We start from the raw sequence: 58175 nt of genomic DNA on the forward strand, positions 1-58175 counted from the left end.
TGAATAAGCATATATGTTAAGCTCAATTAGTGTATAGTATATAACTATGTATATATTTATAATATTGTAGTTTCAATTGTATGATTGTTTTTTAAAAAACTTGTTATAATTGTATTAAGTCCAATAATGTAGATTCATAGCTAAATATTGTTATAAGTGAAATTAATTATATTTTTGTAGGCTTAGTGTAAATTAAGTTACAATATGTGACTTTCACTAATTTTTTTTTTATGAGAGAATTTTATAAATATATTTTCTTTTTGAGTTAAATAACTGTCCCCATCTAAAACGCACACATTTTCAATATGGCCATTTAAATTAACTTCAAGTAATTATGTGATTTTCACGATATAAATAACATTTAATTTTATGGAAAGAAAAACTAATTATAGAAATTTCACTCTCCTTCAATATTTCTAAATGGAAACTTATTTTTAAAAAAATCAGTTAATGTAAGAAGAAAAAGTAACAATGAATTTGTATTATTTAAAATATTGGCTTTATATTTTAAAACTAAGTAATAAGATTTCTAATGAAAAATATTAGGTGTACTAATGCTATAATGTGGTATAAATCAGTGTCTAATCTCTTGCTCTAATAAATTTGTATCATTTGCTTAACCACTACACCGAACTTTATTAATAGAATATAACATATATAGTATTTCTTTGTAAATAAAAAATTGAATTTTACATATTTGCTTTCATTCATTTTCTCAAAAATAATAAAAAAAAAGTATTAGAATTCGTTAATTTAGTGTTATCTTAGGTCTTTATTTTTTTCAAACACGACCCTAAATATATATCTCACCTTTAATATAAACGTAGCAAGTAAATGCAAGTCCTACTCGATGAGACTTTATATTATGTAAAACTTAAAATTATGTATAGCACATTATTCAATCCAACTCAATAGTCAATACCAAAATTGAAGAAACTACGACATTAAACATTTTATTAAATTAGATTGTTTTACCATCACCAAAAAATAATTTCTTCTTCTTTTTTTCCTTTTTTTTTTATTTTATTTTCTGTTGATGGTAAAATAAGAAATAATAACCTAAATATTTATGCTACAAGGAAATGTTGTATGGGTGCCATGACATCGATAAAAAAACAGTTGGTACATAAATTTATAATAAATGATTTGAAGTAAACAAACCATAAATTAAATTCATCATAGATATTAAATAATATAACAAAATCAACGGTGGGGATGAATCCACCAATAATGGTGGACGATTCACTTATAGAAGATAAGTGGGGTCTCACCACACACAACACAACACAAGACAGGTTTAGTTCTAGTGAAGAGGGACCAAAGTTGACTTGACTTGACTTGACTTGGCCTATATTAAACCAAAAAAGGGGTTGGGCGTATTCTAGTAGTTCTAGTAGTAACTAGTAACTAGTAACCAAACCCAACCCAAATTACCTCCAACAACAAAAGAAAAAGTACTTATAAAACTCTATTCAAACAAAGTGTTTTGTTATGATAAATATTTATTTCATAACCTATATTTTATTAAAATAAAGACTTGTTAATTACCCTCTAGTTTTAATAATGCTCATCTACGTGAGCATTGTAATTAGTATGTTAAGGTGTCTAATATTGTAAAAGGTGACGTTTTAAATGAGTGTGGTTTTATTGATCAAAATTAGGTTTATGGTACTAAATTTATCTGATTTCAAATTAGAATAATATTATTGAAACACACTATTTCTTCTTCTTTTTTTTTCCTTTTTTTTTTGTTTTTCTTTTTTTAATAACAATTAAGAAAAAATTTGAATTTAAGACCTCTTCTTTGTGAAGAGAACTATAAAACCACTAGATTAAACTTATAACCACTAAAAACACAATGTACTAATAAATGAGTGTGACTGTGAAACACTATTTCAATAAAACAGTCTACTAAGTGAAAGTGAGTATCTACCTTAATATTATGAGCAAAACTTTTCACATTGTTGAAATTGATTGACAAGTAGTTGTTCATGAAATTGGTCATACACAACAAATATTTTTTTCTTTTTTAAAACATATGCTTGTTTCTTTAAATAATATTTCTATTGTTTTTATTAAACGAGCTATAAACAAAGCAATCAATTGTTCAAGTCATCAATTTAGTCGCTTTTCAAACTATTTTGTTAGCTAACTTGCTTAATTAATGATACAATAAAATTTTATTTTTTTTATTTTTTAAACCGTGAGTATCTACCCTTAATATTATGAGCCAAAAATAAGATAAATGTTGTATTAATTAGAGTTAATATTGATCACAGTTGTTTGTTCAAAAAAATATTGATCACAATTATAAATATGTGTTAGTTCGATTCATATTTTTTTTAAAACATGGATCGTGCCATGTTGGGCCATAATAAAATATGGATCGTGTTGTGTCGTATCGTACAATATTTTTATAGGGTATGTCCAGGATGACTCGCAAGTTCGATAATTTCATGTCGTGCTTTATTTGGGTCGGCCTGTTTTTTTTTTTAAATAGACTAACCTATTTTTTTTATATATGAGCTCAACTTCGTGCTCTATATTTTTTGTATTTTTATTACAATTGATGAACTAAATAATAAAATATGTGTGTATTTTATAATTTGAATTACTTTTACATATATTTTTTAATAATAGTTACATAAAATCATATAAAAAATGATTATTATTGTTGTTAGGATAAATATCATTTTAGATTCTGTGTTTTACAAAAGTTACAAATTGGACATTTTGTTTTGTTAAATAACAAAATAGACCCTGTGTTTTTCAAAATAGTATAAATAAGACTTTGAATTAATTTTTTGTCAAAATAAAACTTATTAATAATCTGACCTAGAGACGTTATGACAAAACGGTAGTTAAATTTTCCATATCTATTTCTGTTACGAATTGTCTTCAAGTTTGTTATATTAAAAAAATTGTCGAAAATTAAACTTAGGGTCCTATTTGTACTATTTTTAAAAATACAGGATTTATTTTATCATTTAACAATCAAATGGTCTAATTATTAATTCTTACAAAATATAAAGTCTAAAATAGGATTTACTCTTATTAATAATATTATCAAATGATTAGACTTTTTAATGTGTTGTATTTTTGAGCTAATTTATTTGTCTTTACATACTATGCTTTCGGACTTATCGTAGGTATCTAAATTCATATTTTTTTTTTCATATTTATGCTTAAACTTATATTTTTTTTTAATATCACGCTTAAATGTATTTTTTTTTTTTATATATTGTGTTTAAACCCATAATTTTTATGTGGTGGCTAAATATATATTAACTCAGCTCAATATTTACAAGACTAATATTGATTGGGATTTTGTTTAAAGTAAAACAAAATATCCATAAGCTGACATGGCAGGCCGTCCAACCAATCACTTTTTCGTCGGTGGCCTTTGCTTGCTACCAACCAACTTGCCTATTAATAACTTCTCTATCCTCTTTTTATTTATTTAATGACCATTTTATCCCTTTCCTCACCCTCCAAATCTAAATTATCTATATCTTCATCATTTTCACCTCAAAATAAGCTCAAATTAAATTTAATTTAAGTTTAGCAAATATTATTAGGTATGAAAAATAAATAAATGAGTTTTTAATACTATATAAATAAAATTGTAAAGCATACAACAAGAAACATAAATATCAACGTAGACAAACATGAAAACTAATACATGATTAGTCAAATTAATGGTATAGAAACCACTCAAATCAAACCTAAGTGTACATTTTGTTTTGTTTTGTGATTTGATTTGATTTGTAATTTGTTTTATTTTGTTTTTGAAAAATTCAAAAGAACATTTTACTTTTCATATTTAACTAATTTTGATGTTAAAAAATATAAGGTAAATATTATTTTGGACTCTATGTTTTTGTAAAAGTTATTAATTAGATTTTCTGTTTTATTAAATGACAAAATGGACACTATATTTTTTAAAATAGTAAAAATAGGACCATGAGCTTGATCTTTGATATTTTTTTTAATATAATAAATTTGAAAACAATTCATAACACGAACAAATACAAAAAATGTAAATAGTTTTGTGATAACACCTTTAGATCGGATTATTATTAAATTTTATTTTGACAAAAAAATCAGTTTAAGGTCTTATTTGTACTATTTTAGAAAATACATGGTTTATTTTATTATTTAACAAAATAAATGGTCCAATTGGTAACTTTTGCAAAACACAAAGTCCAAAATAATATTTACCCAAAAATATATATTTTAATATTGAAAAAAATAAATTATCTAATTTGCACTATTACAAATTTAATTAGATTAAATGTGAATTATTGTTTGAATTATATTAGATACAAACTATAAATTATACACTTACACTTAGTACACTCAATGTTAATTGGATTAAACGAACATTCCTTCAATTTTAACACACAAAAATTAGAGTATGGAATCTTTATCACAAATTTCACTTCTTTTTTTTTTTTTTGTTTAATATCTTTATTACCTCAATTCCATTATGTATGAATAATAGAAAAAGCAAATCCAATCTTAATACCGTTTATAAAATAAAAACCAAAACAAATTAAATGTAAAAAAAACATATATTTTTATTAATTTGTAAATTATCTATATAAATAAAGGGTAAATATTATTTTAGACCCTATGTTTTGTAAAAGTTACCAATTGAATAATTTGTTTTGTTAAATGATAAAACAGACACTGTATTTTCCAAAATTGTACAAGTAGGACCATGAACTGATTTTTTGTCAAAATAAAATTTAATAATAATCTAATCTAAAGATGTTATAATAAAATTAGTTACATTTTCTGTATCTGTTCATGTTAGAAATTGTCTTAAAGTTGATTATATTAAAAAATAAAATTGTTGAAAATTAAGCCCAGAGTCCTATTTTTACCATTTTGGAAAATATAAGGTCTATTTTATCATTTAACAAAATAGAAAATCCAATTGATAATTTTTGCAAAACACAACGTCTAAAATGATATTTACCCATAAATAAATAAGGTTTTAAATTATTAGTTCTTTGCCAAAATATTTAAATGAATTTTAGCTGATGTCATTTTTTTTAAAAAAAAAAGATAATTACATAAAATATCACTCTTTGTAATGTTTAGGTTCATTTTCTTTACATTGTTACGGTATTCTATAAAAATACAAGAACACACGCTATAAGAAATGTCACTTTTACCAGCACAGTTTGCTACTGCGCTGGTAAAAGTTACCAGCACATTTACCAGCGTACATTTGCAGTGGCTAAAATCTAACTTTTACCAGCACATTTACGCGCTGGGAAAAGTCTTTTTTGCCAGCGCTTTTTATTTTATGCTGGCAAAAGTTCTAATACCAACATTGATTTGCCAACTCCCTTTTGCCAACACATCATAGGTAAATTCTATTTTACTAGCACAATACTAACTTTTGTCAGCACAAAAATGTGTTGGCAAAAGTGACATTTCTTGTAGTGACAATAAAAAAATCACATGAAAGTAACAAGAAAATAACATCATAATAATATAAAACTAATATACAGATAACAAAGAATTAACAATAAAATAACACGAGTACAACATAAAAATACACCAAAAGAGCGTATTTTATATAAATAAATTCTAAAAAATTGTAAAAATATTGAAAACTCCGTATAATTTTGTATTTTTCAAAAATTATCCAAAAAAAAAAAAACACTAAAGTTGTTGAAGGAGGTCGTGCCCAATTACTCTCAAGGTCGACCCTAAGGGCGATTAAAGGGACTTTGTGTTTTTTTATTTGATTTCTTAATTTTGTGTTTTTTTTTTGTTGATTGCAAAGTACACATGATTATTTTTGGTTTTGGTTGGTTCTTGATTTGATTTTTTATTGAAATTATTTTGTATTTTCATGTTGATTGTATATTTTGATATGGTGTATGAGATTAGCTAGGTATCCTTGCTAGTATGTTGGTTAATAATTACTTCACCATATATTATAGGTTCAAATATAACAAGAATTTAGGTTCAAACTTTTTTAATTTGAGAAAATTACACTATATACTTCTTTCAACTTGATGTTTTAAATTTTTACCATCTCTTTTAAAATCTATTATGTTTATATCTTTTTTCAATCATTCTACCAATTTTACTTCTATTATTTCATGATAATTTTCATTCTTTTCTAATCAAAATTTTGTTCTAAATTTTCTACAGACGTACACAATTATTTACAAAGAACTCAAATTTATTATGTTTGAAATTATGTTTTAATTATATGAGTGTGTGAGGATAGTTTGAGTACAATACTCATAAGAAAATGTATATTTAAATTAAATTTTATTTGGAGATAAGTTTAGTTAATGTATAAAAAAAATGTATATTTTTCAACTTTTCCTTTTCATTTACTAGATGGGTATGGTTATCATACATGATAAATGCTAAAAAATATTTTAGGGTGTTCAGTACCTTTATAATGTTATAAGTGCAAACAAATATTAGGTTTTACATATTTAAATTTAAATTAATTTTCAAGTAAAATATATGAAGATTTGTTACTAAATCATACTAGTGCTGTAGTATTTTTCTGAGATTGCTTTTTACTCATTGTTAGTATGTTTTTTTTAAAAAAAATTTAAAGAATTAATTGTGTTTTCAGCTTATAAAACTTAATATTAAAATTCTCTTAATTTTGTGGATCATTAAAGTTTTTATTATAGTTTGTGTTAATTGTAGTAAAAATACTTAGTATTTAAAAAATGTATTACTTAAGTACTCAATTAATGTTTTTGTCGGCTAAAATATTTAAAGTTTGTTAATCATAACATACAAAATTAATATAATGTTATAAAAAAAATATAATAAAAGAAATTCAAAAAGTCTATTTTCCCTATTATTTAAATATTTTATAATTATAAAAATAAAAATAATAGAGATATTTTGATCAATATATATTTTATTCTATTACATTTTTCACATCTAACCAAGTATAATAATTTTGATTACAATACTCATTCAAACAACAAACCAAACATTGTAATCAATTATCATTACGATTCTTATTCCATTACATTACTATTACTATTACCATTACCATTACATTTCTATTACACAAAATCAAACTTTACTAAGTATTACAATGTTGCACCTTCACAACTCAAGTAATTTTTGAAAAGCTAATAAAAGTAATATTTACATAAAAGCTTTAAAGTTACAAACTAATACTAAAATTAAAGGTATATTTTATTTAATAAAATTAATATTGTTTTACCACACCTAATAATTTTCTTTAGACAAAAAAAAAGTTCACTTACTATTTTTATTAAATAAAACTATTGTTTAATTTTAGGATTAATTTATGATATTCTATATATTTTTCTATAATTTTAATGATTTTTTATAAGTTAAATTACATTTTTATCAACTTTTTTAATATTATTTGGATAGTGAAGGTCCACCATTTTCCTACTTTGAGTATTTTTACTGAAAAAAGAAAGAAAAAAAGAAGGAAAAAGTTTAGATATTTAAATTTTATGATCAACCAACTCTGACTCTGAGTATGTTTGCCTCTAAAAAAAATTAGACATTTTAATTAACAATTGAAAACATAATCAATAAAGAGTAAAATAATAAGGGCAATTATCTCAAAATAAAAAGGCAAAAAGAAAAGAATAGGCAATTTATGCACAAACAAAACTAAACAAAGAATGTTAGACCAACTCAAATAGATGTTTTAAATTTTATGTTAAATTAATTAAAAAAAGTTAATATTATACTTGACTCAAATTTTACAAATAAACTCTAGGTAAAATAAATTTTATTTTTAATAAAAGTGTAAAAAAGAACAAAAATATTAAATTTTTATTAAAAGTATATAGAAATTATATTAAATATATAAATAAAAATATGAAAAGGTTAATTAAATTAATGAGTGACAAAAAATAATATTTATTGTAGTGTAAAATTTGGCTTATATTATATTTTGTGATAAATTTAACACAATTTTTGATATATGTTAAATTTAGACCACATTATACACTACCTATTTTTTGAATGGATACACTACCTATTTAATTTTATGAAATTAAGATAAAAAAATACATATGCAATATATTTATAATACTCTATTTAAAATACTCTTAACCGTGTTTAGTTGAGCTAAAAAAAATCATTATGAAAATAAAATATACATTTTTCTTACTAGGAAAATAAAATAATTATAGGTTGACCTTTTCTCCCATTGTAAGGGGGTCAAAACTCTGAATTTTTTTTTGGTTGTTCAAAAGAGAATTTATTTGAGTTTTAGTTATCTCGAACTAAACAAAGCAAGTTGATTAAATAATTATTGTTCAATCATAATAAATATATATAAATAGAAAAGGGGTAAAATGGTAAACTAATAAATGTTTTGTGAAACACATTACCTACCTTGCTAAAAAGTGTTAATTACCAAGGCTGAAATTTCAACCTACTAAAAAACTAAAGTACTCTATTCACAATCACAACAAAGAAACTAAGTAATCATACGTTGCCTTGTTTGCCTAATCTTAATGCCTTTCTTTTCTCTTGTGTTGTTCAACCTTCTTCTCTCTCTAGACTCTGTCTCTCTTTCTCTTTCTCTCTCTCTCTAAAGCCATAATAATAATAATAATAATAATACCTTACCACCAGTCTGAGTCTACCACCACCTCCACCCTCCATCTTCACCAAAATAAATAAATAAAAAACAAAACTTTAAAAATAAAAACAAAAGGTGGTGGTAGATGCATGAGCCACAAGCCCACAATCACAATATCTTTCTTCTTTCTCTTGTTTGTTAAACTCTTGCCACCTTCTTTCCTTCCTTTAATTCAAATTTATAATCTTTTTCTTGATTTTCCTTTGGTCAACTCGCACTTGAGGAGGTAAGCCAACCTTCTCTGCTTTGGAGGTACAAACACAATACACAATGAATGACTTTGTTTTTTCAAAGTGGGGTGGTTTTCTTTTTTGATGTTTTTGATTAATGGGCATCTTAGCGTTGACGCATTGACCAGCTTCAAACCATGGAAATGTTCTTTTACCTTGTTTGCTTTCTGGGTTTGGCTTAATTTTGTTCCTTATGGCTTTTTTTCACTTTTCAGTGTTATATTTGAGTTTATTTTTGTTGTTGGGCATCTGGGTTTCTCTTTGATATTACTTGTTTGAATAAGGTGGTAGGTTGGTCTTGTTGACTTAACTTTTCAAGCGTAAAAATTAGGCAGTTCTTGTAAACCAGACATTTATTAGTCCTCTGAGTTGGCTCACAATGACTTAATTCTATCCAGTAATGGAGCCAGAGTCAAAAATTGGTGTTTTAATTTCAGGAATTTCACTCTTATGTTCTTTTTTCATAATGGGATTGGGTTTAATAGTTAAAATATCAATGCCATGGTTTCCATTGTCACTTCAATTCAACTGTAATAGATTTGACAAAAGAAGAAGTTTCAATTCAATCTTGGCCAATTGGTGTTTTTCTTGTTTTCCTTTTTGGTATTGTGTTGATAACTACGTGAGCTGATTATTTGTTATAAGTTATGCTAAAATAGTAAGATTTTATATAAGGTGATCTTTCTTTCATTGGATTGACCACTTATATTTGCTCCTTTAGGGTGTCTTTGCCTTTAGTGACATTGCCTAAGTTTTTTTCAGACTGGTCATAAAATTGACAACAATTCAATCTGTTTATGGAACATTATTGCCATTTAAAGTTAAAATTGAAAAGCTGTGCCTTTGATATTATCTGTCATGTATGATTGTATATTACAAATGGGGTATTAAAGTGTTGATTTTATATGGTACATTTTCAAAATCATACCTTTTTTTTTTGCTGTTGTATTCAAGGTTGGAGCTGATATAGGAGAAAGGGGCCTCAACTGTGTGTTGCATTGCTTAGGAAAACTGGTCACAGTTATGGTGAGCTTAAGAAGGCGTAAACTCCTGGGACTATGCTCTGGTAATATTACTGATGTTAATTAGCTTTTAACTCTGTCTTTCATGTCATTTGTTTCTACTAGATAAGAAAATAAATGGTGTCTTTGCAGGGAGGAATTCCTTTCTTACTCCACTTCCCAGGTTTTCTGGCAATGGAAAGATTCCTTCAAATTCTTCATTGAATGCCAAATCGATCAGTGTGCATCCCATATATTCGGATGAGATAAAGCCACCAAATGGGGTAAGAGTTAATCACATGAATCTTATGAAGCATTGCTTTGTTTTGCCTGGCCTTGAAACAAGTATATATGTATTGGTATTATGTTATAGTAAGACCCTTTAGTTGCCTTACACAAATTTACCAACTTGAGTTTTCAGCCATATCAGATTTTGCATTTTGAATGTATGAACTGTCATAAGCCTTTTGAAATCATCTTTGTTTTGTTCCGCGATTTTTATCAGAATACAAGTGTGAAGGGAGAACATGGTTCAACAAATGTATCTGATTGTGGCTCACTCAAAGAGGACCATAATCAGCAAGTTGCAGGTTTGTTGCTGCATAATTTTCAATTGGGGTTTTAAGATTCATTCACATCAACATTGCATAAGAACTAACCCCGGGATTGAGAGTTCTTTACTTCTTCTTTCTGTATATTCAGTGTTTCTTCTACACCTGCATACATTGTTTTTCATTTATGCATGTGCTTCAATGTGAATTCTATTATGATATGTCATATCAAATCATGGCAGGGCCGCCAATCAAACGCAGGAAGCGACACAGGAGAAAGAATTTTCAGAACCAAGAATCATGTTTGATGAGGGGTGTGTATTACAAAAATATGAAATGGCAGGCAGCAATCAAAGTTGACAAGAAACAAATCCATTTGGGTACTGTTGGTTCACAAGAAGAGGCTGCTCGCTTGTATGATAGGTAGGAATTACACCTTATCTTAATTGATACTAATTCAAGAGTGAGGAAATGCTGAATAAAGAGCTTACTGTAGTAGGATATTTCTGTGTTGTTCTGCCTTTTGAAGTTTTAGTAGAAGCTTAAAGTAACAATGATATCATTTGTTGTTGCCTTCTTCTACTTTAGATGTAGGTTAATTAGAATTTCCGCCCTCAAAATTTGACATGTGTCAAATCGTGTTCTCTGAACTTTTCAGGCTATCAAAAATCTTTTCATGAACTAATGAGATTGTTAGATTCAAGGTTTTGACTTCTGTTTAATTTTGTTTACTTTTACTAACGAACACCTAACGCGGCGATTGTCCATGTATCAAATCATGTCTCCCGAACTTTGACATGTACCAAATCTTGTTTCTCAAACTTTCGTCCCACGTCAGGTGCTTATTAGTAAAATTGAACGGAATTGGACGAAAGACCTTAAATCCAACAATCTCCATAGTTCGGGAAAATTTTTAACGGCCTAAAAAGTTAAGAAGACACAATTTAGTACATGTTAAAGTCTCGGAGTGGGATTCTAATTAGCCTTTTTGAAAAGCAAGTTGCATCATTTTCCATGTTTCAGTAGAATTCAATTCCTCTACATGCTTAGCTCTTTTGGCAAAATGAGAATCTTTTGCAGCTATGTTGTCATACTTAAAAACTAATGGCTCCTACTTATGTTCAGGGCTGCTTTCATGTGTGGAAGGGAGCCAAATTTCGAGCTTTCAGAGGTTGAGAAAAAGGAGCTGAGTCAATTCAAATGGGAAGAATTTCTAGCCATGACTCGGCATGCTATCACTCACAAAAGTAATCTTTCCTTATTCAACACATGAAAAAGAAAAAGAAATCATGTCAACAATCTTAATAAGATTTCATGTCTCATAAATTCTACAGAGCACAGAAGAAGAGTTGGAACAGAACCCCAGAAGAGCCCCGAGCCTTCGCCATTACAGAACGACGATTCAGACAGCAAGATTGAAGAAAATGATCTCTCTGGATCAGAAGATGTGGAGGCAGACATGTCAGTCTCTTGAGATTTATTATTGTTGTTCAAGCACAAAGGCTGAATCTTCAAGTTCTAACAGTTAAGTTACAAGTTGATAATAGGCCTAATATTTTTTCTAGTGTATAAAAAGACCCTTTATTAGGGTCAGTCTCATGACAGATTTTATAGTTGGTAAAGGAATTCCCAATAAAGAATTCCATACCATATTTTACATAATTCATATAATAATTATATTTATATATGTAATCATCATCAGTATCTCTCCTCTTTTTAGAGGAGCTTATAGCCTATAAATATTTTTTTCCCATATTTGAGAATTTCTAACTATTTATATTATGTTCATGTATTAAATAATGCTTTCTTAAAATTAGTTATGAAAAAAAATACAAGAATGCATGTTTAATAATTTATTAAATTTTCGTTAAGTGTTATCAAACGGCACTTTAATATTGTATTAATATATATTGTGTGTTTATATTGTTGCTATAATTTTAAACACTACGCAAGTATACGCAATCAAGTAGTAAATCTCACACAGGTGAGGTCGATCCCACAGGGAATTGGATTAAGTACCACTAAATTATACTTATGATTCTATTCGGTAAATCGAAAGCAAATATGATTTAAAAACAGTAAAATATGAAAGAAATTCAGAAAACTAAATAACACAATTTAAAGTTGAGCAAGATGAGACAATAGGGAGGAGAATCCTGTTGTTGTTTACCCAGATCGTTAATGATTAATTACTATCCTATTCTTGAAGTGAATGACAGATTATGAAACAACCTAGCTCCTTTCAGATCTTCTAGATTCTAAATCACATGTTATCTAATTAATTCCTTAATTAAACTAACATGAAATCAGCATTAAGCAATAATCTACTCGTCACATAAGTCATGTAAATACTTTCGTTTCACATAGAACATCGATTATCTTAATTTTAGCATTCTCAATTCTCACTTTTCAGATTTTGAATTGAGATCATAGAACATGCACAAGGTGATCAATCTTAAACATGAAATTAAACACAAATTAAGATAATTTCACACACAAGAATTGAGGAATGGTAATTAAACATTAACTAGGCAAAACATTAAACAACAATCATCATCCTCCCTAAATGGGAAATTTAGTTCAGAAATAAATCCATAACCATTCCTATAGCAATATTCAACATAAATAAATTAAAGAGGAATAAAGAAAAGAACCGTCAAGGAGGATGAATTCTGGATCTTCACTTGAATCTCTATGCTCTTCCTGCCGCTCTCAGCTGTGTTTTAGGGTTCCAAATCGCTTCCCTTGACTTCCAATCGCAGTTTTCTATTTATACTTGAAATTTAGGGTTCGATGGACGAAAATACCCCTGGTCCGTACGGGATCTCGCCGCGGCCAAGCTTCCTCTCGCCGCGGCGAGAATTTGCCAATTTCAGCCTCTCTGCTTTCTCGTATCTCGCCGCGCGAGCCTCTTCATCGCCGCGCGATATAGAAAAACTCAATTTTTGAGTTTTTCTTCGGCCAAGACGTCTTTCAATGAATTTCTGCACCCGAGACCTCTTTTACTCCAAAGAACCTGAAAACATAGAAAACAAGCGTAATTCCGTCCCAACACAGCTAAGAATGCACATAAATTGGATCCAAAACATAGGCTAAAAATAGCCTAACAAACTCCCCCAAACTGACTCTTTACTCGTCCCCGAGTAAACTAAGACTAAACTAAGAAAACTGACAATGATAGCTGAACTTTCCAACAATTTAATTGTTACCACCACCTGCACAACTTCAATCCATCAATAACCAGAATTTCAACTTGCCAACTCTAAGAACTAAGTTGAATGCGCAATTTACAAGTAAGTAATTCATACAAACATAAAGCATCGCAATTCCCATCAATATCACAACTGTTCTAACTTTCCAACTTCCCGCTAACACATGATCAATAAGTTTGAATGACATACTCCTCTCCACTAATGTTGACAAATTTCTATTCGGAATCAATAGGTCTTTTTCGGTTAAAATCACATGGCTTAGGTACATGGGTAGGTAAGAAGTCATTTAGGCTATACTATACCATAAGCACAATTAACCAAGCAAGCCTAGACATTTATTTTGCTTACTTTCCATATATCCCAAAAACAGAAATAAGAGATTACAATTTTTTCCTTATGTGTGTGCCTCATAATTTTCTTAATTTTTTTTTTTTCATCAAGAAGACACATTTTTTTTCTCTTTTTTTTCATAGGCACAACACACCATATTCTTATTATTTTTTTTCAATCTCTCATTCCTACACTTTATATTTTTTTTTTTTTCACTTACAGCACTTATTTCCCCCCAAACTTGCTTCAAGGCTCATGGCATAATAAAATATGTTCAGGGTGAAAAGAGTTTAGAATAACGAATTCAGCTCCGTGAAGTGGTGAAAAATTTTTAAAACAGGCTAAAGCTCAACTTTGGGTATACTATGGATAAAACTTTTCTAGGTAGGCTTGAAAGGCTCAATCGATCCAAAGAAAATTTGCCTAAATCACTTTCCAAACAAAAAAAATCATCAATGATTTCGCTTCAAGAGAGTATGTCAAACAAATTCTATTCCATGTTCAATCAATCATTCCACAATCCAAATAGAACACAAGTGATATGTGAGAATAGCAAATGTTTTAAACCTACATGAATCACTTCCTAGCACACATCCAAACTTAATTCAAACAGCTTGCAAGTCAAGCACACAGTTATGTTTCAATCCATTGCACAAGTGAATAACAACAATTCAATCCATTTTTCAATTTAGCTATCACGCAAGACTAAAAAAAAAAAACTAAACTAAAACAAATAAGCGGGAAAAAATAAATTAAGTTTCCCCCCCCCCAACTAAAATGCACATTGTCCCCAATGTGTGAAAATAAACCAGGGTGAGAGAAACTTACCTGAGCCCCTTAAAAGGGGTTTGGCGGCGGTGGCTGGTCATAAGGGTTGAAACGGGGTGGCATGGGAAAATAGTTTGGATCATCCACACCGATATTCATCCTCGTGACAAGTGTGTTCAATTGAGCCACTCCGCCGCTCATCGAAGATACTCCTCCGGGGCCATGTAATTTTGCATATGCATGTTCTCGAATCGATAATCTCACCGGTGATTGTGAGTGTACCGCATGGCGGGGGTCAAGAGGCCCGACAAGACGTGGTGGTTCGATGTCCTCACGTTCCTCTTCTTCTCTTGCCTGAGGACCTCCTTGAACTTGGCGGTTGACCATGAGGATGAGGAGGTTTGAAGCGCGTAACAATCGCCAAGTTAATAGTGGCGCCGGCTGTACCTTTGTATCATATGAGTACTGTGGTACTCCATGTTTCTCACAGAGGTCAAGTGATTATTCCAGCCAACCCTGCCCTCCACCGAAGATCCCTCAACCATAATGTCAAAGGTCGTTCGAACAATATCCCCCACATTCAAATTATACCCTTTCATAATACCGTAAACCCATTTAAGTCTCCGTCCATTTGAGCATCGTAAAAATGCTTGTTGGGGAGCATCCTTGCACTAACAAAGTAAAGCCAAGCCTTGGCCACCGGGGTTGAGTTCACATCGGTACAATTGGTATGGTACTCCACTAAGCTCATGGAACCTAAGGCCAGGATACCCTAGAGTCTCAGCCATATCCACATAATTCGTACTTCTCTCATAAAATTGTCGTTTCAATGGTTGTTCTTCATAAGTGAAAGTTTGGAGATCATATAGGGCATGAATAGCCTCTGTGGTAGCAGGCACTCTAACCCCCCTAACTCTAACTTTGCCCTCTTCTCTTTCAGGCCAGTTGGCTAAAAATTCCAAAGCTAGAGTTTGATTACCACGCTCAGTGACATCAACGAACTTAGTCCACTGCCTCTGTAGGATTTGATCCCTAATAGATGCAAAAGCAGGGGGAATGTTGGCGGTTTGGCTTAGGTTGACTATGTCTATCCCTCTATCTTCAATGAATGCCCTATCTTTCAATTTCAAAAACCGCTCTTGAGCCTCTATGTTGGTAAACCTAACTCTATCTAGATTAGGGCGTCCCCTAGATGGGTTGGATGATGAAGCTCCCTCTTCATTAACCCTTGACCTCTTTGGACCCATAGCACCCAAATTTTTTCTAACTTTCAAGATTTTTCAAAATTTTGACAGCACTTCCCCTTAAAAATTGACTTCCCGGGATTAAAATCCCTTTCAATTTAACCCAATTCTATTCACACAATCAATTTCAACAATGTATATAGCAAAAATCCCAAATATCCACCAAATAATTCAAAACTATCCAACAAATTCACAAATTTTTCAATAAAAATTGGAATGGAAGTCTTAGAATCAATACCTCAATGACAATGTTCCTTTACTCATCCTCCATTGTTGACATCTTGAAGCTTTTGAGAAAGAAAAGGATGAAGAAGGGTTTTTTTATAATTTTGGGTGAGGTTTGAGGGATTTGGGGTTGATTTTGAGTGGGAAATAGTGTTTAATGAGAGAAATAAGGGTTTAGGATGATTGTTGATGAAAGTTTATGGTTAGATTTGATGAAAAGGAGTTTTGAATGGGATTAGATGAAGAAAAAATGGTGAGGAATGGTGTTTTCGGCGTGGAGAAGTTAGGGTTTCGAGTGTGGGGTTTGATTTGAAATGTTGGGAATGGGGTTTAAAAAGGGGAAATCGACAATCTCGCCGCGCGACCTATACCCTCGCCGCGGCGAGAATCCGTGAAAATCGCTTGTTTCGTAAGTTCAACCTCGCCGCGGCGGTATGTCCCCTCGCCGCGGCGAGAAATCTCGAAAATAGGCCGCTTTCTGTAAGACAATTCTGGCCGCGGCCAGACATCCCATGGCCGCGGCCACTGACCACAAAATTATTTATTTATTTATTTATTTTTTTTTTTTTCAATAACGAAACAGAATGAACATCAAGAAAAATAACAGTAAACTTAAAAAGAGTTCAACTAAATCAAAAGAACACTTGGGTTGCCTCCCAATTAGCGCTAACTTTATCGTCGCTCAGCTAGACGTTGATCGAGATCTTTAAAGTGGCGCCTTAATCATGGCGACTTGGTTTGATCAAATTGACCCCCCAAGTAGAGCTTTAATCGTTGTCCATTCACTTTGAAAGTATTAGGACTTTCACCTTTTGGGCCTAATCGCTCCGTGTGGAAACACTTTGATCACCGTAAATGGCCCCGACCACCTTGATTTTAATTTACCAGAAACAACTTTAGCCTCGAGTTAAAGAGTAGAACTTGTTGAATGTTGAAACTCTTTTCCGACTAGATTTCGTCATGCCATCTCTTAGTTCTTTCCTTGTAAATCTTGGCGTTCTCATATGCTTCATTTCGAAATTCTTCCAACTCATCCAACTCGTAGTAGTCTTTTCGCCTGCCAGCCTTTTAAGTCCATGTTCAGAGTTCTCATTGCCCAATAAGCTTTGTGTTCTAACTCCACCGGTGAATGACACGCCTTTCCAAACACCAACCGATATGGTGACATCCCAATTGGCGTCTTGAACGCTGTTCTATAAGCCCACAATGCGTCATCCAACTTTCTTGACCAATCTTTCCGATCTCTCGCACCGTTTTCTCCGTAATCATCTTTATTTCCTGCTAAGAAATCTCGGCTTGGCCATTACTTTGCGGATGATAAGGTAGAGTCGTTCTATGACGAACACCATATCTCGAAAGGAGTGCTTCGAATTGTTTGTTGCAAAAGTGACTCCCTTCATCGCTTATGATTGCTCTGGGAGTTCCAAACCGAGTGAATATGTTCTTTTGAAGGAACCGAATGATCGTTTTACCATCATTAGCCGGTGTCAGCACCTTCCACCCATTTTGATACGTAACTGTGCCTAATAGATGTATAGATTGCTAAACGATGAAGGAAAAGGACCCATAAAGTCTATCCCCCATACATCAAACAACTCTACTTCCAAGATTCCTGTCAAAGGCATTTCGTTTCTCCTTGAGATGTTTCCTGTACGCTGACAACGATCACATGCCTTCACAAAAGTACTAGCGTCTTTGAAAAGTGTTGGCCAAAAGAATCCACTTTGTAACACCTTGGTACAATGCTTCTAGTTCCACCGAAGTGTCCCCCACATGGTAAAGCATGACGGTTGATTAAGAATAGAGTACATCTCCTCTTCGTGCACACACCTTCTTATTATCCGATCCGCATGCTGCTTGTCAGAGGATTGGCTCTTCCCAATAGTAATGTTTCACCTCGTAAAAGAACTTCTTTAGTTGTTGTCGAGATAGCTCAGAGGAGTGATATTGGCGCCAAGAAGTTTACATAATCGCATACCATGGTACCATCGACTTTCCCTCACACTAAAGAGTTGTTCATCTGAAATTGTTCATTTATTTGTACCTCTTTTGTATTCTCGACTTTCTTCCAACCTCTAGTCTTGACAAGTGATCTGCTACTGTGTTCTCTCGTACCCTTCTTGTCTTTTATGTCTAGATCAAATTCTTGCAAAAGAAGAACCCATCGAATCGCCGTGGTTTGGCATCCTTCTTAGTCATCAAGTATTTGATCGTCGAATGATCCGTATACACTATCACTTTAGTACCAATTAAGTAGGGTCGAAATTTGTCACATGCAAATACTATGGCCAGCATCTCTTTTTCTGTAGGAGCGTAGTTTAGTTGGGCATCATTCAAGGTTTTGCTTGCATAATAAATGGTTCTGAATACCTTGTCAACCCGTTGTCCCAAGACTGCCCAATAGCATAATCACTTGCATCGCACATGATTTCAAAAGGTAATTCCCGCTTGGTGTAGTCACACCAAGGCCGAGATTAACTTCTCCTTGAGAATTTGGAATGCTTCAAGACAATCTTTCCCAAATTCAAAAGGTACTCCACTAGCAAGAAGATTGGATAGCGGTTTGGCCACTTTGGAGAAATCTTTGATAAATCTTCTATAAAACCCGCATGACCCAAAAACTTCGAACTCCCTTCACCGAAATTGAGGAGGCAAGTTCTCAATTGTAGATACTTTGGCTCGTCAACCTCAATACCTTCTTTTGAGATTTTATGTCCCAAAGACTATTCCTTCAGAACCATGAAATGGCACTTTTCCCGCTTAAGACCAAATTAAGTCTTCACATCTTGCTAAAACCAACTCCAAGTTACTCGTACATTGGTCAAACGATGAGCCAAACACCGAAAAATCATCCATGAACACCTCGATGCACTTTTCTATTAAATCTCGAAAATATAGCCATCATACACCTCCGAAATGTTTCGGAGCATTACATAGCCCAAATGGCATTCGTCGAAAAGCAAAAGTACCATATGGACATGTGAATGTTGTTTTCTCTTGATCCTCCTAAGTGCTATAGCTATTTGGTGATACCCCGAGTATCCATCAAGGAAACAATAGTACTCTTGTCCCGCCAACTTGTCTAACATCCGATCAATGAATGGGAGTGGAAAGTGATCTTTTCTTGTGGCCTTGTTGAGTTTTCGTAGTCAATGCAAATTCTCCATCCCGTGACAGTCTTCCGGTTGGGATGAGTTCATTCTTCTCATTCTTCACCACCGTCATCCCTCCTTTCTTTGGAACAACTTGATCGGGCTCACCCATTTACCGTCCGAAATAGGATACGCTACCCCGCATCTAACCACTTCAAGACTTCTTTCCGACAACCTCCTTCATTGGTGGATTTAATCTACGTTGTGCATCAATGGTTGGTTTCACTCCTTCCTCCATTAAGATTCTATGCATTACGGTTGAAGGGCCGATCCCTTTAATATCTCGCTAAAGTCCATCCAATGGCTTTTGAATGCTTCCTTAGAACCCGTAATAGCTTATCCTGTCTCTACAGAAGATAGGGAAGAAGCCACAATAACAGGAAGTGTCTTATTTTCACCCAAATATTCATACCCGAGATGCTCGGTAGGACTTTTAACTCTAGTTGAGGAGGCTTTTCGCAGATGGGGTAGGCTTTGTTGGTATGACTCCTAACTCTTCATAATATTTTCTATTCAGGCCCATACGAATCGAGCCACATAGCATATTCATAAGCTTCCTTACCATCTTGTTCCCACCACCTCTTCTTGTACCAAAGTCGGATTAAGAGGATCTTCAAGCATGTGTCTTTGTCTCCACCAATCGGTCCACCACATCAATTGCGAAACAGCTTGTCACTAGCCGTAGGATAGGTCATTGCTTTGAGTACATTAAATACAACTTCATCTCCTTGTACCCTTAGCTTTAACTCTCCTTTCGAACATCTATTAGTGCTTTCCCCGTTGCCAAGAAAGGTCTCCCCAGGGATGATAGGAACATTACCGTCTTCTTCCATATTCAACAATGAAATCACCGGGAAGATGAACTTGTCCACCTTTACTAACACATCCTCAATGACTCCTCTAGGGTGAGCTAGCGATCGATTCCGCCAATTGGAAGAGTTACGAGTTGGCTTTGCTTCACCTAGCCGCAATCTTTTGAACACCGACAAGGGCATTAAGTTAATACCGGCTCCCAAATCACATAGTGCATTTATCCCTTCAATTTTACCAATAGTACAAGGAATAGTGAAACTCCCCGGATCTCCGAGTTTTGGAGGGAGTTTCTTCTCGTAGAATAGCGCTACACTCTTCGCCAGAGCCACCGTCTCATAGTCTTCCATCTTCCTCTTCTTTGACAAAATTTCCTTCATAAACTTCACATAACTTGGCATCTCGCTCTGTGAGCTTCAAAGAAAAGGAATGTTAATGTGAAGTCTTTTGAAGACTTCTAGAAACTTGGTGAATCGCTTGTCTAAGCTTGACTTTCTCCCGAGGATAGGGTATCTTTACATGATGATCGCACTAATCGGTGGAGACCGTTGTGGTGGTGCTGGGCATCGCAGCCTTCTCCGCCGGCTTCGGTGTTGTGTCGGACCGGTTGAGCATTTATTTCTACATCTACCTCAACCGGTTGTGGTAACTCAGCCCATCATACTTCTTACCGCTCCTCGTGGTAATTGCCTTGCAGCTTTCTTTAGGATTAACTTGGTGCTAGGGCAAATTTCCTTGAGGGCGGCTTGCTACCGAGTTGCTAGCCGGCCCATCCGAGTCCGGCAGTGCTTTAATTGAAGATCTAGTTTCAGCCATGAATTGGAGCAAGAATCCGTTCCGCAAACTAGAACTTCCACTCGCAGGATCGTTGTCGATTAAACCGTTGGTTCCGATTTCTTTGTTGATGTAACCCACTATTTCTTCGGTTGTTATTCCGGTTGAACCCATAATTGTTGTTGTTGTTGTTCCGTGAAAAATTCCCCATGGCCTTAGCTTCATCCATTGGCAAATCATCCACATCCGCTTGGCACTCCGAAAAGTGATGACTTCCTCCACATAACTCACAAACAATTTGGGCTTGCTTAGCTTGCCCTCGCAATGATTTTAGTCAATGCCTCAACTCCGAGCCGTTAACTTTGTGATGGCATCGACTTCTAACACACCAGCCTACCTTCTTGGATTGACTCCTTTCGCCTGGCCACCGGCTGGTTGTTTAGAGCCATCTCCTCCAATAGATCATATGCCTCATTAGCACTCTTTCTCATAAAAGCTCCGCCCGCCGCCGCATCTATTAGAGTCCTAGTATTACCAACCAACCCGTTGTAGAAGTTGTGAACCAAAGATCCACTTCTCTATACCATGATGGGGACACCTCCCGATCGATCTTTAAACCTCTCCCAAGCCTCATAGAGAGATTCATTATCTTGTTGCGTAAATTGTTGATTTCTCCTCTTAGCTTTGCAGCACTTAGTCAGAGGAAAGAACTTTGACAAGAATTTTGTTGCCGCATCATTCCATGTAGCAATAGAATTCGGTGGCAAAGAATTCAACCAACTCTTGGCTCGTTCTCCGAGCGAGAATGGAAACAACCTCGTCTAATGGCATCGTCGCTAACTCCATTAACTTTAAAAGTTTCACAAAGTTCCATGAAGTTAGAGAGATGCAAATTAGATCCTCAAGAGACCACCAACCGAACCGAAGACCGCACCATTTGAAGGATGGCGGTTTGATCTCGAAGTTGTTTGCATCCATCACGCCGTGGCCTAATACATGACCGCACTCCCGTCGAGTAGGGAGAATGTAATCTCTCAAGCTACGCCATTAGCTTCGATCTTCCACGCCGCCACCATTATTACCATTATTACGCCCATTGTTCCCAACATTATTGTTCACATTAAGTGTACCATGATTTTCGATGTTTCAAATTGCCGAAACTCTTCTTGCCTCTTGTTCTTTCGATTCTTCCCCGCAAGTTTTCTCAATTTCAGATCAACCGGTAATATGACCGATTGTCCTTGACGCGCATGCACTTAGGATTCCCGAAATAAATAAAGAAAATATTGCAAGAAAAAGGTTAGAAAAATCAAGAAGAGAAAATATACCAAAGTAGAAGTTAGTATAATTTTATGTAATATTAATCTTTAAACAATTCCCCTAACGGCGCCAAAAACTTGTTGCTATAATTTTAAACACTACGCAAGTATACGCAATCAAGTAGTAAATCTCACACAAATGTGTGAGGTCGATCCCACAATGGAATTGGATTAAGTACCACTAAATTATACTTATGATTCTATTCGAGAATCGAAAGCAAATATGATTTAAAAACAAGAAAATATGAAAGAAATTCGTAAAACTAAATAACACAATTTAAAGTTGAGCAAGATGAGACAATAGGAGGAGAATCCCCGTTGTTGTTTACCCGTGCATCGTTAATGATTAATTACTATCCTATTCTTGAAGTGAATGACAGATTATGAAACAACCTAGCTCCTTTCAGATCTTCTAGATTCTAAATCACATGTTATCTAATTAATTCCTTAATTAAACTAACATGAAATCAGCATTAAGCAATAATCTACTCGTCACATAAGTCATGTAAATACTTTCGTTTCACATAGAACATCGATTATCTTAATTTTAGCATTCTCAATTCTCACTTTTCAGATTTTGAATTGAGATCATAGAACATGCACAAGGTGATCAATCTTAAACATGAAATTAAACACAAATTAAGATAATTTCACACACAAGAATTGAGGAATGGTAATTAAACATTAACTAGGCAAAACATTAAACAACAATCATCATCCTCCCTAAATGGGAAATTTAGTTCAGAAATAAATCCATAACCATTCCTATAGCAATATTCAACATAAATAAATTAAAGAGGAATAAAGAAAAGAACTGTTGGAGGATGAATTCTGGATCTTCACTTGAATCTCTATGCTCTTCCTGCCGCTCTCAGCTGTGTTTTAGGGTTCCAAATCGCTTCCCTTGACTTCCAATCGCAGTTTTCTATTTATACTTGAAATTTAGGGTTCGATGGACGAAAATACCCCTGGTCCGTACGGGATCTCGCCGCGGCCAAGCTTCCTCTCGCCGCGGCGAGAATTTGCCAATTTCAGCCTCTCTCTGTTTCTCGTATCTCGCCGCGGCGAGCCTCTTCATCGTCATGCAGATATAGAAAAACTCAATTTTTGAGTTTTTCTTCGCTTTCAAGACGTCTTTCAATGAATTTCTGCACCCGAGACCTCTTTTACTCCAAAGAACCTGAAAACATAGAAAACAAGCGTAATTCCGTCCCAACACAGCTAAGAATGCACATAAATTGGATCCAAAACATAGGCTAAAAATAGCCTAACATATATACAAAGAGATGCACCTTGAATATCTCTTAATAAGAGGAAAATAGTAATTTGAGGTATTTTGCTCAAATATGCAAATGAAAATCCTTTTGTTCTATTTATTTATTTATTATTATTAACTATAATTTAACCAAAATGGAATTCAACTTAATTTTGTTAAACCATTATGGTCTAAAGAATATTAGATCTGAAGACACTTTTAAAAATGGAGAGGAGCACAAATAAATTTTAATCTTTACATCATAAAATTATGTGTGACTATATTTATTTAAAAAAAAATGTATATTTTTTTTCTTTATTTTATGGTTGTTCTATTAGTTAGTGGAATAAAAATTCTGTACATGTTTTTAAGATAGACAATAAAATTGTTTAGCTATTGTGTATTAAATTTCATTGTATAATTGACTATTTTTAATCATATTAATTATATAAAATTAATTATCTTACCATATTTTATTGCGTAACTTAATTACTTTTGTTATTTTAATATTTTTCGGTTGCCTTAACATAAAAATAAAAATTTTATTTAAGATATGAGGTTGAATGAACTTGTTGTAACAATTTTTACTGTTGTGTTTTCTGATGGGTAAATACAACTGAATATATATCTTGTTAAGTTTAACTGTTATGCTGCAATATTTTTTTTTCAAATTTTTTTGTCAAACGATTTGAGAAGTAGGTGGCTCATTATTAGACTCATTTTTCTAATTTTAATCTTGATCATATTTTTAATGGAGTTCTAATTGAGTTATAGACTATTATTTTAAGTAATTGCTATTAATAAAATTGTATAATTTATTAAAAAAAAACTGATATTAATCAAAATAAAATAAATATGTTTCAAAAAAAAAAAATCAAAATAAATAAATAAATAAAAAATTAGGCGTAATGTTTAGTTAACTTGTTTTTTTTTTATTACTCCTAATCTTAAACCCACTACATTAGGGTTTTCTAAACTCCTCTCTCTCTCTAAGGTTCTTCGATCGGTGCTACGATTCACACTCATTCCCTCTCTTCCTTTCTGCTCCCACTCTCTCGGCCTCTGATTGTGATTTTCGTTCTATTGTAGCTGCCTATGGTTTCGCTCGGTGACGCGAAAGAAATTGAGGTACACTTTCTCTTACTGATGATGGGTTCTTCTCTTAATGTTGTTGTGTATGAATAAATTGTAGATTCATCTTTGGAAATTTGTAGTGAATTATATTACTTCTAAATATCTAATTTTACAAACAGGAATAAGTTTTTTGTATTGATATGTTAAATCATGTATTTGGAAAAATTTATTATTTTTTTTTTTGAAAGTTTAATAAGTCTGCTGGGTTTGTTTATATTAGTGTGTAGAAGGAAATGACGAAGGTGAATCTTTCCAATCTATAAATTAATAATTTTGTATCAGAGTGTTTAGTAAAGGAAGATGGATCTTTAAACTATTTTTGTATGCATTACAGATAATGCGTTTAATTTTGGAAAATTGTCTTTATTTGATGAAGATATAAGATATATTTTTTAATCAGATGTAATTTTGGCTAGTGTTAAGGGAAGTGTTTGGTGGCATTGAGAAGCTGCCTCCAAGTAAAATCTAATTTATGGTGTATCTAGACAGTTTGATAGGAATTATTTTAAGTTACCTTTGCATGCAATTTGTAACAATGTTGTGTTGTTGAAGACTGGACAGATGATTTGTAATTGTTTCAAGTTATATTCAGCATATTTTGTAGGAGAAGCAAAGTAGGCAATACTTCTTTGAATTGTTAGTTACCAATTAATAACCTGTAAAAAGAAGTTGTGAACAATTATGGTTTATTCATTTGTATTTCTTCAGCATTGTTGTTAGTATTTGACATGTTCAGTTAAATATTTCAAACTAAACTAATACTATATGTTGAAAATCTCAACATTATTTTTGCAACTGTTCAGATTGTATTGTTTTTCTTTTTAGTAATTAACAGCAGGTTAACAACTTTTTTGTTTTTCTTGAAAAAAAATCTTTATTACAACAATCTGTTAAAGCACCACAAATTCTGATACATAAGCATTTATATAATATATATATTTTGTTTAGGGTTTAATTCCTTAATTCTTTTCTGCTTGCAGTCTCAAATAATAGCTGATAATATGGCTGACGATGGTAATACCAAAAGCAGTTTGGTTGAAAATTCTAGAGTGACATGGGAAGGTTGCAGCGTCTTGCTCGACATCAATGATGGTGATCGCTTGGTTTTCGCTCGTCTATCTGCTGGTGCGACTTTGAAAATTGGGAATAAGAATTATTCTCTGAAACACTTGATCAATTGCCCATTTGGTTCAGTTTTCAGCGTCGAAACTGGAAGTGAAGGCTCTTATTTGACTCGCTCCAGTCCCTCTTCCTTAGAAGGTAAGAACAATGCTCAAGAAAATAATGGATGTGAATCGAAGAAAGACGAGTCTTTGTCCAAGGACAATCGAGCACTGGTTGATGACAATAAAGCTCAGACCCTAACTGGGGAAGATATAGATGCAATGCGAAGAGAGGGTGTAACAGGGGATGATATAGTGGAAGCTCTTATTGCAAATAGTTCTACATTTGAGAATAAAACATTGTTTTCCCAGGAGAAATATAGGATTAAAAAGCAAAAGAAATATGCACCCAAAGTGATTTTAAGGCGCCCAGTTGCTCGTAGTATTTGCGAGGCTTATTTCAAGAAATATCCTTCCAGAATTGGGTTCTTGAGAGTTGATACTTTATCTCTTTTACTGTCATTTGCTAATATCTCTGCAAATTCTGAAGCCCTTGTGGTTGATATGGTTGGAGGTCTGCTTACTGGTGCTGTGGCTGAAAGGATGGGAGGTACCGGCACAGGTCAGGTTTGTAGTACCTACCTTGGTAAAACCCCTTATTCTATAGAGATAGTTAGAATATTCAACTTTGGCAATGATATTTGCAAGAGTATTCTAAAGGCTTCTCTTCAAGACCTGATGACTAGTTCCAGTTCGACCGAGAATGGGAGCTTAGATCAAAATGATAATGGTACTGGTGGTGACGATTCTTCTAACATGAAAGGTGTTCAAGGTGGCTTATTACATCAAAATGACCAAACCCCAGATGGGACTTCTCAAGTAATGAGAAGTTGCAACAAATCTGTAAATAAAGCTGGGCAGAAAGCACCTAAAGAAGCGATTAAATTGTGGAAAGAAAATGGGTTTTCCAGTCTAATAGTTGCTGCACCAGATTTGGATACCTGGAGTTTAGTTAAAGATCTCTTGCCCCTTTTGTCAAATTCAGCTCCTTTCGCAATTTATCATCAGTTCTTGCAGCCACTTGCAACTTGTATGCATAATCTACAGCTTGAGAAAATGGCAATTGGGTTGCAAATCTCAGAGCCTTGGTTACGAGAATATCAGGTACTTCCTTCGAGAACACATCCTTTCATGCAGATGTGTGCATTTGGTGGTTATATTCTTAGTGGCACTAAGATATGCAGCAGCAGCAGCATATAGTAATAGCTTCATCGAATCGAAGCAAGCAATAATGTTAAATTCTAAGTGCCATGTATCACAAGGTATGAGGTTCGAGTACCCTTCTGGGTATACCTGGTCCCCAAATATTGTAGGGTTAGGTTGAAGATGTTAGTTTCAAATATTTTTTAGAAAATAATGTATCATCATTTTTGTTAGTCTTATCTTAGTTACCTTGTTTTTGACCAAAATTGAACGAATAATAATGTTATTTTACTGGTTTAACTGATGTTATTGTTATGTTCTGTGTACCATATGCTATTTCTAATGGCAAATAATTTATATAGTTTAGTGTAATATGATTATAAAATTGCTTATTATGGTTTTTTTTTTGTTCATAATCATATTATCTGTTTGTACCCTCACTATACATCAATTTTAATACAATTTTTATGATATTTAAAATGCGACAAATTTGATACAATATAATGGTGTCGTTAGACATAATTTTTGTTTGTACTTGTTACCTCTCAAAACATTTTTTTTTTTTTTTTGTGAAGCTAACTTGACTTTACCAAAAAAAAAAAACACTAGCACTCGCAAATATTTTTTTTAATTCTAAAAGTTAAAAAAAAAAGAGGAAAAAAAACAAATGAGCCAACATAACATTGCATTATTCTTCACATCATTTTTTTTTTATTTTAAAAAAAAACTGCATTACTCTTATAATTCTCCTCCATAATATGTTTTTAGTTTATAACTTTGTTTTAGTTGGATGATTCATTTGAATAGAGTTTTTTTTTTATTGTTATAGTTATAACATTATCTTTTATTTTTTTTTTTTGAAAAATTTTAAGTAGTTTACAATGTCAAAATATATTTATAGTTCTTCAAACACACAAGGTCAACTAAAATAATTTTATTGTTGATACTTGATATTGTAATTATTTTAAAAAAAAATTAGAAAGAAAATATTTTAATATGACACAAAAATTGAACTCCTCATTTTGAATATTATTCTATTCTAATTTATGTTGTTTAAAGAAAAAATACTTACTATTTTCAAAACCAAGCTCCTGAAAACTAGCTTCACACTTGTCTGACCAGACAAACCGCTGATTCTTCTTTGCAAGTTCATTTAAGGGCGTTAAAATTTTAGAAAACCCTTCCACGAACCTACGATAATACCCAGCTAATCCCAAGAAGCTTCTAATTTCTGTCACTGTCTTCGGTCTCGGCCAATCCCTGACGGATTTTATCTTCCCGGGATCCACCTTGATCCCATCTTTGCTGACGATGTGCCCTAAGAAGGACACCTGAGATAGCCAGAATTCACATTTCTTGAACTTGGCATAAAGCTTGTGTTCCCGAAGCCGTTGCAGTACCTGCTTGAGCAAAGCAAGCAAAGAGAAAACCTATAAAATTTGAGCTTTAAAGAAAAAACCTTTAAAAGAAAACGACATGATTGCTTTAGTGCACAAAATGAGAATTCCCAGGTCGTTTTGGAGAGTGGAAAATTACAAACGACATGTCGTTTTGGAGAGTGGAAAATTACAAACGACATGTCGTTTTGAAACGTTCCAAAGTCTGAAATCCAGAGCAAGTGAAGTTATTCCAAAAAAAGAAAAAAAAGCCAGTGAAATAATTCTTTTCTTCTTCTTCTTCTTGGTAACTCATCTAAGTTTCCAATCCAAACCAGTCTGATTCGATAGAGAGATTCTCACATGGTATCGCCCATTTGATGATGAGAACCCCCGGCGGATGGCGTCGTTTCCTTATCTTTCTTCCTATTCTATGCTTTCTTCCATATTTTTTCTCAGGTTAAATTTCCTCTTTCTCTTTTTCTTCTTCTAACTATGTTTCTTACTAGTATTTTTCTGGATTTACTTGACACTCACGAATTACGGTGTGAATTTTAGTTAGGGAATTGCATCAAAGCACTACCATTGTAGATCTGCCCACCAAAAGGACAAAGTTTGATCATTTAGTTCTTGGACCTGCTGCCGGTCAAGGCTTGCCCAATCGATTGCAATGCCAAGGTTATATATATAAATATATATATCATCTCAATATTGATTCTTCCTTGTAATTTTGAAGAAGGATCTAATTCTTTTAAACTTGAACTTCTTTTTAAGTATTATTCCATCAATAAATTGTATATTCTGATAATTCAGCTATTACAGTGCAGTTCATTCAATTTTGGGGTTTTGTTATTCTTGTTTAGGCTTCTTTATCTTTGTTTTGTTTTCACGTGTTCAGGTACTAAAGCTCTTAATAAGACCAAGTTAATACCCAGTTTTGGAGAGAAGATAGAATTTGTCACAGTCTTTACCATTTATAATTCCACCCTTGCAAATGAGAAAGTATCAAACTTAGTTACTGTTGGGAATGTTTCATATAGCAAAGAGGAGAGGTCCATGGCCATTTTGAATACTTTTGTTAACTTTATTCAGGTAATTTGCTGATTCATTCATGTCTGATAAGCTTGTTTGAAATTTTGATCGAAAAAAGTCATGTTTGTCTTGTTCAAGTTCCATCAAATCTGCTTAAGTTATGTAACATTCCTTTTTAAGCTCATTGTGCTAAATATACTTGAGCTTTGTGAAATACCTATTGAGTTGTCAGAATATTTCAAAGGATTGTTTAGAAAGTGAAGAAATGTGTATTTGTCTTTACATATTGCATATTGTGCAGGTAACAATGCCTCAGAGCAATGTAGTTATTCTTACTGACCCAGCATCTGATCTTTCAATAAGCAGAAATGGGGTCACTGTATATCCAATCCAAGGTGAATATTCGCGAGACAAGTTGATGCTTCAAAGAATCAGGTCTTACATTGTAAGATTATTTTGCATCATAAATTGTTTGTAGAAGATTTCTTTTGAGGACTAGCATGTTTCTCAGTTAATTTATATGTTCTCATTGTTACTCTTTTCTCACTATTAACTTTCTGTGGTAATTGGGTTCCACAATTTTTTCTTATTTGGTCTTTAAATTATGTGAAATGTTTATATTCGAGCCAATCCATGACTATGTACTTCTTCATTTCTTGTGATATAATTGTTTTATGGCAGTACTGAATTTTAATATCGAGTATCAACTTTGTAATTCAGGCTTTCTTGGAAACAAGACTCCAGGAGCTTTCTCGGAGACCAGACAATGTCAACCACTACATTTTTACCGATTCAGATATAGCTGTGGTGGATAATTTAGGGTTTGTATTTCTTGAATTTCCGAATTTTCATCTGGCTCTTACCTTCAGAAACAACAAGGATCAGCCTCTGAATTCAGGATTCATTGCAGTTAGGGGGACTGTTGATGGAATTTCAAGGTGTGTTTAAATTGCATTATATCTGGTTGTCTCAAATTGGTCTCTGTCTGTTGCATTCAACTTGAAACCAAGGCATTGTTTCTGCAGGGCAAAGATTTTTTTACAGAGAGTGCTTGAAGTTTACAAATCAAAATACATAAATGCTTCTCGTATGCTCGGGGATCAATTAGCTCTTGCATGGGTTGTGAAATCTCATCCTTCTTTTGACACACGAAGATTTTCGAAACCCCAACCTTTCCTTGAGGATGTTGGGGGTGCTTCAGTGTTATTTTTACCTTGTGCTGTATACAATTGGACACCACCAGAAGGTGCAGGCCAATTCCATGGCATGCCATTAGATGTAAAGGTATATAAACATCTCGTGATCAGAATCTTGATTTGGAATGTTTATGGAGCTTCAGTCCTGTCTGTTAAATAATGGTGGCTTATGTTTCCATATCTTTAATTCAGGTTGTTCATTTTAAAGGATCAAGGAAGCGCCTGATGCTCGAGTCTTGGAATTTCTTCAGTTCTTCTTCATCTGACAAATCAGATATGTTGTGCCTTGTTTTGAAGAGTGGAAGAACGAAATATGATTTTTGAATAACTCCCTTTCAATATTTGATTATCATCCCATTATAAATTTGATGAGACAAATTTTGTCTCCATTTTTTTTAGTATACAATTGATGAACCTTGGTAAATGGTAACGCCTGGAAATATCCATATTTTTGTTTCATTAATGGAATGTCATTGTTAACTAAAACGACAACAAGTTCAACAACAAATTGTAATTAAGTTTTTTCATTTTTTATTTATATATATACACAAAATAGAGAATTCTGTTGCTACTAATACTCTATTATAAGACTATTATGAGGGATAGAAGCCTAGAAGGGATTACTACAATGAAGTTATTAAAATTTACTGCAAAAAAGTAAAATTGTTTCTTAAAAAAAAAAAGAGTATAAATGGCAACTTCTCTAGCATATATGATTGAGAAATCGTTAATTTTGGTGTTAAACAAACAACAAACTCTAAAACAATATACCTAACAGAAAAAATAATAAAAAACAAAAAACTCAATGTTAATTTTTTGGCTAATATAGAATTTTTCCCCTCGAACTTTGACATGTGCTAAATTATGTCCTCTGAACTTTTAAGATCATTAAAAATTTTCCTGAACTATTGAGATTGTTAAATTTAAGGACTTTTGTCTAATTTTAGTAAAAAAATTCTAACATGGATGAAAGTTCAGGGGCATGATTTAGTACATATCAAGTTTGAGGGGCATGATTTGGTAGATATCAAAGTTTGGGGAGTATGTTTAGTACATAAACAATCACTGAAACAGTAAAATTGAGAAATTAGACAAAAGTCTTTAAATCTAATAATCTTAATAGTTCAGAGGGAATTTTTAACGGAAAAAAAAGTTCAAGGGACATGATTTGGTACATGTCAAAGTTTGGGAGAAAAATACTAATTAGCCTAATTTTTTTTATAGAGCTAGCATATATTATGCTTATAGCAAATATTTCAATGTTTTTATTTCTTTTAATTCTCAAATATTTACTTTATTAATTGTTAGTGTACTTATTTATACTGAAAATCTTGAACGGCGCAATTCACGTGGTACATTCAGGTTTGATCAGTTCACTGACACATCCGCCACAAGGATTTGGATGTGCCGACCAACCTGTGTGAGCCACGTAAAACGAACTGCTAAGTTCAGAATAAAATTTTTATTATTTTTTTATATATATTAAAATAAGTAAGTTATATTATAATTTCTAATGTAATTAAAAAGCAAAAGTGATTTCCCAACGGATACCCTAAAAAATAATAATTAAAAAAATAATTATTAAAAAAACACATTATAACTAGGGATGCACACGGGGCGGGGAATTGGCGGGGAGTGCTCCCCCCGTCCCCATCCCCGTTAAGAATTTTAATCCCCATCCCCGCTTATTCCCCATCGGGGATGGGGCGGGGAATCCCCTAATGGGGCGGGGACGGGGCGGGGAATCCCCTAATAATAAAATAAAGTTTATAATGAAATTTTTAATATACAAAAATATTAAACTACATAAAAATTAAAATATTACACATTAATTATTATTCAATAAACTAATTATTATCCAAAATATAACTTAAAATTCATGAAAAAGATACTAATATACTAAAAAAATGCAAACATAAATTATAAATTATAAAATATTATTAAAAATATAAGATAAAATACTAAACGGGTCCCCGTCGGGGCGGGGAGTGTGATCCCCGTCCCCGCCCCGTTTAACATTCGGGGACAAAAAGTGATCCCCGTCCCCGCCCCGTTCCCCATTTAGACGGGGAATTCTCGCCCCATTAGGAGCGGGTCCCCGTGGGAGAAATGTGCATCCCTAATTATATAACCTTATCAAAAAAAAAAAAAAATTCTCAAAAATAAATAAATAAATAAATAAAAGAAAAAACACATTATAATTTAGGCAAAAAAAAGTCTCTAATGGAGTGTGAAACAAAGGTTGATCTCGGCGAGCAAAGCATATAAAAAGAACCGATCCCATTTTTTCAGATTTCTCCACTAATAATTTTCATGACCAGAAGATGAATTCAGCTACACCCAAAACCCTAGAACCAGAGAATCCACCTTCTTCTTCTTCTTCTTCTTCTTCCGGCGGTTGGAATTGGAAGGAGCAGGTTTTCATCCCTACTCTCCTCGCAGGTCTCTTCTCTTTTCTCCTTAATACTATGGAAATTGTTTGGAACAATACAATTATTTGTGAATTGTTACACAATAATATTTATGATGATGATGGTGATATGGGGGCGCAGGTGTTGTTGGAGGTGGAGTTGGATTATTATCGAAGCATCGAAAAATTCATGGTCTCGCCAACATTTCTGCTACTTATGCTACTAATTTCGCTATCGTAACTGCTTGCTATTGCGGTAATCTCCTCCATTCCTTTTTGAACTCAGTCTCTCAACTTTTGACTTTTTCTGCTTGCTATTGAGGTTTTGAGTGATGATTTCTACTGAGATGGTCCTTTAAACTCTGCAATTTTAATGGTTTCTTTGATTTGATAGGGACGCGTGAATTGGTAAGAGAAACTCGTAAATCAGACCGTGATGATCTTTTTAACTCTGCAATTGCTGGCGTTTTTAGTGGTGCTATCCTTGGCCGTCTTCAGGGTTAGACTTCATTCCATTTACATAGATACATATTTCACTCTCATTTGTGCTCTTCTGTTTGCTTAAATTTAAGATTCACAAAAAGTTGAGATGATTTATGTTCTTACATTGGATATAATTTAATGTTTTTATACATTGACAATCCAAGATAAAATGTTGATCATTTAGTAAAATTGACTAATTTGCACTATTATTATCTTACTGTAGAATAGAATGTGGATAGTCAATTGATTAGTTATTTTCTCTAGCAATATGGTGGACGGTTGCTCTGATATAACCTGAGAACACAGTGATTTTTTACTGTTTGAGTTTTGAGATAAAGGGTAGTTGTAACTTTTTAATGAGACATGGATTACATTAGGAGTCATCAACTGGATTTGGTTATCTTGTTTTTCATGCTTTCGGCATTATAAAACTCGCATCCAATGCTGATATTAAACTACTGATTTAGATCAAAACCAAAACTTATGTCTTCAAGGATGCTTAGATAAGATTATCAGTGGAACTTGGTTCCTGGAATAGAAGATGTCATCCAATGCGAGTGTGGATATAGGTCTAGTTTTCTTACATGAAGTTGTTACTATTATCTATCGTGCACATTTACTGATTATTATTTCAATTTGAAAGTTGCAAAGATAGGTTGTTGAGTTTTTGTTTGTTTTTTTTTGGTGAGGTAGCTGGTCCAGTTGGTGCTGCCCGATACTCGGCTATGTTTGCTGTCGCTGGTACAACGTTAGACTATGCTTTAAGCAAACTAAAAGATGAATTGAAAGATTATACTGAATCTGCATCGGAGGAAAAGCACAAAGATTGGTTTAAATTGCCTGACTGGTCTCCAATCAAAGTGCTTGACGAGGAAGAGCTTCCTGCTAAAAAGGCTCGGGAAAAGCAATTCTATGCGGCGCAGAGGGCACTTGGTAAACTCAACAAAGAAGAGTCTTGAGAATGTCTTATCTTTCTTTTATCTATTTTAGATCATGTTCATCCATGTCTAATTTTGTTCTAGTCGCTATGGTCATGCAATTGCCACCAGTCTTTAGAAAGTTAGTTTTAACATTTTCTGAAAGAGAGAATCTAAAATAAGATTATTGTTGTTGTTGTATCAAACATGTAATCCATACACTTTTGTATGGAGAAGTTTTGCACATTTATTGAGAAGTTGTTTAATTGGGGCCAGTTTTTGGGCCTTTTTTTAAGCTGTTTTTTATACTGATTCCTTGCTAATGATATCTGTGTTCTTAAACAAAAGTAAAGTTGAAGAAATTGAACTTTGTTTAACATAATCTAAAACACAACTAGGCATTAATTAAGAGTTACTTCGCTCTTTGACCAATAACCACTATTTACATAAAGTTTTAGTGGCAAAAGTAAAATCCCTAAATTATGCCAAATTAATTCATTCCTGGTTAGTGATTTTACATAAGATCATAATTCATACAGAACGGGGCTAACCAAAATGTCTACACTTCTACCATTGGCAGTAGAACTTGCCCAACTGTGAACGGTCATAATCAACGGTCTACCCAATGTCGTCTCATGTTGTTACGAAAGAAGAGAGACAAGAGAAACGAATTCGAGAGTGACACGGCCCTTCGATCTTGTGTTGATGACGAAGTGTTCCGGGTATTTCCTGAGCAACATTAGAAGGCCATACCATGGTTTTCCCTTTGATTCAGGACCGGGCCAATCCTCAGATGTAAGATATCTCCTTACTCGACTATGATGCCAAACATTACGAAACTGCTCCATCAACTGAAGAAGAGTAACATTGGAGTTAGGAATCTTAAAAAGGTTCACATGTAATGATGTAAGATAAAGAAAAAGAAACACAATGAGGCCATAATACTCTCGTAAACACACAACCGAAGACTTAGACCTAACACAGGATCCCAAGCCAACAACCCACAGTAGACTCCACTAAAATTATCTCATTGTGGAATCTTAAAGCCTAGATTTTCCCTTTCTTCTAGGAGAAATATCTCAAGGTAGATCAGAAATAACTACCTCGGCTGTGAATTATCACTACCGATAACTAAACTAAAGGACATGGAAAAAGAAAATCAGTAACTGTGTAGGTCAAAGGAGAAAAGAAAAGGTAAGATGGCCTACAGCCTAATCTGATTTGACATTAAAGAGAGACATAACTAATTCAGCATCAACTTCAAGAGAAAATTACTCCCATACAAAGAATTTACATCTCTCATCGGGTAGGTGTAAGGTTAGATCCTTTCAATTTCATTCTATTCTCACAACACATTCAATAGGAAAGGATGAAAGACTAACCTCAGCATGAAGTTTCTCCATAGGCATCCACTCTCCAGGACCACATAAATCAGAAAGCACTGTAGCAACAGATGACACAACATCCTTTTCCTCCAACTGCAGAAGCTGTTGGTTATCGCTATCTCGATCAATTCTTGACCTTCCATCTCCCTTCTTCTCTGCAAGGACCGGAGATGAACGCTAATGAAATTGAGTAAATATATTGAATTGATTACAACACTGAATATTACACTTAATACACCAAAGAGAGAGCTGCTGCAACTTGTGGGAAAACTAAACACGAAAATGAAAGCGGGCAACAAGTCATATGATATCCTGAAAAAGATCCTTAGACATCTCATAAGTTGTTTAACCATAAGATGGACACAAAATGAACCTTTAAAACAGTTTCTAAAGTTGATTTGGAACCTAAATATTTGTCCATGTTTACATCCACTCTCGTCTGTTCCTAATTTAGAAACAAAGATAATAATTCTAAGCCACAAATGTAGGTTCAAAATAGCAAACCTTACTTGGTTTTAGCAACCCTCTAAAGCCCAGAATGTATATACAAACTCATGATTTACAAAATCATAGCTTTCAAAGTCTTCTTCAATAAGTACTCGCATTGATTCATAGTATAACAAATTACAAACTTCCAAACAACAATCACACCATTACCCAAAATTTCAAACAGATAAAACATTTAATCCTACAACATAATTCAAAGTGAAGTGTTAATTATATAACCATATAAGTAATATCCCAAAATCACATCCTTAATATCTCTGTTTTGTACAAAAAAAAAAAAACTTTCCATTGCTAAACTTTCTATTTAGATAACAAGAAGTTTAATCATTAAAAACCAAACAAAAAAACTAACCTAAAGCCCCAGCCTTGCCGCTGGAACCTCCAGCACCACCATAGCCATAACCATCATACCCCTCTCTTCTCGATTTCTTACCACTACTCCCACCACCACCACCGCCACCACCTAATTCATCATCATCATCATACTCCTCTTCATAATACTCCCTTCCTCTCCCCTTCTTCCCAACCGATCCAGCCCCAGCAGGACCAGACCCAACGTGATAATTATAATGAGCAGGAACAATTGCTCCGCCTGCAACCGCCGCCGCGGGAACGGAAGAACCGTGACCGACGTAATGTCTTGGCCCAACCGGCCCACCCAAAATACTCCTAACGGGAAGCAAGAAGTAAAACTCCTTATCCCCAATCTGAAGCAGATCCTGAGAATCGAGCTTGACGGGAGGGTTTCCAGGTAGGTGAAGAACACCCTCAACGAGACAGCCATTCTTTCCGATGACTTCGAGGGCAAAACGACGGCGGGAGAAGTCGTAGAAGATGCGTGCGTGGTGACGGGATATATTCATGCCGCCACCGAGACTTGAGAGGTCGACATCGACGTTGGATTTCTTGGAATTGCGGCCTAAGATTATGGAGTAAGTCTGCATGTAGTACTCGAAATCCTCGCCTTGAAGCTTGGCGAAACCTGCTTCGACGTCGCTACTGGTAGCCCCCATTGAATTGGATCAACAATTCTATTCTGAGCGAGAAGAGAAGAGAGAGAGGAGTTTAGAGAGAGAAAGTGTAATAGTGGTAACTGGTAATTGGTAAATTGGGCTCAATTGGACCTGTTTGGATACCAGTAATTTCATATTCTCGGACGGGATTTCGTATGCTTCTCTTCTTCGTAATAACAAATTTATAAAATGCCATTTAGGGCATAAATAATAAAGTATAATTTTTAGTTACAACTAAATATATAACTTTTGACGATAATAATATTTACGTGTTTTTTTATTTTTATACTTTAAAATAATTTTTTTTTACATTTTTACGAAATTATACCCAAAAACTCCTATTGCAACTAGCTGCAACCTAAATTGCAACAAAAAATCGTATAGAAATCCTATTGCAACTAGCACTGTAACCACTTTAGAAACCCAAACCGTAAATTTGAAAAAAAAAAGTTAAAAAATAGTATATAGGGTAATTCCCCTAATACTTAAGTTATATTTTTAGAAATTTTATTATTAATTGTCAAAATATCCACATAATATTTTCTTACTTGACACTTAATAGTCAGCTATCTACAGAAGTTTTAAAAATATAAATTACCGTCAAAAATTAAACTTAAGTATTTACCTGCAACTGAGAGTTAAACTTAGTATTTTCGCCGCAAATTACTCTTTTATAAACATCTTATTGGAAAATTGTTCAAATTAAATAATATTTTTCTACTCCGAATTTTGATATGTATTCAATTTAAAAAAATATTAAAAGGTACAGTGATATTTAGCATCATTCTACGTGTTAATATCGCTATTTTTACAATTAAGTATCGAGTTTCATATAATTTTACGTAATAACTTTTAAGGAGTATCGCTAACTAATTGTAAAGTGGTATGTCTAGAATGTGTTAGACATTACTAGTGCCTAATAACAATACTTAATAAATTATGTTCGTAATTTTTTAGGTTGTCTAAAATTCTTTCCGAACTATTGAGATTATTGAATTGAAGACTTTTGTCCAATTTCATTTAATTTTACTAATGTGTTTGATTGTCCTTGTGCCTAATCGTGCCCCTCAAATTTTAATATGTGCCAAATGATGTTCCCAAACTTTGACATGTATCAAATCATACCCCCTAAATTTTGATATGTATAATTTTATTTAATATTTTGTAGTGTGACAAAAAAAAAAAGGGTTAATTAAGATTTTATTTTCCTCCAAATTTTGATATACCAAATTCTGCTCCTAAATTTTACATACTGTTAAAAAAAATTGAACTATTGAAATTATTGGATTTAACGACTTCCGTCTTATTTCGTTCGATTTTACTAACTTACGCCTAACATAGCGATTGTTCATGTATCGAATTGTGGCTTTTAAGTTTTAACTTTAACATGTATTAAATTGTGTCTTTCGAATTTCCATTCATGTCAAGTATCTGTTAGTAAAATTGAATATAATTAGGCGGAAGTTATTAGATCCAACGATCTGAAAAATAAATACTAATAAATTTTTTAACAATCTGAAAAATTTAGAAGATACAAATTAATACTAATATCATCAATTAGAGTATCCACACAATTAAATAAAATATTCAAATATATCATAAAATGATCACTACACATTTCTTACCTACAATTTTATTTTTCTTTTAAGAAATGTGTTGTAGCACTTTTGATTGAGTACTTTACATTTTGGAAAAAAAAAAAATCTATATATATTACCATGTTTGTGCAAGATTCATTCGGTCTCTTGCTCAAATGGTAAAAATGTCTGGCAAATCAGTTGGGATAAAATGAAGATTTTCTCCTTTTTTAGTTTAGATTGGTAAGTTCCAAATTCTATCTTGTAAATCTTGTAAATTGTAGATGATATGATTCTATATGAAAGAAAGAAGTTACATATATTTTTTTTTTAAAAAAAAAAAAAACTATTTTCACACTGTACAAAGAAATGCTAAAAGGCATTAAGTGTTTAACATACTCTAATATGTCATATCAATATTTGGTACAATTAAATATCAAATCTCATATAATTTAATGGAATAATTTTTATAAAATATCACTAATCAATTACAAAGCGTTGTTTTCGGTAGTGCTAATAATGCTTAATAGCAATACTCTCACACTATCTCATATCCTCTAAATATACATGCATTTATACAAATCAGTTAGCAAAGAGTGATATCAACAATTTCATAGCCAAGCCACTAGGGCGGGCTAGATTGAGCTGGGGTGGGCTAGACCCACGCTTAAGGGCCACCGAGCCCAAAGCCGCAAAATTATTTTTTTCTTTTTAAAAAATATAAAGCTCAATAATGCTTTTTGTCATAAAACCTTACAAATTTTCAAAGTCGACCCAGTAGAAAAAGTAAAATGAAACTTAACATAAATCTCATTTCATATAACACTTGATATAGTTTGGGGTTATTTTCAAAATATTAATGTATAAATCATAATTTTAGGCAAAAAAAAAAAGTATAAATAACTAGTTTATCAATAGACATTATACCTCATTACATTACAATTTGAATTCATGCACATTCAATAACAATTCAAATTGAACTCTTATCACATTTGCATACTCTATATCTTTTTATTCAGTTGAAAAAACCCAAATATCCTTCTTTCTCAATCTCCATATCATTATCACCACAACCACCACCACCACCACTTATGCCATGATCATCTTCATCATCACACTTCCTTTTCCAGCCAGCCCCACCAGGCCCAGCCCCAGGCCCACCATCATGGCCCATAGCTACCGGCCCACTATTCAAAATACTTTTAAGCGGGAGCATAAAGTAAAACTCTTTGCGACCAATCTTAAGCAAATTCTTGGACTTGAGTTGAACTAGGAAACAACCCGCGCTGTGATGAACTCCATCAACGAAGCACCCGTTCCTACCGAGTACTTCTAGGGCAAAACAACGGCGCGAGAAGTCGTAGAAGATGGTGGCATGGTAGCGTGATATGTTCCTGCCTCCGCCGAGGCTTGAGAGGTCGATGTCTACTGATGATATCTTTGAATTTCGACCCAATCTTATGGAGTAAGTTTGCATGTAATACTCGAAATTGTCTCCTATTAGTTTAGCAAATCCTACCTCCTTCTCGTTATTATAACCACTTGTTGTATCCATTGAATTTGAAGCACTATTGCCCATCATTAATCCATTGAATTAGAATTACAAGAACAAAAATGATAATTAATGATCAAATATTGTGTATTTTACTTTAATCTTATAGTAAGTAAGTATTAGTAGGAGATATTGCTGAGTACTAACATCTTAATTTCTATTGGAGTGTGATTGAAATTTATCAAACATAATAAAATAACATAAATATGTATGTTTCTCCTATAAAAAAATTATTTTGAGACTCTTATTTAAAAAATTTGGTACTTATCAAAATAGTAAAAAAATGTGTATTTTTTTTTTATAAAAAAAAAAAAACTTGAGTTATTAGATTAGGTGAGTCTTAGACACAGATCTATGTCCAAAGTCGAACTTGCTCATGTAAATAATTTGTAAGTTTTATATTACACTTATAAATCTACAATAAAATTTTGATAATTAAATCAATACTATGAGCGTGATTAAAATTTATTTAAAAAAATTGAGGAATTTTGACAAAAAATGATTTTAGAAGGAACATTTTAATTTCTCTAAGAAAAGTGTTAATAACAATCTTTTAGTTAATATTAACACCCAAAATTATACATCGGAATATTTTTTCATAATATTATCGTTATAGTTTATAATACCGAAAATAGAGTTTTTGAATCCCAATTAACCACGCGTAATACTTCAAGCCTAAATTATTCAAAAAAAATTAAAAATTTACAATAATGATGTTCTAAGTATAATAAATATTGTTATGGAAAAAAAAAATATTGTAATATATATATTTTTTATACACAAAAATTAACTATAAAGTTGTAATGAAAAATTGACTGTAACTCCAATTTTCTACAATGGATATGTGACAGTACAGTCAAAATCCTACATAGAACAAATAAAATAAAAATATATTTATATAAATTGATAATTATTGCATTCAGCAAAATCAAACTAGGCCAACTTTGTACATAGAATTTGGTCATACTAATATTTATATATAAGGACATATATATTATAGTAAAAAAACGGTCATGAAAATTAATGTGAACATTTAATACGTTAAAATAAATAAATAATTTAATTACACAATTAACAAAACAATAGAATTAATTTTTCAAAGAGAGAAATGAAGTGAAAATATACCCAAATAATAGTGTAGGCACAAGGTAGAACTCTATGCCTCCAATCTTAACCAAATTATTGGGTTGAAGCTTGACAGGAGGGTCTCCGGGGAGATGAAGAACACCGTCGATGTAACAACCACATCTACCGAGGACTTCTATCGCGAAACAACAACGGTAGAAGTCATAGAAGATTCGGGCATGGTGGCCCGAAATCAAGTCCTTGATACCCCCAAGGCTACACAAGTCGACATCAACTTTTACCTTTTTGTACCTTTTACTTGATTTGTTACGACCCAATATTATAGAAGAAGTGAAAATGCGATATTCAAAATTATCTCCCACCAATTTCCCATATTCTATTTCTAATTCCTCCTCCATTAATATTTTTATGGAGAAGAAGAAGAATAAGAAGAAGAGAATTTTATGTAGAATGAATTGATTATGTTTTCTCTCATTATTCTAAGTCTTAATATTTATAGGTGGGATGAAATTATGCAATGAATCGTTTCAAAACGGTGCTTAATTATCATGAATTATTTTAGTATTGCACACATGTTTTACGTTTTTGCCCCCAATTTAATATTGTATTTCTTTTCTAAATATATTTTACTCTCTCTTAGGTATTTTTGCACTTATAGAAAGAGTTTTTTTTTAGTACCTAAACAAATTGTATTAGATTTTTTAAGGAAATTTTTCATAATAAAAAAATAAATAAGGATTAACAAAAATTATAAAAATACGGTTGGATAGATTTTGAAATACTTTTATAGATGTTAAGTTTTTTTAATAGAAATAGAGACTCTTGATTTCATGTTAGTGTATTTTAATATTGTTTTTTTAACAATTTGTTATTTTCTTGTTGTTTTTATTAAAATTTTGTGAAATTATAAAAATAATAAAAATAAAAAAAAGTAATTTGTAAAAATGTAAGGAAAAATTATTTTGATGGTATAGTATTAAAATTAACTTAAAAATAATATGTTGTGTAAAACATCTTTTTTTGTATGACTCCCATGTAGGTATTTTTTATTAGATTATGAATAAAATAAAAAATAATAGTGACACTTATATTAGATAATTTTGAGATTTTAATATATTCATTAATATTAGATGGTAATCTACTTATTTTTTTGAATATGTTTGGCTAGTGGGACAATATTATGAGTTAGGATTTTTTTTTTCATATTTTAAAAATAAATTATATTTTAAATATTATAACAAAATAATTTTTTTTTTAAATGAAAGTAAACTTTAGATAGAAACATCCGCTAAAACAATAGACTGAAGAGCAAGGGGAACATCGCTCTCAGTAAAAAGACGACCTGACCAATAACAAGCACCACGTGTCATACAGTGCGCGGCTTTGTTAGCAGACCGTTTAACATGACCAATAGAAAACATTAATTAAAGAAGATAAAATAAATTGACAATCTTGAACAAATAAATCAAAAATAGAAGGCATAGATACCGAACTAAGAATAGTTTGAACAACTAAAATGCAGTCCGTCTCTAAAATGACATGTGACTTGTTATTCCTCTTTATCCAACTAAGTGCTTCTTTGACACTAAGAATTTCTGCAATTTCGGATCGGTAACTGATAGAAGAAATAGTTAAAAATGCCTCAATTACTTTACCATAACAAAATAATTAAAATAAAAAATTAAAATAAATGTTAAAATTAACATCAAATAATATGAAAATATTTGTTTAAAAAAATATTAAAAATAATTTTTAAAAATTATTTTATGCTTAATTTCAAAAATTATTTTTAAGAATATTATCATTTTGTGGGTAAAAATAGAATTTCCCAAATTATAAACCCCTAAACAGAAAAAAGGCCTATAAATTAAAATCACTACTGCCCTCAGTTTTTAAAGAGTCAAAGGTTTAAGCTTTCTCCACTTTGAGACCAAAAACTTCGAGAGATTTACAACTGTAGAAGCCGCCGTAACGAGAGGTTGAAGATGATTATCCCTGTCCGTTGCTTTACTTGTGGCAAGGTATTTCTTGATTCTAATCCTATGTTCCCTTTTAAACTAATTTCACTTCATTATTTTGTAGGGATTTGATAGGGTTTTAAGTTTTTTTTTCCTTTTCCGTTAAAGTTTCAATGTTTAAGATGGCCATTCCTATTTTCCTTTAGTTTTTAGTCGAAATGCTTTGTTAATGTATGTTTGATTGCTTAATGAGAAGATGAAAGTTCAGTTTTTGTTCTTTTTATCTATTATATTTTAATTAGTTAATTTTGGTTTGTGTTTAAATTGTTGATGTAGGTAATTGGGAACAAGTGGGACACTTACCTTGATCTTCTCCAGGCTGATTATTCTGAAGGGTGAGTAGAATTTGAAGTTTATGATATATGTATGTACTTCTATTGAGCCTTGTTTAGCTAGAATAGTAGAAAGGCTTACAATGTTAGAACCACACCACTTAGGTAGAAGTCACTCTCAAAAGACTGGCCTAAGAGAGGAGAGGGCCAAGTAGTTATAAACCACCGCACCAACCAATCTCACACTTCGATGTGAGTCCTAATAATACACCCTGTTAGAGCTGGACTCGCTCTGGGCATCTCCACAGGTCACCCCTTTCGCGACATTGGTCTCATTTGAGGTTGCATGATTCTAATATCATTTATTACAACTACTTAGGTAGAACTCACCCCAAAAGACTAGTTTTAGAGAGATGAGAATACAGTCAATCTGGGATCCTAACATTGAACAACACTTTAATCTTCTCTTATTGCTGTATGGGTTTTCATGTGCAGAGTTTGTTATAAGGTCCGTTGTTTAGGTCTTTAATTGCTATGGTTACTTTCAATCTAACCATGTCATTATCAATCACCTATTTTACTTATGGAAGCTTATTCCAATGCATAGTGTCCTGAAGTGTGATAAGGTGTGGATTTTGGGGGCTTGTTAGTTGTTAAAGATTTTATAAGTTTTAAGGTTTCCTAGCTTACGGTTGTGGAGTTACATGTTCAAGGTTCATATATTGCATTTTTCAAGTGCAGTGAAGTTGGACTTGTTAATTTATTCCTAGTTTTGCCCTGCCTATTATCTAACATTGCCTCTTAAAAGACTTGGAGAAGTTCCATTGGTGACTTTTTATCATTGGCGTGCAGAGATGCTCTTGATGCATTAGGCTTGGTTCGTTACTGTTGCAGACGAATGCTCATGACTCATGTTGATCTCATCGAGAAGCTTCTTAACTACAATAGTAAGTTCTTTCTCTCTATTCTCTACGTGACAATTTTGAAAAGTTTTAATATGTTTTTCCCTTTGGGTCAATGATGATCTCACTCTACTATTGTACTCAATTCCAGCTATGGACAAAAGTGAGGGCAGTTGATGAAAGTTAAAGGCGTTACAAGGGGCTTGAAGTTGGTTGTTTTGAATATGCTTCTGTGTTCTAGGTGTTAAATGAAATGGTGATGTAAGTTAGGAAGACAAACAGTAATCATATTCGTTGTTTTGATGATGAATTGCTCCTTGAATATGCCTATATGGGTTTAACAATACTAAGTTGTCTTGGAAATTTGTCTTAAAAGTTTCTACATGAACTTTGGATTGGTTTGATGGGATTATTATCATCATTGCTGTTAACTCTTTCTTAGTTAAATGATCAAAGTATATATCTTGGATTTTTCATTATTCCATGGTTTGGATGCTGCAAGTTTGGAGTATGATTTCCATGTATTAATAATTGTTAATAAACCCTCTTCAGGACAAGGTAGATAAAATCAAAATCTCATTCCAACATATACAATGTCATTGAATTTGGTTTTATGGTAAAATCTAATTCAAATTATTAGGTACATACCATCTTTGTTATTCTAAATTGATTTGTATCTATGCATACATGGTCAAGTCAAAGATAACTTTCTGTTGGGTAGCAAAGAAGATTTGCTGTGATTGTTTAGATTAATCGATTATACTATTGAGAACAAAGATTAGAGACCACAAGTGGCCAAGTCAAACTAAGTAATTTGTTTTGTATCGAAATATATCATGATTATCAATGTTAATTGATTCTAAAGTGATTAGTTTTTGAGGGTTATGAACTTATGATATTTTGTCAATTATGAATATAGCTTCTCTTAGGGCCCGTTGTACACATGGCTCACACGAAATATTTCAATTATTGATTGATTGGAATCACATGCATTGTGCTTGTTTCCCACTTCAAAGCTGGTTACTTGTTTCTTCAATAGTCAAACATGTTTGGAATTATATGTCCCTAATAAAATGAGTGATGCCCATTTTCCTGCATATTAAAAGCATCAATCTTTGTTAATGTCAATTTTATAATTGGAAGAAAACATATTTGGTCTTCAAAATCATATTTTTATACAAAGTTGCCTTTTTTCCAATCTACCCACGGCTCAAAACATAGAGATAGATAGTAATAGGATTAAACAATTATTAAAGTTTACATTGTCTTCTTACCAATGACAAAAATCTTTGTGTCTCTAAGATGCAAATCGCAAAATGGTACACTCTCACTCAATTTGGAGGGGTGGCAAAATGTTAAAAAATACTTTTGAGAGGTAAATTAGAAAATGATATATAATTAAAAAATTAAGAGGACTACAACACATTATCTTAATAAGTAGTTCTGTCACTACTCCCACTATAATTTTAATATTTGAATAGTTATAATTTTAATTTTTATTTTAAGAAAATTATAATAATTTACAGTATAGAATGTAAACAGATTATTATATACATGCAATAACACATCCAATATATTATTTGAATATTATTTTCCACATGTTAAAATTTTAAGAATTTTTTAGAAATTTACAACCAAAAAATTTTAGGTGGCCTTATGGAATGGAAATAAATTAATTTTTTAATTGAATATTAGAATGTCATTTTAATTAAGGGCTCGTTTGGAACGCCGTATTAAGTCGTATTGTATTGTATTGTATTATATTGAATTGTATTTTATAAAGTATTTTTATGTAAAACTATATGTGGTAATAACTTTTATGGACACCTAAATACATAATATTTTAGTATAAATTAAAGTTTAACATAGTATTATATAAAAATATGATATATAATCCAATTCAATATAATACAATACAATACAATACGATCTAATACGACGTTCCAAACGAACCCTAAATGACTTTCCAATCATGTTAGTGAATGACTATAAAAATCATTCCAGTGCCAAATTAAAAAAAATTATTTTTTTATACATTTTAGATTTAATTTTATTCCATTTTTATATTTATATTTTTATATTTTTATTTATTCTAGCCAAAGGTTATTTATCGGTGCAAAAAACTATATGTAACTCTATTAATGTATAGGTGCACCATGGAATTTTTCAAAATCTTTTAACTAAAATGAAACAAAAAATCTGAAATAATAAGTTATTGTATCTGTATAATTATCCATAAATAGTATGAATGTTTACCGACAGTAAATGAAGAGATTCTGTCTCCCAAATTTGCCACTTCTCTCAAGCAAAGCTTTATCCTTTTTCTTTCTTTCATTCTCAATTTTTCTTTTACTCTTAATTTTTCAAAATAAAAAATACTCTTTAATTATTATTTTTTTCTTGGAGTTGTACAAATTTTCCTTGTAGGCCAAAATTCCAGCTCATTTGAAACCCAAAAACCTTCTTTACTCATTTCACGACCACCTCGACGGTTCTTCTACTAACACACTCTATTCCCTTCTGTCATTTTCTTCTACTCCACAACAAAAATAAAAGAGCCATGGAAACCCATTTCAGATAACCAAACTATAATGCCATTTCTCATAACCAAATTACTTGAACCTGCCGAATCTTTACTTAAAGTTTCAAGCTTTAGTTTAAAATAATGGTGGGTCTGAGAGAATCGTGGTGTTTTTGTAAGGGAGTGAGTAAGTCTGAGAGAATGAAAGGTGCCATTTTTACTAGTAAAGCTCCGGCCATGGCTAGAATCTCAGGTACCGGAAATGAGATCTCCGGTACTGGTTTTTTGATTCATAGGAACCTTCTTTTGACTACCCATGTCAATATTCCTTCAGTTAGTGCTGCTGAAAACGCTGAGATCTGGCTACAGAATGGTGTAGCTTCGAGTCTTGTTCCTCACAGGTAAATGGGGTTTTATATTTCTTTTGTTTAAAATGGTTTCTGGGTTTTGTTTTGTTGTTCTTAGATATGGGTTTTCTTTTAGGAATAGAAGCAATTTAATTTGAGTAGGCTAGCTAAGTTGCATTGGGTTCGTTAAAGGGACAATCTTGTTCCCTTTCGTGGGTCCCAAATGATGGTTTTCAAAGAGTGTTTTTGATACTTTTAGTTTGTTCATTCAAGTACAATTTTCACCTCTATTAATGGAAAGTTTAGCTCAGTGTTTGATGCTTGCTGTTATTTTTGTGTTTGGGAAAATTTGAATTGCTTAACGATCTAATGTGAGAATGATTACTTGGAATGGAATTGTAGTAGTGATGCTAATCATAGTGGGGCTAATCATATGATTTGTTGATTTGAATGAAACAAGTGAGGTGAACCACCTACCCAAATTTAATCTCCATTCCTGGTTGGTTGTGATTGAGGATTAATTGTTTGTCGCTTAACTTGTGGAATGGTATTTGGTATTGGCCCCTTTAGTTGATCATAATTTGATATTTACTAGCACAATTTGTTCTTGTTGTAGGTTTTTCATTACCAGCTCTGTTTTAGATCTTACAATAGTTGGTTTAGATACCATGGATGGAGATTCAAATGCTCAAGGGCAACATCTTCACTTCTTGAAGACTTGTTTTAAACCAAGTCTGGATCTTGGAAATGCAGTATACCTTTTAGGACATACAGACAAAGAGGAGTTAACAGTTGGTGAAGGGAAGGTGGTGATAGCCACTGATAATCTCATAAAATTGTCTACTGATGGGATAATGTGGAGCCCGGGTTCGGCTGGTTTTGATGTACAAGGCAATCTTGCTTTCATGATCTGTGATCCCATGAAAATAGCAACATCTCCAACCAATAAATCCTCATCCACATCTTCGTCGTCTTCTTCATCGTGGAAAAAGGATCTTCCTATGCAATTTGGTATCCCCATTCCCATCATTTGTGATTGGTTGAATCAGCATTGGGAAGGTAGCCTTGATGATCTTAACAAACCGAAATTACCAATCATAAGACTGATGTCTTCGGGCCAGAAGAGTGAACATTCGTGTGCTTCCTTCACTTTGAGGCCGGTTTTCAAGTCAACAGATGCAGATCATGAAGGCACGCCATCTTCATCTAACACCGTCTCAAAAGCCAGGGATCAGGCTGGACCGAGCTGTTCTCCTGCAGCCAACAATGTTGAAGATGAAATCATAACAGATTCTCATACTATGCATGTACAGGGAATTCCTACTCCAGAAATTTATGAAACCCCAAAGTTAAATTCTGTTCCTCTTCGGAAAAAACAGTCTTCTCCAGTTCAGCTTTTGGATATCAATTTCCCTCCAAAAATGGTTAAACCTGCCCTTCCACAGCGGGCAGCTAATCAACTGCCCCCAAATTCGGGTGAGAATTTTATCAAGGATCCTCCACTAGAGAATCCATTAGAGAATCCATTAAGAACAGATCAAATTAAGACTAGAGGACTAGCCAGTCCTGATGCAGATGCTGAAGTTTCTTCAACAGGTTCTGTTAACGGCGCTCTGAGTGAAGTCCAGTCTAGCTCGTCGCCTGTTGAAAATTTAAGGGCGCAACAAAACGGTTATAGCAGTGAGGGTGAGACAATGTACTCTGCAGAAACTGCTGAGAGCCGAAATTATACAAGTCCTAGAGAAGGACATTTTCAGCAAGTTGGCAGGAGCCAAAGCTGTGTGAGCTACAATAGATGGGGAACCGTCCAAAAAAACCCGATGGCTCGCAGGGCTTTGCTCGAAAATCAAAGTAGCTTCATCCATGGAAGAAAGATGTATTCTCAAGGTGCTACTTCTCAGAGAAGCAACGACTATTATAGCCCAACTGTATCTTCAATCATGAAGAAGCGAAACAACTCGGAACAAACTAGCAGACCACGACCAAGTGCGTCGGTGCAACCTCGTTCCTCCTCACCAAAATGGAACTTTTAAATGATTCTCAACTTGTGCAATACGTGAAAGTCATTGACAACAAAAGTTAATAGTGTTTTACAGTTTCATTAGCTGAAAATTTCATTTGAGAGTTTCATTAGGCATAATGTAAACCATATTTGTTATGCCTGTACATGACACTGATCTGAGGTGAATAAGAAAATTCGGCCAAAGTTGTGATTTTCCTCCCAGTGAGTCATGTTATGAATTCTTTTATTGATAATATTTCTCAGAAAATGCTTACATGGGATGTTGTTGTCTTGTTGATTATTTCATGTTTTGGTTACTAATTTGTGTCTCCTTGTAAATTGGACCTAACCATTTGAGTTTGAGCGTTCATTGCTTGGATACTTATTTTAGGTGACAATTAATGATTGTATAAACAGAAATTCCTTAGTAGTAACTTTTTTGTTTTATAAGTAACCAATCCAAGTGATATCATAATAGACTTTAAATTTTGATTATGTAAAGTTAAATAAAACTACAAAAGTTGTTATTTTGATTGTGCATATAAATTCATTTAGGAGAAAATATAATAATTAAAGATAGAAAATGAAAATTTTATATATTATAATGAACTAGATTTTCACAAATTTATTATTTACTTAGATGCAATTACTTGTACCAAATTGGTCTAAGTCAATTTAAGTATGTATGACGATAATACTATATTGATGCCAAAATCTAAATATTTGATTAAGTAATTTATTGTATAAATACTAAGTTTAACTTTTAATTGTAAATAAATATATAAGTTTAATTTATGGCGGTAATAATACATAAATTATATTTCTGAAACTTCCGTAAGTACATAACCGTTTAGTGTCAAATTATTATTCACATGCCATTTTTTTATTGGTATATTTAATTAATTTTTAAATAAAAAATTAAAATTTAATAATCTGAACCAATCAAGATGATTGGAGAAAATTAGATTCTATACACTTTTTATATTGTTCTCTTTCATTTTTATCCTCTTTTTTAAAACCTATCATTTTTACCTCTTTTTCTAAAAACTTTACCGATTTTACCCCTGTCACATCAATATACTCTCCATGTGACTCCCTTATATCAGGGTATTTTGAGTACATTACATATAAAAAGTGGTATTTTTCAATTAAATATAAAATTAAAGGTAGTTTTGGTTAATTAATAAATAAAAGAGGTATTTCTCAATATACCCCTCAAGATTGCCACATAGCTATTAACTTGACACTTAATGGCCATAACTTGACACTTAATGGCCAGATACCTACAAAAATTTTAAATTTATAACTTGGGTATTATTACCGCCAAAAATTAAACTTAAATATTTATCTACAACCGAAAATTAAACTTAAGTATTTACGCCGCAAATTACATTATTTGATAAAAAACATTGATTTTATCTGACTAGAAGAATGAAAAGTATTTTTCAAGTCTTTCAAGTCTTAAAAGAGAGGTTTGCTGACTCTTTCTTTGTTTAATCTGAACTTCAAAGTTTATTACAAAGACACTAAAACACAGACTACAAATAAATTAAAGAATGAAAATAGAACAAAACCTTAGCAGCAAAAAGTAAAACGAAGATTCCATTGAAAAGAAAGCTTTTTTTCTCAGCAAAGACCATAACATAACATAACAACAATCTCATTCTCAAGATAAACAGTACCTACAAAAATAGTATGGTCCTTCTAGTTACTTTACAAGGATTGCCATTGCCATGCGGGGTTTCCCGAATTCCTTGCACAAAGTGTAAGAGCAGAAGCCGAAGTTGACTGCAACCAGGTAACCTTCTCCAATAGCCTGTTGATCAACACACCTGCCAAGTAAGAAGCACCCGAAACAGCAAGACCAATGGCAATGTAGTACGTTACTGTTTGGATATACTTGGACGTTTTCAATGTGTAGGTCTTTGCAATCGACAGGATTGTGATGCATACAAGAGAGGCTGCTGCCACTGCTGCAAGCTTGAAGTCCTTATCGTTACTCTCACGAAATGAGAACCCATAAACCAAAGGAGGAACTAATCCGAAAATAATGAATGATATTATGGCAACAAGCGCATGAAGAGCGAAGTTTTCTTTCTTCCCAAGAACTTCTTCATAACGATCCACATGTTCGTCTGTGTCACTGGAAGGAATCTTTGATTTGTCATCTTTTAGTTCCCAAAGCTGTAGTATCACATAAAAAAGTTCATTAAATTTCGCTACATGGATTCTCTGAGTATAGTTACACAAACACAAAGGCGAGAAAGAATCACTCACATTGTGACCGATAATGAATAGTCCGCCAACCAGATTTGCCAATGCCAAGCCTAAGATGTTCACTGCAATTACAAAATACACAGTTACAGCAATATGCATTTCTAAACAAGATTCAACAGATTGTTTCATTTGACAAATCCTTAGATGCTTACATGTTGTGGCATTGCCACTAGCAGCCGAAGTCACAATGCCTAAGCTTGTAAGTGATTCAGCTAAACCACCATAAACAATGCTCTTTACGATATCCCACGAAGCAGGACTCCTTTGCTGTTGAATCAGTGGAGTACGCTCTGATGTAATAGTGATGGTTGTTGAGTCTGTACGCACATCTTCGGGTGGCCCTGCATCAAAAAATAAAAATTCATAATCTTATTAGAGATTATATTAAAAGTTAGTTTATATTGATCTAATATTCTCATACCTTTGTGCTTGTCTCCCACTGCAGCATCCAGTTTACCTTCACTAGTTTCTATTTCTGAGTGTTGTTCTGGTCCTCGAGTTGTTGTAACAGTTACAGTTTCAGATGTTGAGGGATTGGTTATTACATTTACAGTAACACCAGAGGAATGATCAGGAAATGTTATCTTATCATCATGTGGAACTGGACTTTGAAAGTCGGAAATGTTTTCCACAGCTTTATCTTTTGCAGAATCATTGGGAGAAGGCTTAGTTACTGGAGTTGTGGTAGCTGGAAGTAGCTGTTCAGTCAGTTGAGGTCTAGTACCATGACCGGGTATTATTTCAGTCTTGTTAAATGGTAGAAGGCGATCAATCCAAGTACCGCCCCTAGAAATGTTTTGTTCGGGCTTAGTATTGTCACGGGCAGGTTCCCTAGCCACAACAGATTGTTTAGGTGCAGAAGGTTGGGAAGTCGCAGCTTCATTGCTCTGCTCATGACTTGCGGGCGCATCCTGTAAGGTATATGATGGAAGCTCTGCTACTTCTGCATTGAGAGCACTTTTGTAAGAAATAGGCTATAGCAACAGCATTGACAAGGATCCATTTTCTATGGTTTACTCACTGAAAAATACTTAATGTCATCATAAGACCAAAAGAGAATATAATTTTTAAAAAGGTTAAGAAAGAAATTAAAGAAGAAAAAGCTTTCTTTACTCCATTGATAAATGAAACCTTATGATAAGAACTATAATTGGTGATTTCATTTTTGTTAAAAACTCGAGTTTTTGATTATGATTAGATCCAAACTGAAAAACTTTTTGCAACTATATTCATTCAGTATTCTATATGAAGTTTATGCAAATTGCTAATTATAAAACTCTGCACTATTTTTGTTGAAAGAATCAAAATTAGTTACCTTCATCAGAATCATTATCTGCAGCATGGGACCATTTTGGGATGAACCAACCTGTGAAATTGAAAGCAATGGTTAAAGCTACAATCTTTTTAAGGACCCTGAATATAAAAAAATCAGATCAGTTCAAATATATTGGATTTTTAACCCTATTCAATATGAATTATACCTGTTCCATTTTATCATCATCATCATAATTTATAATCATGTTATGAATTCTAAAATAAACAACACAGCTAGAATTCAGAGTACCAAAGAGTATACCTGCAGGAATGAGAAGGAAACTCAAGCAAGATGTGCATCTAGATGATTGAACTCGATTAGAACGCGGTGGTGCTGGAGTAGAAGGTCTGATTTCCACCTCTCTATCGCGAACAAGAACCTTTGTAATGCAGGTCTTACAGTTAGGACAATAGAACTCATGAGGACCCGGTTTCTCCTCGCATAATTTCGCAAGATACAATTCCCTCAATTCTTCAGTAGTTTTCTCTCTTAACTTGGCTTCAACACCTTTGTCTTTCAAGTCAACTTCAACATGTTGAGTCTTAGTCCCATCATTTCGAGAAAAATGGATTTCATTTCCCTCTTGGTAAGGATTAGAACTAGTCATCATGTCCTTACTCACTATTTCATGGCTTGATGCAACACTTAATGGAAGGTTTAAGTCATCATTTGCTTCAAATTCCAGTATTTGATCAACTGGATTTCCCGTTGACATGGTCATATCAACAACATCATCTTCTAAGCCATGATTCCCATTTAAGGATTTAGTGTCTGAAACCATTTTTAAAGTCAATCAACCAAGAATTTAACCAAAAATAAATAAAAAATCTCAGCTTTAGCCATGGAACAGGACATGGTACATGTGAAGATACTCTCAAAAAGATAATTTCTAGCAAGTTGGGATGGAAACAAAATAATTGGATATAAAACTTGAGACAATAATTCACCACAAATAATAATAAAAAAAAAATACAGGACTGAATTAGTTTTTAAGTACACAAAAAAAACTTTAAAGGACTGATGTAGGTCCCTAAACTTTTGACGAATCTTGTAATAAACACTAAACAGAACCTTAAAGTAAAACAAAAACATTCTCTTTCATTTTTTTTTCATTGTAAAGACAGATTGTCTCTACTACTAAATTGATTCTTCCAGCCAATAAAATGAGCTGTGAACAAAAGAATATAAATGAAAGTGAAACCCATGAAAAAAAATAAATTCTTTTAGCCAATACTAAAGTCTGAACTCAGATTAAAATCTCAACCCCAACCAAACCCCACCATTGGAGTTGGAATTTCCTCACTTGACTAATCTTCAAAACCCAGAAAACCCAACTGAGAAGAAGATTACAAAACCAATAAAGAGAGAATTTTTATGTGTTACTGATATTACCTCCTCCATTTCCTTCATGGGAAATCCCATTATTTGAATTTCCATTGACATTCTTCTCCATGGAAGACTCATCAGCGTTGTCATCATTGGTAGTAGTAACAGCAGAATCAATGTGCTGACGTGGCAGTCTTGTTTTCAGAGACAGGAGTTCCTCTGTCTCGGGTTCAACATCCTCCCATGGCTTCACTACCTCCATTGTTAATGCGTAGAAGAAAGCGCACTAGAGAGAGCAGCCACAGTCTGAGACAGCCCAACTTTTTGTGAGTATGACTTTTTTGCCTTAAGCAAAATCAATACTATGTCCCCACTTAAGTAGAGTCCACTCTTTGATTATTACTTAATTACCCTTTGGTTAATGGTTGCTACTCTGCCTAAATAGAATGTTATTTTTAGAGAAATGCTAAAAGCACTATTTAAAATATAATATTATTGTTGGTAAAATTAAGTATTGAATCTCACTTAATTTAATTTAATAATTGTTATAGAATATTATTAATTAAGTTTTAAAGCATTACCAATAAATGATACTAAATACTACTAGAGAAATAGTAAAAGGTATTAATAGTGCTTAGTATTCTCTTAAGTGTTAATATTGCTATTGGTCTAACTAAATATCGAGTCTCATATAGTTTAATGTAATAATTTTTAGAGAATATTACTAATTAATTACAAGGCAACACATCTAAAAAAATATTAGACAGTAGACATCATTGGTGTCCAATAACATTACTCATACCACAGTACTTTATAAGAGTATCTCCAATAGTAAAAAAATTAAGTGATGCTAGCTTAGGTGGATAGATAAAGTAGTAAAATGTTGAGATGCTATACCATTAAAAGAAAAAAAAAATATTATTCTAAGAATATGTGTGAATGCTATACGGTAGCATTGATGCTATCATTATTTTTTAATAAAAAATTATTGTTGCTAAAAAATTAAATAATAATGTGTCAGATCATAATTATAATAATTTTAAAAAGTACTATACTATTAGAGTAATTTTAAAAGTAAGAGTGTCAAAAATAATATGAAAAAAAAAATAAATAACATATTATATTTTGAGATGATATTGAGATTTTTAGTTAACCTCTTTTAAAAAATGCTACCATTTAAAATGCTATGTCTTATTATTATCTCACCATCCCCAATAAACTGACTTCAAAATGTGTAAAATTTTATTATCAAAAATAACAAATATGTTAAATTTGGGTGAAAAAATGGAAAAGTTTTTTTATTTTAGTATTATATGGAAAATTTGCAGAACACTTTTCCAAGGGTGTTTTGGTAAATTTATTTTACTCCAATTTTATTTATAATAATATGTGTTATAGTTATTTAATATTATTTATAAATTTAGTTTAATTTTAATATATGTTAAATTTAATACAAGTTTTATTGTTTTAATATATTATTAGAGAATAATTTTACAAAATATTAAAATATAACATTACACTATTTATTTGGTACTTCATTTGAGAATTGAGATACTCTAAACTTATAAATTTCGGAATGTTAGAGCTTATTTGGCTGTGTTTTCAGTTTTCAGTTTTTAAAATTGTGTTTTTAAAAGTGAGAATAAAAAACAGTTTTTTGTCATTTTAAAAATTGAATCGTGTTTGGCACAAATTTTTAAAAATTGTTTTTAGATTTTTTTTACGAAAAAAAAATTAATATTTTAGCACCATATCATGACATTAACCCATCCGGGTCTAGGTTCGGGTATAGTTTCGGGTCTAGGATTCGAGTATGTGAGCAAAATATAAAATATAATATGTTAAACAAAAAAAAAATGTTTTTGAAAATTGAAAAACAACATTTTGATGTTTTCTGTTTTCTAATTTTTTAAAACTGAATTTTTAAAAAACAGTTTTTTAAAATTTTCGCGAAACGACTCCTAATAGTTTTTAAAAACTGTTTTCAGTTTTAAAAAACAGAAAACAGTTTTTAAACTATAAAGTCAAACAGTCTCTTAGACTCTAAGCTTTTTTTAATGGAAATGTTAGACAACTTTTTTTTAGCAAATTAGTTTCTAAATATATAAATTTTTATAAATTGATTTCTAATTTAATTTTTTTTTTTTTTTGCAACATTAGCTTAAAATTGGGGATTTTTTTAAATATTTAAAATTAGGGATTCATTTACTAAAACTTATAAATTTAGGACTAATTCACTAAAAATAAAAATAAAGATCAACTTACCCCCATTGCAAATATGTAAAAAAAATTCATATGTGATGATTTGGCTATATAACTACTTAAGGTTAGCTCAAGTGGTCATAGGTGGGTGTGTGCAGGCCCGGCCCTGGGCATAGGCGGGCTAGGCCTGTGCCTAGGGCCCACCTATTTCAGGGGCCCAAAAAAAAATATTTACCTTTTAAAATTATATTATTTTTTTACTGATTTTGAAAAATGCCATATTTTTTTCTAAATAAAGGCCCAAAATAATTTTTTTTTCTATGACTCACTACAAGTCAGGGCCGGCCCTGGGTATGTGTGTTGGAAGTCTTGAGTTCGAACCTCAAATAAAATATGGTTGTAATATATAAACGCTTAAATAAAAAAATAAAATGATTTGGTCATGTGAATTCAAGTTGGGTGTTGTTTACATGTTTATTAATGTGATGATTAAATAAATAGAAAAATAAAAGGTATCAGAGTAATGTACTTTGCATACTTTACTGCTGATCTGTCAAGCATTATCACATTCCCCATGTCCTTAATTTTTTTACAATTTTCCAAAATATTTTATATCAATATTTTATTATATTTACAAATCTTGGTATTTTATTTATAAAAAAAAAAAAAAATGTTGGTATTTATTTAGGTGACAGTATAATTGTATTGTTGGCAGAAGTTTACCTAATTCTGTGGTACAGCTGAAACTACATTAATGTTTCCTTTTTTTATGGACATTAATTAATAAATTATTAACAAATTAATTAATGGTCAATATTATGCAGCTAAGCAACTTATAAAAAATTATAATATATATTTCTTTTGTCCATGTTCACATTATATTTCTGTGTATTCAAAATTCTGAATTTATGAGTATAACGTTGAATGTTATGCATATCTCAAATATATGATATGGTCTTTCATTATAAAAACAAAAACTAAGGTTAGTGAGTTGGCTTAATTGGAAATATAAAGGGCAATAGTTTATGTAATTTGTTTTTTTATTATTTAATATCCTTTGTATATTTGAGTATAAGATGTACTTGGATTTGATAGGACTAAAATAAATAATCGTGTCATCCCATCTATTAGTGTCTATTTTGATTTTGACTATGATAATATTTTAATAGTTATATAAATTAATTAATAATAATATTAATCATTGTTCTTAAATTTATAGTTATAAGAGGTTGTCTTTTTTGGCAAGACTCGCCAGCCTATTCTGGACATAGGTGCAATTTAGTCGAGGTTGTATTTTGCTATGGTGATTTGATTTTTGCTACTGTGATTAATCTTAGTTTTGTGTCTTAATTTTGAGTGTTTTAGTCTTATCTGTATGACATAGTTTTGTTTTGTTTTGTTTCGTTGTTGGTTCTTCTTTGTTCTTTGATGACTCGTCATCAAATCATTGTTAGTGGTTGAGAAAATAAGGGCCCGTTTGGTTGGAGGTAATGAAAGCAATGGAATAGGA

The 58175-nt window shown here is 32.4% G+C and overlaps 8 protein-coding genes and 1 non-coding gene across 11 annotated transcripts; 7 read left to right on the top strand and 2 right to left on the bottom strand.

The window, feature by feature from the left end:
- Window positions 1-8446: 8446 nt before the first annotated feature.
- Window positions 8447-12175, top strand: LOC115712858 (ethylene-responsive transcription factor-like protein At4g13040). Of its 2 annotated transcripts, none has more exons than XM_030641258.2 (7): window positions 8447-8890; window positions 9823-9934; window positions 10023-10153; window positions 10375-10459; window positions 10663-10843; window positions 11546-11667; window positions 11755-12175. In XM_030641258.2, the coding sequence occupies exons 2-7, from the start codon at window positions 9892-9894 to the stop codon at window positions 11892-11894; spliced, it is 702 nt and encodes a 233-aa protein (XP_030497118.2). In that variant the 5' UTR covers window positions 8447-8890; window positions 9823-9891; the 3' UTR covers window positions 11895-12175. The 2 variants fall into 2 exon arrangements, with proteins under 2 accessions (XP_030497118.2, XP_030497120.2); XM_030641260.2 differs by having other exon boundaries at window positions 8452-8864.
- A 9340-nt stretch (window positions 12176-21515) lies between these two features.
- Window positions 21516-21620, top strand: LOC133037581 (small nucleolar RNA R71). The gene has a single exon (XR_009687673.1). It is a non-coding gene; the product is annotated as a small nucleolar RNA R71 (small nucleolar RNA).
- Window positions 21621-24397: 2777 nt separating this feature from the next.
- Window positions 24398-27334, top strand: LOC115712857 (uncharacterized). Its single transcript, XM_030641257.2, has 2 exons — window positions 24398-24637; window positions 25624-27334. Exons 1-2 carry the CDS (start codon window positions 24605-24607, stop codon window positions 27004-27006), a joined length of 1416 nt encoding a protein of 471 aa, XP_030497117.2. The 5' UTR covers window positions 24398-24604; the 3' UTR covers window positions 27007-27334.
- Window positions 27335-28375: 1041 nt separating this feature from the next.
- On the top strand, window positions 28376-31039 carry LOC115712017 (uncharacterized). Its single transcript, XM_030640219.2, has 7 exons — window positions 28376-28784; window positions 28884-29003; window positions 29224-29417; window positions 29659-29802; window positions 30078-30295; window positions 30383-30641; window positions 30746-31039. Exons 1-7 carry the CDS (start codon window positions 28706-28708, stop codon window positions 30875-30877), a joined length of 1146 nt encoding a protein of 381 aa, XP_030496079.2. The 5' UTR covers window positions 28376-28705; the 3' UTR covers window positions 30878-31039.
- Window positions 31040-32736: 1697 nt separating this feature from the next.
- LOC115713044 (uncharacterized) lies at window positions 32737-34658 on the top strand. Its single transcript, XM_030641520.2, has 4 exons — window positions 32737-32995; window positions 33106-33219; window positions 33358-33462; window positions 34140-34658. Exons 1-4 carry the CDS (start codon window positions 32878-32880, stop codon window positions 34403-34405), a joined length of 603 nt encoding a protein of 200 aa, XP_030497380.2. The 5' UTR covers window positions 32737-32877; the 3' UTR covers window positions 34406-34658.
- A 58-nt stretch (window positions 34659-34716) lies between these two features.
- Window positions 34717-37441, bottom strand: LOC115713043 (FHA domain-containing protein FHA2). Its single transcript, XM_030641519.2, has 3 exons — window positions 36608-37441; window positions 35746-35903; window positions 34717-35214 (listed from the first exon to the last, which is right to left on the bottom strand). The coding sequence occupies exons 1-3, from the start codon at window positions 37266-37268 to the stop codon at window positions 35005-35007; spliced, it is 1029 nt and encodes a 342-aa protein (XP_030497379.2). The 5' UTR covers window positions 37269-37441; the 3' UTR covers window positions 34717-35004.
- A 5906-nt stretch (window positions 37442-43347) lies between these two features.
- Window positions 43348-45154, top strand: LOC115712076 (DNA-directed RNA polymerase subunit 10-like protein). Its single transcript, XM_030640303.2, has 4 exons — window positions 43348-43504; window positions 43778-43836; window positions 44626-44720; window positions 44827-45154. The coding sequence occupies exons 1-4, from the start codon at window positions 43469-43471 to the stop codon at window positions 44850-44852; spliced, it is 216 nt and encodes a 71-aa protein (XP_030496163.1). The 5' UTR covers window positions 43348-43468; the 3' UTR covers window positions 44853-45154.
- Window positions 45155-46843: 1689 nt separating this feature from the next.
- Window positions 46844-49846, top strand: LOC115712944 (uncharacterized). The gene is made up of 2 exons (XM_030641377.2): window positions 46844-47597; window positions 48160-49846. Exons 1-2 carry the CDS (start codon window positions 47341-47343, stop codon window positions 49574-49576), a joined length of 1674 nt encoding a protein of 557 aa, XP_030497237.1. The 5' UTR covers window positions 46844-47340; the 3' UTR covers window positions 49577-49846.
- A 1151-nt stretch (window positions 49847-50997) lies between these two features.
- Window positions 50998-54821, bottom strand: LOC115712937 (membrane protein of ER body-like protein). 2 transcript variants are annotated; one of them, XM_061114935.1, is made up of 7 exons: window positions 54530-54821; window positions 53399-53908; window positions 53138-53188; window positions 52280-52765; window positions 51975-52163; window positions 51823-51884; window positions 50998-51729 (listed from the first exon to the last, which is right to left on the bottom strand). In XM_061114935.1, exons 1-7 carry the CDS (start codon window positions 54723-54725, stop codon window positions 51259-51261), a joined length of 1965 nt encoding a protein of 654 aa, XP_060970918.1. In that variant the 5' UTR covers window positions 54726-54821; the 3' UTR covers window positions 50998-51258. The 2 variants fall into 2 exon arrangements, with proteins under 2 accessions (XP_060970918.1, XP_030497226.2); XM_030641366.2 differs by having other exon boundaries at window positions 52244-52765; window positions 54530-54820.
- Between the last annotated feature and the right edge of the window lie 3354 nt (window positions 54822-58175).

The sequence above is a fragment of the Cannabis sativa genome, chromosome 4 (genome assembly GCF_029168945.1).
Source record: "Cannabis sativa cultivar Pink pepper isolate KNU-18-1 chromosome 4, ASM2916894v1, whole genome shotgun sequence".
Taxonomy (NCBI): Eukaryota; Viridiplantae; Streptophyta; class Magnoliopsida; order Rosales; family Cannabaceae; genus Cannabis; species Cannabis sativa.

Excerpts from the sequence above, each read along its gene's own strand:
- LOC115712937 (XM_030641366.2), bottom strand. The coding sequence starts at position 54,725 with ATGGAGGTAGTGAAGCCATGGGAGGATGTTGAACCCGAGACAGAGGAA. Across the intron at positions 53,909-54,529 it reads CCATGAAGGAAATGGAGGAG|ACACTAAATCCTTAAATGGG; the intron begins GTAATATCAGTA and ends AAATGGTTTCAG. Across the intron at positions 51,885-51,974 it reads TAGTGGCAATGCCACAACAT|TGAACATCTTAGGCTTGGCA; the intron begins GTAAGCATCTAA and ends TTGTAATTGCAG.
- LOC115712017 (XM_030640219.2), top strand. The coding sequence starts at position 28,706 with ATGATGAGAACCCCCGGCGGATGGCGTCGTTTCCTTATCTTTCTTCCT. Across the intron at positions 29,803-30,077 it reads AAAGAATCAGGTCTTACATT|GCTTTCTTGGAAACAAGACT; the intron begins GTAAGATTATTT and ends TTTGTAATTCAG. Across the intron at positions 30,296-30,382 it reads ACTGTTGATGGAATTTCAAG|GGCAAAGATTTTTTTACAGA; the intron begins GTGTGTTTAAAT and ends TTGTTTCTGCAG.
- LOC115712076 (XM_030640303.2), top strand. The coding sequence starts at position 43,469 with ATGATTATCCCTGTCCGTTGCTTTACTTGTGGCAAG. Across the intron at positions 43,505-43,777 it reads GTTGCTTTACTTGTGGCAAG|GTAATTGGGAACAAGTGGGA; the intron begins GTATTTCTTGAT and ends TTGTTGATGTAG. Across the intron at positions 43,837-44,625 it reads CAGGCTGATTATTCTGAAGG|AGATGCTCTTGATGCATTAG; the intron begins GTGAGTAGAATT and ends ATTGGCGTGCAG.
- LOC115712944 (XM_030641377.2), top strand. The coding sequence starts at position 47,341 with ATGGTGGGTCTGAGAGAATCGTGGTGTTTTTGTAAGGGAGTGAGTAAG. Across the intron at positions 47,598-48,159 it reads TCGAGTCTTGTTCCTCACAG|GTTTTTCATTACCAGCTCTG; the intron begins GTAAATGGGGTT and ends TTCTTGTTGTAG.
- LOC115713043 (XM_030641519.2), bottom strand. The coding sequence starts at position 37,268 with ATGGGGGCTACCAGTAGCGACGTCGAAGCAGGTTTCGCCAAGCTTCAA. Across the intron at positions 35,904-36,607 it reads CGGCAAGGCTGGGGCTTTAG|AGAAGAAGGGAGATGGAAGG; the intron begins GTTAGTTTTTTT and ends CGGTCCTTGCAG. Across the intron at positions 35,215-35,745 it reads TGGAGAAACTTCATGCTGAG|TTGATGGAGCAGTTTCGTAA; the intron begins GTTAGTCTTTCA and ends ACTCTTCTTCAG.
- LOC115712857 (XM_030641257.2), top strand. The coding sequence starts at position 24,605 with ATGGTTTCGCTCGGTGACGCGAAAGAAATTGAG. Across the intron at positions 24,638-25,623 it reads GTGACGCGAAAGAAATTGAG|TCTCAAATAATAGCTGATAA; the intron begins GTACACTTTCTC and ends TTCTGCTTGCAG.
- LOC115712858 (XM_030641258.2), top strand. The coding sequence starts at position 9,892 with ATGGTGAGCTTAAGAAGGCGTAAACTCCTGGGACTATGCTCTG. Across the intron at positions 9,935-10,022 it reads ACTCCTGGGACTATGCTCTG|GGAGGAATTCCTTTCTTACT; the intron begins GTAATATTACTG and ends GTGTCTTTGCAG. Across the intron at positions 11,668-11,754 it reads GCATGCTATCACTCACAAAA|AGCACAGAAGAAGAGTTGGA; the intron begins GTAATCTTTCCT and ends TAAATTCTACAG.
- LOC115713044 (XM_030641520.2), top strand. The coding sequence starts at position 32,878 with ATGAATTCAGCTACACCCAAAACCCTAGAACCAGAGAATCCACCTTCT. Across the intron at positions 32,996-33,105 it reads CATCCCTACTCTCCTCGCAG|GTGTTGTTGGAGGTGGAGTT; the intron begins GTCTCTTCTCTT and ends ATGGGGGCGCAG. Across the intron at positions 33,463-34,139 it reads TATCCTTGGCCGTCTTCAGG|CTGGTCCAGTTGGTGCTGCC; the intron begins GTTAGACTTCAT and ends TTGGTGAGGTAG.